General features: G+C 34.4%; 4 protein-coding genes and 1 long non-coding RNA gene across 10 annotated transcripts in view; 2 read left to right on the top strand and 3 right to left on the bottom strand.

The window, feature by feature from the left end:
• Positions 1-13,391: 13,391 nt before the first annotated feature.
• LOC120276719 lies at positions 13,392-16,036 on the bottom strand. 2 transcript variants are annotated; one of them, XR_005541369.1, is made up of 5 exons: positions 14,509-16,036; positions 14,155-14,255; positions 13,877-14,055; positions 13,684-13,739; positions 13,392-13,634 (listed from the first exon to the last, which is right to left on the bottom strand). It is a non-coding gene; the product is annotated as an uncharacterized LOC120276719 (long non-coding RNA). The 2 variants fall into 2 exon arrangements; XR_005541367.1 differs by having other exon boundaries at positions 13,877-14,255.
• Positions 16,037-40,249: 24,213 nt separating this feature from the next.
• Positions 40,250-41,619, bottom strand: LOC120258547 (probable indole-3-pyruvate monooxygenase YUCCA3). The gene is made up of 3 exons (XM_039266004.1): positions 40,942-41,619; positions 40,491-40,862; positions 40,250-40,402 (listed from the first exon to the last, which is right to left on the bottom strand). Exons 1-3 carry the CDS (start codon positions 41,617-41,619, stop codon positions 40,250-40,252), a joined length of 1,203 nt encoding a protein of 400 aa, XP_039121938.1.
• Positions 41,620-46,577: 4,958 nt separating this feature from the next.
• On the top strand, positions 46,578-53,860 carry LOC120260308 (beta-adaptin-like protein B). The gene is made up of 15 exons (XM_039267740.1): positions 46,578-46,747; positions 46,910-47,107; positions 47,502-47,615; positions 47,851-48,101; positions 48,351-48,486; positions 48,587-48,766; positions 48,864-48,956; positions 50,290-50,501; positions 50,628-50,691; positions 50,780-50,959; positions 51,196-51,288; positions 51,674-52,095; positions 52,191-52,380; positions 52,467-52,670; positions 53,349-53,860. The coding sequence occupies exons 1-15, from the start codon at positions 46,661-46,663 to the stop codon at positions 53,643-53,645; spliced, it is 2,721 nt and encodes a 906-aa protein (XP_039123674.1). The 5' UTR covers positions 46,578-46,660; the 3' UTR covers positions 53,646-53,860.
• A 3,979-nt stretch (positions 53,861-57,839) lies between these two features.
• LOC120261114 (GPI mannosyltransferase 1) lies at positions 57,840-63,890 on the bottom strand. Of its 5 annotated transcripts, none has more exons than XM_039268846.1 (7): positions 63,775-63,890; positions 63,546-63,625; positions 62,401-62,470; positions 60,577-60,935; positions 59,775-59,957; positions 58,526-59,091; positions 57,840-58,325 (listed from the first exon to the last, which is right to left on the bottom strand). In XM_039268846.1, the coding sequence occupies exons 4-7, from the start codon at positions 60,848-60,850 to the stop codon at positions 58,008-58,010; spliced, it is 1,341 nt and encodes a 446-aa protein (XP_039124780.1). In that variant the 5' UTR covers positions 60,851-60,935; positions 62,401-62,470; positions 63,546-63,625; positions 63,775-63,890; the 3' UTR covers positions 57,840-58,007. The 5 variants fall into 5 exon arrangements, with proteins under 5 accessions (XP_039124780.1, XP_039124770.1, XP_039124761.1 ...); XM_039268836.1 differs by having other exon boundaries at positions 60,577-60,904; XM_039268827.1 differs by having other exon boundaries at positions 60,577-60,888.
• A 4,990-nt stretch (positions 63,891-68,880) lies between these two features.
• Positions 68,881-72,089, top strand: part of LOC120261309 (NADH dehydrogenase [ubiquinone] 1 alpha subcomplex subunit 9, mitochondrial) — a 5,055-nt gene continuing 1,846 nt past the window's right edge. The window contains exons 1-8 of the mRNA XM_039269155.1: positions 68,881-69,041; positions 69,191-69,293; positions 69,617-69,681; positions 69,986-70,071; positions 70,208-70,292; positions 70,375-70,445; positions 70,558-70,689; positions 72,053-72,089. The exon at positions 72,053-72,089 is cut by the window's right edge and continues 79 nt beyond it. Of these exons, the coding sequence (XP_039125089.1) occupies positions 68,954-69,041; positions 69,191-69,293; positions 69,617-69,681; positions 69,986-70,071; positions 70,208-70,292; positions 70,375-70,445; positions 70,558-70,689; positions 72,053-72,089 (667 nt within the window). The 5' untranslated portion in view covers positions 68,881-68,953. The remainder of the gene's footprint in view (positions 69,042-69,190; positions 69,294-69,616; positions 69,682-69,985; positions 70,072-70,207; positions 70,293-70,374; positions 70,446-70,557; positions 70,690-72,052) is intronic.

Below are 72,089 nucleotides of genomic sequence, written 5' to 3'. Positions count from 1 at the left end.
CTATATCACCCCCGGCTAAGATTATTTATTACAAGCAATTAATGTAATAAAAAACCATTTTTAGGTCATTTGCAATTTTGATTTTTATATTATTTATATATTAAAAAAAACCTTTGTTTTAAATAAAGTGTTTAAAACTCACTAAAAATGTGCACTTAAATGTCAATGATTTCAATAATGAATTGGACTAAATAAAATAAGAAAAAAAAGATTTAATTCTAAAACTTTTCAGAAATAAAATTTAAAAAAAATCAAAACAGAAAATTGAATTTCAATTTTAAAAGTTCAAGAGCTTGGTTTAGCTCAAAAACAATACAAATTATATAATATCTATATATTTTAAATATTTAAAAATTATAAATATATTTATATATTTTCAGCTATCAATTGAAGCTCGATAGAGTTCAACTAAACAATATCTAATGATTTGGATCAATTAGATTCGGTATATCTTATAATTTTATTTAGGACAAAAACTATTAATAAATATGAGGAAGAAAGAAAAAAATTTAGCACGTGAAACGCACGAGCAAAAAGAAGTGATGACACGTGTCAAGATCTGAGAAGCAGTCCCCCACATTAGACAGGAATTAGTGGGGGTGATGAGTTTTACTTTTATCCCTTTTGCTTTTCTACTCTTTCTTTGATGACATGCATGTGCCTTTCAATTTGAAATGAAATCCAAATCTTTATTATTATTATTATTTTATTTAGTTAAATCAATTTTTTGGTTTTATATTATTTAAGTGTGAATTGGATGATAATTATGGGTGCATATCAGGGGCCATGGTTGACCCTTTCCCAAAGATTTTGAAATCTATATTCTATAATATATAATGTATTTTAGGTTTATTAATTAATATATGATATATTATATACATAAAAAAAAAAAAACAAAGTTTTTAGAACCGGACCGTACGGGACCAGTCCAGCGGTGAGGGGTTCAACTTGAACCAGGCTTATAACTGGTCCGATTCACCTTAGAAATCCAGATTTTGAAAAAAATCAAGGTTGAACATGTGACCCAGCCGGATCATCAACCTGGATTTGTATTTTTTTTTTAAATATAACTTTATAATAATATATTAATAGTAATAATAATATAAAAAATATGGAGGCCTAAAGTGTAATGTCAAAATTTATAAGCTTTAGGGAGGGTATGCAGTGGATTCCAGATTTCTTATGTTTGGATTTGTGGAGATTTGAACAAGTTCATGTTTATGTTAGTGTACTTGAATATCTAGCATAATTGTTTAAAGCTTTTAAAAATCAAGTTTTTATTTTTTTTAGTGGAAATTGCCAAAAACCCTTTTAAGCTAGAAATCGCTAAAAACACCCCTGCTAGTTTTATAATCCCTAAAAACCCCTCCTTTTAAACAAGATAGTTTTTTTCAAACCCCCAAACCCCTCAGAACTGGATGCGAACGGAGTGAGTTTCAAAAAATTTATGGACTGAAAATACCCTTGCATGGGGAGTCGCGGGTCGCAGCCCATCTCAGCGATCTGAGAGGAAGTGGGTGGTTTTTCCGTAGGGTAACCCCGAGAGACGAATTTATCGGAGCTCGCATTTGTTTTTTTCTCAACTCGCCTTCGCCTCTTCCATTTCCAGTCGCCTCCGGGTTGTCTCTACCTGCTAAGCCTCAGATTTGCAGCTTTTTTCATTTCCACCTCAGATCTCAAAGGAGAAGTCCCCCACAGTAACTAGTCTGCCATTTCACCGCCTTTGCAATCTAAGGTATTGAGTATGGTTTTTACGATAACCTGCTCATATAAAAGAAAGATTTTTTTCTGCTTTTATTTTATGTTCCCTGCTTTTGTTGGAAGATATCAACTCGTAGGAGATTTCTACTGGTTTTGTTAGTCCACGGGAGATTTCTGCTAGGGTTTTGTTTTGTTTTGCATTTTGTCTCAGATACACTATCGAAAAAGTTTTTTTCGATTGTTATGATTTCGTGTAATATTTATAACGTACATTTCCCCTTTCATTCGATATGGTCTGCAGCTTTTACAAACGAGGTCGACGCTTAAGAAATTATATGTTACAGCTTTAAGTTTTGTTGTCTCGCTTAAGCATTCTCGGATCTCGCTTAATGTCGGGTCTCCGCTTAATAACCCGAGAGGTTACCGCTTAAAAACCTTAAATTTGCGCTTTAAACTTTTTCGTAACGTGTTGTTATCTGTCGCAGTCGGTGATTACGGCGGTCACCTAGTTAACGGGCGTATGCTATTTCGACACCTCGTGAGTGTAGACTTTTAGTCGAATTGAAAAAAATAACACTGACCCCTCGACATCGGGAGATTATCTCGACTGGACACCGCTTGCAAGATTCACCGAGTCGAAGCTATATACCAAGAGAGGGCTCTTCTCGATTCTCTTTTGTAAAGGTACGACTGGTCGCACCAATAAATCTCGTGGATCTGGGAAAGCCTCACCGAGTCTCTGCACCTCAAGATGTGGCCCTCGTTCTTGGTCTCATAGGTGACTGGCGACGCAGCTGGTCTTTCGTAAGAAGAAAACCCGGCCGCTCAAGCGAGGTATCTATCAAAAACCCACGAGAGACACGAGACTCCATCAAGAGCACTCAGCGCAACTTGTTCGATGCAGGGGAGAAGAAGATAATTTTGTCAAACTCCCGATGGCGTACTCTCATGGGTATAGTCCTCTTCCCAAATACGCCACGCCTTGGCTCCGAACTAGATCGCTGATTATGTCGATGATCTACCAAAGAATGGGGCGACACGCACGGGCGCAGCGACGCACTAGCGGGCTTGCATGGAGGATATTCCACAAGCTACCGCCGAGCGCAAGATAGATGCGCGGAAGAAGACCAACACAGTGGTACATTAAGGGTCGCTTCGGTCGCGCTTAACGTCCGGTTTTTACGAGATGACCGAACGGGAAAGAAAGTCCGCTTTCAGAAGATCCCAAGGATGCCGCTACACTGAAAGTATTTTCACCGAAGCAAGCTTTACTCAGAGAAACCACTTTGTCATCGCCGATGGAAAGAGGTAATAAATCATGGACAATGTTTAACATAAGTCTTTAATGTTTAAACATTTTATTTCGCGCTTAACTTTTAGTATTTACCGCTTAACTCGTTATTCATATCGGTTTAAATATTTAAATGTAATTTTTTTGTTTATTTCGAATCAGAAAGGTGTTAAATTCCATTCGGGCCATTTCATTGTTTAATTTACGCTCTAATTGTGTACATTTCACTTTCATTGTTTAAATATACCATATATCGCTTAAAACATCGCTTGAAATATTTCAAATTACAGATGCTTTCCGCTTAAAAATAACAACGTCTCCGCTTAAATACATTCAATTCGTCAGAAAGAGTAAGAGTTTAAATATGGAAAGTCGCTCATCAATACACCATGTTTCCCGCTCATCGCTCGGCTTATTTACAACGCCTAGTCGGCGATAGCTTTCATCATAAGATCGCCGATCAGCGACCGATCCACGGCAATGCACCGCAATGTAACTCATGGATCACGCAAGCTCGCGACTGATCCTCTTTTCATCTAGGGCCGCCCAGTCGCCTTCTCGCACAGCGGTCGCAAACGTAAGCTCACGATTTCCGGCCTCAAGGCCTCGCCATCGCCTGTATGGAGAATATAGCTTCCTTGTACGCCAGCTTGTAATTGTCGACTGTGAAGTACCCGCTAATAAATCGATGTACGCTGAGTGTCTGGCTCCAGATTATTATCAAGCAAGCGTTGCTCGAAGCGGATACCATAAACTCGCCACCTTCGATACGTAACAAGTTCCGATGGCGTAGATCTACAGTAGTTGTCACGACTAGTCAATCACTGCGAACGATCATCGACACAACGACTCAACACGAAGATTTCGGCCGTCCCTCAACAATGATCTCTACCTTGAATGTATGTCTCGGGCATAAGTAGGTCTCACCATTTGTCTGCTGCTCACGCCTGCTACATAACATGCGCATCAACTCGAACCCCGACAAATAAGGTTAAAACAAAGACAAATGATGGTTAAATAATTCAGAAACATGTTTGAATATTATCAGTAAATATTTAAACGAAAGGATTAATATTTAAAGTCGATAAATGTAATTAAACAAAGATCGAGAATGTTTAAAGGGTAACACTAAATGTTAAGTGTAAACCAACATTCGCAGTACTCCTACGGAGTCGACCATTTTTGTCACCCGTAGAAATGACGAGCTTCCTCGATCCAAGCATCGAACGACCCGCGACGCTTTGAATACATCTCACCCCAACGATCACCTCCGAACGTATAATTCACCAACGTGCCATATCCGATTTATTAATCAATCAAACGATGAGCTTCGTGATGCGGCTCGCAATTCATTCACTGTGATTATCGAAATCTTTTAGCCGTGGATGCCCACGCAATGCGGAAGCATATAGATCCAAAGACTCGCCTCAACGCCTTCCCAAGTCCGACATCGCTTTCATAAAATTGGCTTCCAAATGTCGAAGACAAGATGCATGTGGCGATCGAAGGGAAGACTCTCGCAATTGCGCTCACAAGGCCCTCGACCTCGTCCGACACGAATATAATTATCTCATGATAATCTCCATCCTCGTATAAGGCATCGGCTAACTTAGATATGAACCAAGTCCAATTGGCATCAGTCTTGTTGTCGACTATACCGAAGGCGACGTGAAAAAAACCATTGTTTCCATCTTTCCCTCGGGCACCCAAAGAGTGTACTCCCCTATATTTTCCCGTGAGGTGCTGTACCATCAAGAAACAGAGCAGCCCCGCAAGCCCTCTCGAATCCTGCACAATACACGCTACCGAAAGAAAAAGAATGCACGCTTAAAACGATCACCGCCTCTTTCCACGATCGCAACGCCGCCGGATTTGCCTCCGCCACCTTATCCACATACCAAAGCAAACAACGAGCCTGGAGACGCCACTCACCGCCGAGGACCACCCGGCATGCTCTTTTTCCCCAACCAAGCCTCGCTTTGTATGGTATGTAGACACCATGTTCCCGCAACATGTCCTTCCCGAATGTCGATGGCCTCGCATAAGGGACTCGGCCCTCGAGCTTCGAATCACTCGCGGCGCTAACCCATTTTTCGACGCTCGGACGCGACGCCAACCTACGCCACCACCGCAAGTGTACGACGGGTTGATTGTCTTTGATTCGAAAGTATTTTTGTTATACTCTTTGATGCATGAAGGCGCTGAATGACAACCACTCGCAGCCAGCATTCCACACACACCCGATGTTTTTTTCGCTCTTTACTGAATTTGAAGTCAAAATTCCTTTGATCGCACTGATTTTGAAGTACATCCCTCGAAATGTTCAACACCGCCAAAACGCCGTCCAATATCCAACGACAAAGACTTCGTAACGATCCGACGAGGAAGGAAGACATCCCACGCCCGCCGTGGTCACCATCGGGGATGAACCGAGCACTCGCGAATCAATTCCCCGCCAACACTTCACCAAATGAAAAAGATCAATACGTTAGCGTGAGAATATAATGTTTAGCGATAAATGATAATATTTAAACGTTAAATTAAATACTTAAGCACGAACTAATAACGAAACGACTAGTACAAGATGTTAACTAGTTTGACTGTATATATTTAAACACCAACGACCCCTGCATAACCAGAACAATTAAAAAGAGAAGGAACTTACAACGAGTAAAAACTCGCTTTCATTAGGATTCTGCGAACGGCACATTTTCTCGCTCCTCGACGACAAGATCAACTACAAAGACATTTGAAGATGGAGCGCACGCGACATATCCGACTGAAGTCAACGCTCATTTTCTATCGGGCAAACCGCTTTTATATCCATCCGTGTGATGAACTTAACCCCTCGATAATAGAAACTTCGAGACCCCATCGCTCACAAATCTCACCTAACACCAACTCCCAAGAAGTCTCGAGCCATGAACATTAGTACTCTTCCCTCCCCGTCAATCTAGCAATACCACAAAAACTTCCATAATATATCGTCCGAAAACCAAATCAGTACAAAACCAAATGAAATGAAGAACAAAAAATAAGTCAAGAAGAAGAAGAAGAAGAAGAAGAAGAAGAAGAAAAAAGAAGAAGATGTAAACAACAAACAAAGCTAGCTTAGATAGGCAAACAAAAAGTGCATATATATATATTACATCGTCGCGATGAAGACAAAAAAAGTGCATAGAGGTTAGACTAGACGTGATGTGATCGGGAGGTATTTTTTTCCCTCCATCCCAAGGGGCAAAAAAAGTAAAAATATATGTTACTCGCCGCGATGAAGACATATTGTCATCGCCGACATGAGTATCTCGCTTAAACGCTAGCTTTTTATGTTTAAACGGATACATATAGTGTTTAACATAACGACTACCGGTTTAAATAAAGTCTATATCATGTAAATAATACGTGAAAACCCTTTAAATAAAGTTATTTAACCTGCTTAAAAATATATGTTATCTGTTTAAATCGAATGCTTTCACCGACATCGCTGCAAGATGGGTACCCCATGGGTCACCGCTTAAAACATCTTTTTACGTATTTTCTTAAAACACCGCTGTCATTGTTTAACTTTTTTTCTATCGTTTACAATGACGCTCTTTTGTTTCCCACATTGTTTTTACTAGGTCTCTCGCTTTAAATTTCGTAAGTTCACATTCAAATAAGCTTGTTTTCGCTTTTATTTATAAAAGATTTACAACATTTACAACATTTACAACGCCCCTTCCCGACTTTGATCACTCACGACTCGACCGTGATAACGAAAACAAGTGTCTCAGACATTCGAACGCTCACACGGGCTCAGACAACATGCGATCAACTCGAACCCGCACAACGCATAACATTAAAAAAGGTTAAAACAACACATTCATGAAAACGGCTATTAATCAATGTGTCATAGTCGGACTTAAGCGAAGATCCTGATAGTTAAACACAGAAAGTAATAGTTGTACACTGACGTAATTTTCTTAAACGGTAATGTAAAGTCTTAGCTGATAAATATCAACCCCTCGCCTTAAAGGATGTTTCTCGATCTCCTCCTCTAGAGAATCCTCCGCAATCACGAATACGTGAAAACTTTCTTTTCTTACCCAAGTCGAAATGCTCGCTTAATTGCTCGCCTCGTCATCCACCAATCAAGAATCCTCCTGATTCGTGCAATTATGAGAGCATTTCGGCTCAAGGTGAAAAAGATAGTTTAACTTGTCATGCGATTACGGGCTAAATGATTCTCAAGATAAGGAAGAAGGTTCACTGAAACATCCTTTCGTAGATAGAGTGGTCATGTCCATGGAAGAGGAGGATGAGGACGATTTACGAGGAGTCGGTCATTCCACGGGAGGGTTCTTCCCGGTTATTTACGGTGTGAAGTCCACAAGTAGGTCGACTCTTCATATCCGAGAAATGGTCGACATCGATCGACGACAACGAATCGGGTGTTCTGATATGATATACCGCGCATAAGAATTAATGCCGCCATTAATTTCCCTACGCACGGATACCATAACCTCGCCACCGCCCGCTACACCGCCAACAATTCGGATCAAACGAAAAAGATCTCCGCTTTTACGCAGAAACTTTGAGAATTTACACGCTAATACGAATAGCTATACATGTAAAGATAATGTTAAACTGAGATGACAAGTATTAAACCGATATGACAATTATTAAACATATTAGTAAATTTATTTAAACGGATAATAGCAAATAGTTAAACATTATTTAAAATATACAAATAGATAACCATAAACTAGAAGAACTTTACAACGAAATCGAACTCTCGTCAGAATCATCGCTCTTCTCGCCGTAATACAACTTTACAACCATAAACGAGAAGACGTACTAATGGCACATGCTCGCTTCGACAATAAAATCGACTACGACTCATTTTGAAGACGGCTTAACTCGACTCAATCCGATGGAAATCAATTTCATTTTCTCGCTTGAGAAACCGATTTATATATTTCGTGCATGATAACGAGGAGAACAACAAGATGTAATACAACCCCTAGGATCGTCTCATCGAAACTAGTAAAGTTCTTCAAAAAGGCCGAATACGACGCTGATTTTGCGCTTTTCTTTTCCACCATTTTCAAGGCCAAAAATGGGATTTCACAACATGGACCCATTCAGGTCGAACTGTAGAGGGGTAAAAAGGGAAGTTAAACACTAACTAAGGGCTCGTCCGGGTGAAAAAGTAGGGAGGGGTTTTTGAAGTTTTGAAAAATTACGTAGGAAAGTAACAATAATTTTTTTCCTTTTTATTATTCAATATTTGATTTTTTTAATCATTTATAATTAAAATATAATTTATTTTTTAATAAACTATTGACCCCGATTCAACCTCAGTTCAACCCAGTTGAACCTCAACCCCTGACTTTTTCCGGTTCAAAGCCCAATCCAGTTCTGAAAACATTGCAAAAAACATGTTTGTTTTCCAAATATTTTACTTCGAACTCTCCCAAACCCAAACTTATAAATTGGTGATTTTTCATTGGATTTCAGATTTCATTTTCTATTATCTTTCTTTTATCACTCATATCTTTAATTTTTCTTCTTTTTATTTTTAAATTTTTTGAAATTATGAATTTACCATTCATCGATTTATGTTTTGTGAGTAATTTTGAGTAACATGTGGAATTTGATAGCTCAAAAAATAATGGGTTGGGTTTAAACTGTAAAATATAAAACATTTAAAATAAACTAAAATAAAAATCATTGAACTTGTGCTTGTGGATTGTCATAATTATATATTGTTAATTGATTTATACGAGCAAATTGTGTTTTTGTGATAGCATAATTTCTAAAATTTTACATTTAATTAGATTTATTTTGTGCTTTTCTTTTGCATTTACTTTTTAAAATTGCTGAAATTTTTTTTACTCAGATTCTGTACTTTGAAGATTATATTTTCTTGAAGTAATGTGGTGTACAATTTTAAATCACTAATTTTATTCTTTTTTATATTTATTTTTTTTAATGTATACTATCTATGCTTTTATATATGAAATATATAAAAGTAATATATAAATATATATATAAGATAAATTATTCCAAAATTTTTTTAGGAAAAATGTATGCAATCCGTTGTCATAGTCAGAAAGGAAAAGAAAAATATGTCTCTGTTTTCCTTACGGATCACACATTAATATTTATGGCTTTTTAAATCAATGCAAATTAAAGCAATAGCATAATTAGTTGAGTTGTTTATTTATTTATTTTATATTTAAAATTTTCTAAAATCTTGAGAGCTTTTATGTTTTACATACCCAAAGTCTAAAATTATATAGAGGACATATTTCACAAATTTTAAATTTGTGGTAGACATCATCCAGTGGTCCCCGCATTTTTCCTGCCATAATTACTCTTTTTCTAAATCTCAACCTCATTAGTTTCTATCATCTATGGACGGTTGCCAGTGTTTTCATATGACGTTTTGTAATATATATAGGCACACAAGTCACATGATTGAAAAAAAAAAAATTGTGTTACCATTAATTGATCTCAATTATAACTTATAAGCACATAAACACATGGAATACTTGATTTTTTTTTTTATGCAAATATCAATGGTTTAAAATAAAGGAAATAATATATTTGCACACTTAGTGCTACACTTTGCCCTTCTTTTGCTCCAATCTCAAAGCTCTAGCACCACAACTGCAACAAATCAATGTATTATAGAATTAATATTTATAATAATTTTTTTAGAAGTTAATACTTCACAAACTTTTCAATTTTACAAAATAATAATAATAAATAACAACCACAAGAAGAAAAAAAGAGTAGAGAAACTTACAATCAGAATCAGTTGTGATCCATTGTCCACTTGTAAACCTTTCCTCTTTGAATCTCTGAGAAGCAATGCAATCACTCTCCAAAGTATTATTATTATTATTATTATTATTATTATTTTTATTATTATTATGAATAAAATGATGATAAGGAGAGAAAGCAGATGAAGAAGTAGAACAACTGCCCACATCCCATTTGAAACTTAGTTTACTTGAACTTGAATTTGAGCATGAATCATATTCTTGACTTCCTTTCATTGCTAACTTACTCTTTAAGTACAAAGCTTTCCATCCTTTGATACCATTTCTCTGTGCCTTCATTGCAGCTGCCCATCTTATTAGTTCCTTCATTCGGGACACACTGCGCCCCCGTTCGCTCTGTCGATGTATTTCATCAGCTTCTTTACAATTCGATACTGTTATTTTCGTCGTTGTAATATCACATATAGGTAGTACTTTGCTCACTGTAATATTGTTGGTGTTTATTTCATGCCCCATCAAAGATTTAGCTGATATGATCTGAGACTATTAAAATTATTATCTCTTGTAGAATTTATAATATAAGCAATAGAAATTAAAAACTACTCCTTTCCAGCTCAAATTATTTGTCATTTTAGATTTTTTTAATTTCTATTACTTTTAATTTTTTTTAAAATTCTATAAACATTAATTATGATTTTTTCATTTTTATTCATTTTATTTAATGAGGTTTATTTAAAGAGAGCGCATATCAATGAGAGCAAATAATTTCAATACTTTGGTAAAATTTTCCTATCATATTATTTTTTTCTAAATTTTAAAAAATTTAACTAACATATTTAGTTATTATGTAAAATTTAAATGTGACAGATAATTTGAACATAGAGAGGAGAAAAAGGAAAACAAAAAAGAAAAATAAATAAAGGAAGGAATGAACAAGCATACCTCTAGTCTTTGGTCTTCTTCCTAAATTTGACTAGCAATAATGGGTTATGATGGATGTGGTATCCATTATAAAGTTAGGATGGCAACACACTACAACACAAACAAGAAACTAAATAAGCAAAGGATCATGACTGTTTGTAATTTTGTAATAAGAGGTAACATGGGGACTAAAAGATAATTAAAAACATATAAACACAAACAGTAGAGGTAGCATGTTCTCTAGCATGCCATATAAATATATGTATATATAATATAAGGTCAGTAGCATGTTATGACAAGCTTTAAAATGGTATATTATGAGCTGTATCACAATGTGGGAATCTTAGACGGTCAAAGAATAACAGCTAGATCTTCATTTATATATATATATATATATATATATTACAAAGGTGGAGATATTTAGATGTATATATTTACATTATAGCAGATAGTGAGGAGTTAGTTGGTTCATATATATATATATATATATATATGGATTGCTTTTTGGTAGGCATTGAGAAAGTAACATGGATGACTTCATCAAATGGACTATTAAAAGGAGTTAAATAGCAAGTGTTCAGAAAAGGAACATGGGAATTATATGGTGTATATATACATATACGTACACATACATACATACATACATACAATTATTTAAACATGCATTTAAAACAGAATTAACTGAAAATTCTACTATGGACGGTTCAATTTCCATCATTCGCCAATGATAAATCTTATTTGTGGCGACACGGAAAATAAAACTATCATTATATATATATATTTTTTTCTGTTTTTTTAAACACAGGATAATTTTTAAGAATTGTGGATTTTTTTTTATTAATGAAGACATTTCATATGATAACAATCTCTTGACTTATTAATACTTGGGCCTCTGACACATGGATAAGGTCATAAGTTTAATTCCTCATTACTGCTAGGTGAAAGCAAGTGGTATAATTAAAAAGGTTGAGTATGTTGTTGACTTTGCTTACATTAATCAATAAATAAATAAATAAATAATTAATTAATAGAAAGGTTAAAATTATTATAAATATGAGATTCAATTTGAAGTGTGAAGAATGTTAGAAACTAAAATAAAATATTATTATTCATCCAACAATGAAGAAGATTAATGTATTGAAAAAATTAAAATACATTAGAATAAATTCTCTATATTACTTTAATAACATTTTTTTTTTCCAATATACAAATATCATAAATAATAATATACTAAATATAAATTAACCAAATAAATATAAATACCAAATACATGCGTGTTTATGATTTTATGAGGCAATAAAGCCTTGTAACTCAACCTTCCAACTCATCCTATTTATTTGGAGCAATTACTTGATAGTATACTATTTATAATTATGGATTTAAACCTGTGAACTTTTTTCTTAATTTTTTTTAGTTAAATTGAATATATATTTTAAAATTTAAATCCAAAAATGTACTTACAAAATATAAATCAGTGAAAAAAAAAACAAGTAATTACAATCCAATTAAAGCAAAATATAATTTACTTTTATTTTATTAATTCAAGCAAAACAGTGATGCATCTTTGTGCAGCGTTTTTCAACTTGATGACACAAATGCAAGTAATAGTGTGATTAAATCCTAAATTAAAGATTAAAAATTTGTCTTCTTTTTAAACCATGAATTAGAATTTGAAGGGTTTGCGGCATGATTTCTCCAACTTTGTCACAAAAGAAAATAATAAATAATTAAGTCTAAAATATATATGTATTTTTCAAAAATAAATATATGTATAAAACAGAATGAAATTATGCTCCTTTTCTGTGTGTTAATAATGTTTTTCTTTTCCCTATATATATATATATATATTAGTATATGCCATCTATGAACGTTCACAAATGATAAAAATAACGAAAAAAAAAATGGTACGTTTATTGAATTTTGATATAAATATGTAATAAAATTTTAAATTCAAAAAAATCCACTATATGTAGTATATTTATAACAACATTATACAAAATTTCATAATATATATATAATGCAAACGTTATTAGGGAACGTTCATAAATTTGAAAAAGTAAAAGAGAGAATGGATGTGGGAGGAGAAAACAGGTATTTTTGGGGTCGTTAGATACTAACAACCTCTGGGGTATGGATCTAACATCCCTAGGGGACGTCCGTAGATTGGCAATCTATGAACATCCCCAGAAAACTGACTCTCGTATATAATTACTTATTGTTATTAGTAACACCCAATCACACATATTGGGATCAGTACAGTAAACCTGTGGCAAAATCCATCTTACTGTCAATGGCACATGCTTACATAACCCTCTGAATTTTTTTTTTTAATATTTCACAGAATAATCTCAATAAGAAATTATAAACCCATGAGATTCAAACTAAAATTGGTTCCCAATGTTAATCCATCTTCCTTCTAATGATTATTATGTCTGATTTAGTACTCAGTTATAAATGCAACAGCCCTATGTGTTTCCACAACCAACCTCTTTACAATATAACTTCTAAAGTTTTTGAATACTTATAGTTATAAGAGGAGGCTCAAATCCTTCCACTAAATCAAAAACAAGAAGCATGAGGCAATAGAAACAAAGTTAGGATGGCAACACACTGCAACACAAACTATCTATAATCATATTACTCTAATCAAAGGAGCTTGTAGTAGTAATGTGACCAGCATAGCAAAATAAGAGATCCTGCAAGTGATATATGTCACAAATAATAAATAATCAAAGAGCAAAATCGACACAAAGATTCATAGCTCAATGGTATTGAGCCCACTGCGAAAAATATTGGTGTGCGATATTCAAATAGTCCTGAGTTCAAGTTCCGCTGGACACAATAGTGATAACGGGTCCTTGATTGATTGTTCAGACCTACAACCCAATTCCCTCTTCACCGGGAGAAGGCACACAGGTTGGACGTTCAATTTCTGGCATGTGGGTATGTCCCTAACAATGATTGCCACAATTGTCAAAAACATAAAATTGAGAATTCTACCTGGTCTATGTTTCCAATCTGAAGCAAGTTTTATCATAAGCCTCTGGCTTCTCCATCTTAACATAAATTGGGTCATTGTATTTGCAGAAGAAAAATTTAGAAATAGATTTAAAATTCAAATAATTAATAGCTCCCAAAACTCATCAGAGAATATTAACAGCACTTGAGTCATGAAAACTTGTCTAAACCTCACCATGATTACATGTGCAAGGATTGTAGGTAGTTTTTGTACAACTAGATTGATGTTACACACAGCAACATAGTGTATTTCAGGTCCTGCAGAAAAAAGAGTAACAAGAGACACCATTTTCTTGCAAAGATTTTGAACCACAACATGACTGCTAAAATAAGTTCCATTTGCAGAAAAATCATCTACAAAAACCAAAATCTTTGCATCATATATGCCCTTCACCTCATATAAGTCTACATAGAACAAATTAAAGACTTTGATGAAAAGATTATTAATCAAACCTTGACAGCAGAAAGAACAACACTGCAATTGGCATGCTGGAGACATGGAGTAACTTGTTCCCACTATATTTTCAGCTTCCTGGGCATTAGCTACTTTGTACCTTGATGAGGCATCCAAAATGAAACATTCAGACCTCTCAATGAATATTCAAGCTCCTAAAAATAAATATATCTCATAGTAAAGGAAGAAGAAATAAAATTCAAGGGGCCTCAAATATTTGAAGATTACTTAACATTGATATAATGAAAAACTGATAAAATTATGAAACATTAGACACCAGACATATAACCAAATAAGTTCTTCTCAAAAGGTGACTTTAATAATGAAATCAACATTTCCCATTAAATACTCACTCAGTGAACTCATTCAGAGCAGTCAAGAGCTTTGAAGATGTTTAGTCACTGGTGATCTCAAAAAAAGGTCCAGTATTATTTTCTGGGATTTCTGCAACTGCAGCAACTGCATTTGCCACAACCATTGGATTATTGTCAGATATCAAATCCCGAAGAGTCTCCGAAAAGCCTCGGTCTTTCAATAGCTCAGCAATTATCAGAAAACTTTGAAACACAAATTGCAGTAGTTTTTCAAACATAACGATCATCATTCTGTTCCAAATACATACAGCTAAAAATTTGAATTAAATACTGGTAAAACAACAGCAATAGGTGTGGCACCAATACAAGCAAATGAAAAATAATAATAATGATGATGCAGACGAAAGAAAGCAGCATGAACCAAGTTATGAGGAATTATTCAAGGAAAAGAAAACTAATGAAACTAACAGAAAAAAATTTGGATAAGAAAAATATATAAATTAGTCAGATCTCTGAAGGGGATCATGTTTCAGTGATTTTATCAACAAGGATGCATTCCATTGTCCTCACAGTTGAGCACAAATTAGAGGATTGGAACCTTGTGAATCTTATAAAAAGTGATTAAATCATAAGGATGATCAAAACTCAATAACACAACTAAAAAAACTGTAAAATATACAAATTCACCAGAAAAAATCAGAGGTCATAAATAACCATTGAACTCTAAAATATATATTAGAACTCTATTCAACCATTTGAGCTTCTGAGAATCTAAAATCTGATTCGAGGATTATGACAAGCAAAAGATTTGATTTTGAGGCAAGTACTATCCTAGAAAAAATGGGAAAATATACAATGAACAAAGGATTGCATTTGCATTTTCAACTCATTCAACAGAATCAGCTCATTAAAATTGCTAGCTTTTTAGAGGTAAATGAGGAGAAAAAAAACATTCCTAGTCTCAACATATTCACAGCAAGGATGGCAAGATGAGGCTGGTTTTTTGCATAATTGATGAGATCAAGTGTAACAAGATAATCTTGAAGAGGAGCTAAGAGAAAGTAGTTTCCAAAATATCATCACAAGAATTTCAAATAAGAACAGATAGATGAAGTAACATCCAAATTTTACCATTAGAACTTAGTAAGAACAGATAGAATCCCCAAAAGTTCTAAGTTATTCATGCAAGAAATCCACACACTGAGATTGTTGTGAATTAATTCACAAGAACTCCAAATCAATGGATTATCACTGAAATTGATTCACAGGGTATCGAAACACATGAAAACTCCACATCGATCATCATGCTATACTGATGAAGAGATCAATCAATCATCATACTATACTGATTAAGAGATCAATCAAGCAGTAAGCTATATACCCAATAGAGATCCAAATCAACACAAACAATCAATCAAAATACAGTCCATCAACAATGGATTCATTACAGTCATAACTAGACATATAGAATGATAGATCTAGAGAAACTATATAGGAAATATAGTAGATAATGGGAAAGACTTCCCTCCCCGTAGAGATCGCCGGAAAGCTCTCCAAGGCCCAAGGAATTCACTTTCTTCTTCAATACCCCTTCTCCAAGCCATATGCCTCCTTATATAGTTGGTTCAACAGCACACCCCCTCCATTCACTCAGCCAATGAGAATATATCTTTACTCCAGGTCACCGGGTGTATGATAACCCGTGAGTTTCCAGCTCTTCTTCCGAACTCTCCCACTTTTTCTTTCAACCAATGGCATCATAACAGCTTCACACGTGTCACCAATCATTTTGTTCTTTGCTGACTCGCCCGGTAGCCTCTCCTGCACGTGATCTACTGCTCTTTGATTTAATTTTGGCGCCAACTTCCTGCCCGCCAAATCACCAAACATTACAGAGATTTAGAAATTCAAATGCAGAGATCCATCATACGAACATCACCCAAATTTCAATGTTACAGAAAATATTAAAGATCAACAAGATAGAAGAAAATAATGATGAAAAAACCTCAGCCTCACCTCCCAGTCTTTAGTGAAGAAAAACCAGGCCCAGTTACTAGTAGCGAATATGAAGACTTAGGGTGTAACGAATGAGAAAGGCGAAACCAATGATCACCAGCTTAGGAGACAAGAATGAGCCAAGTGGTCTATTGGTAGCCGGATCCTTATTAGAACTCTTCATAAGTGATAAGAGTTTGGATAATAGATGAGGGTACATTTTGAGAGTGTGAGTAGTGATTGTGTGCGGGTAGTCCTAGTGCCCATGTGTCTGTGGGTCCTGTTCTCACTTGCTCCACTGAGGCTTGTGCACGTCTCTGCCTTTCTTAACGGCTTAACCGTTCATCTTGACAAATAAATAAAAAAAAAACAAAGAGGACACATGCATTCCAAAATGCGCAGATTAGATTATATGATTATCATTTGATGTAATGGGTTTTATATTTGTGTTTGTTTGACTAGATTTAGTGGTCATTGTATTTACAAATATTGTTTGTTTCAAAGGAATTTATTTGTACTTTACTTTTCCAAATCCCATAGACATGGGTTCTATGGAATTTTGTTTTACAGCTGAATCAACCGTAAAACAAAATCCATTAGCTAATTTCTCACATGTCAAACACGTGAAGGATTCACGAGATTCAAGATTGAAGTTGGGGATCTGACTGAGGTGAGAAGATAGCAGCTCTAACAATTCACAAGATCTACTTGTTTTTCTCTTTAGCCCGAAGTATCTAGCAAGTTTAGTTGGTATGTATTGCTTCTTCTTCTTCGCCTTGTTAGTAACTACTGTTTCCTCTTCTTCTCAATAATTTTGTATTTTTTATTAATTTTCTGGATTTCTTAGTTTGGATGATGGGGTGGTGTTGATCATTTTTTGGATTCATTGATTTTGGGAGGGAAATTATATAAAAGGTGGCTAGAAATGGAAATTTAATCTGTGGGATTGTGTATATAGGGTTCCTTGGCTTGGATGCTATGATGATGAACCTTTGGAGAAAGATTATGCCAAATTGGAGTGTATATGAATTTATATGAAGTTTCATATGTATTATTGTGGATTTTTATATGTATTTATATGGAATTCATTTTGCTAAATTATTGAACTTATATATGAAGAGAAAGTTAGTGTGAAAATAATTGCATGATTTCAATTATCATCTAAATCATGTTAAAATATAATTGATGAATCTAAGGTTTTATGCTAAGGTTTTGAATATCTTATTTTATTTTATTCTTCTATTTACATGGGCAAGCCCAATTTAAAATTTAAGTTGATTCATTTTTTTAAGCTAATATTAATGACTATCATTATGACTTAATTAGAATTCTTAAAACAATATCATTAGTTATTATAAACGTCTTAGTTTATTTTAAAAAATAAATATTTATAAAATATGGAAAACTATAAAGTATATTTTTTGCCTCCGTAATTTTCTCTTAATTATATATATACTTAATTATGTATTAATTAAGAAAATTTAATGGTATTTTTATTATTAATAAAATCTAATAGTCACCAAGGTGAGGTAACCTTACCATGGGTGACTATATCCTCTAAATACATCAAACCAAACACATGTATTCCAAATCCATATTTACATATCCCTCCAACCAAGCACAAATATTTATAACGCAGCACTCCCAAATACATCCAACCAAATACTGGATTTGACTTTCCTGTATTTTGAAATACAAAAATTTATAAATACATTGTAACTGAATACATTGCATTTTCAATTACATCTAATCAAACTCCTTGTAAAAGGGAATCACGTTGTGGGAATGGTGTCAAAACATGATTGGTGGAGCATTTGAGAGCCTCTTACAATGTCTCCATTATATAGAGAGACGATGAATATAATGAACAGGGGAATGTTTTGTTCTCTATCTCCACATTTTCTTTTCTCTCCCTCCTTACGTCTATCCTCTCTTCTCTTTTTCATTCTTCTTCTTATTCTTCTATCCCATTACTCCACACTACACTACATTGGTGCTTTCATTGATGACTTGAACAAACTCATCCCTCTTTGACCACCATGTATGACTGAGGGAATAATGGCGCGTTCCCATGCTGTAGAAGAACAGTTGATGGCTATTTACCAACATCATGTCTCAATAGTCTCTCAGCTAGATACACTATGCTCCATCGTGTAGCAACATGCAGATACCTTCGAGACACTCCAAAATTCACTAGCATTGCAACAATCCGTCATGGCGGATATGATGGTGAAGTTAACCAAGATCGACTGCAATATATGCTCGCCACCCTTGTTACCCGCTTCTCCTATTACCCTGATTTCTATACCACACCATACATCTGGTCCCCCCCAGCACACAGTTTCACCTCCACATTTTCACATCCGACGAGGTTACCGAAACTGGAAGTTCCCTTGTTTTCCGGTGGTAACATCCTTACATGGTCATTCAAGATAAAGAATGTTTTTACCTATCATCACATTCCTGAGGAGCAAAAACTTGACGTCCTCGCATTTTACATGACCAGTCCAGCTCTCTAATAGTACCACTGGCTATGTACCATGTCCTAGCCCCAACTTGCAAAGCCTTCATATGACAAGTCGAGCTCTCACAACATCACTTAATCACAAGGGAGTCAAGGAAGGCACACCCATCATTCTCACCTATTCTCAACCCGAGTGCACCATAATCATTCAATAATCATCTTCAAGCTCTCTTAACTAGCTTTGTTGATATCTTCTCTAAACCCATAAGATTACCCCATGCCCATGACTACGACCATTTGATTCTTTTGCAACCCGGCGTCTCCCTTGTGAACCTGAAGCCCTTCTGCTACCCCCATTTTTAGAAGTCGAATGGCTTATCACCTCATCGGTGACATGCTCCAAAATGGCGTCATTTGCCCTAGCATGAGCATTTTCTCCTCACCAGTAATCTTGGTAAAAAAAAGACGGCATGTGGAGGTTTTGCGTAGATAATCGGGCTCTTAATGCCGTGATGGTCAAGGACCATTTTCCCATTCCGATCGAAGAAGAGTTCCTAGACAAACTTGCTGGCATGAAGGTTTTCTCCAATATGGATCTCCAGTCCGGCAGCCACCAAGTGAGAATTCACCCTTATAATATCGAATAATCAGCGCCCCGAACACATGAGGGGCACTACAAGTTAGTCATAATGCCATTTGGGCTCTTGAACACGTCGTCTACCTTTTAGGCACTCATGAACACTATTTTTCGGCGGTGGGTTTGTGGCGATTTTCACTCATCTTCTTTGATGATACATTGATCTATAGCCGGACGTGGGAGACCCATGTTGAACACTTGCAAATGATATTTTCTCTCCTTGTATCCCATCGGCTTTTTGCAAAGATCTCCAAGTGTGAATTTGTCTTAACGGAGGTAGGATATCTAGGTCACACAATCTCGAGCAAAGGCATCACTGTTGATTTTGCCAAAATTCTTATCGCCTAACAGTGGCCTTACCTAATACACTCATGGGTCTCTGAGGGTTTCTTAGCCTCACAAGGTATTCTCTATGGTTTGTAAAGAACTATGCTTCCCTGGTCACCTTATTGATGAAGCTTTTGTGTAAAGACGCATTCATTTGGACACCCACAATGATAGCAACATTCCAAGAATTAAAGGAGGCCTTCATCCGACCTACAGTGCTACAACTACCAGAATTGAACCTCACTTTTGAACTTCAAATAGATGCTTCAGGGATGGGCATCAACATAGTATTTCTACATAACCAACACCCATTGCATACTTTAGTAAGCAGTTGTATGCTCTGTTACAGTCATCGTCAGCGTATCATGTGTACGAGAATCATGCCATCACAGAGACTATCTAGCATTGGAGCCAATATCTATTGGGACGTCACTTCATTGTTTATACCAATTAACAAAGTTTATGCTCTCTTCTTCATCAAACTATACAAACACCAAACTAACAGAAGTGGCTAATGAAGCTATTTGGGTATGAATTTGACATTATCTACAATCCAGGAGCTTATAATGGGCCAGTAGATGCTTTGTCGAGGATTCTAGTGGCACCCAACTCTTTCCACTTGATCGTCAGCATCTCACAGCAGCCTCCTACTACTATTTGGAGTACTCTATGTCAGTTTAATCATGAACATCCCACCTCTATAGTAGTACTAAACTCAGTGTAACAATGTTTATCCGAACTTGAAGACTATACAGTGAGGGATGATATTTCATTTATTAAAGGCAAGGTGGTGGTGCCTAAAGAATCAACTTTACTGAGTTTAATTATTTTAGAATGTTATAACACCCTTTTTGGGGGTCATGCCTGTATACAACATACTTACATTCGCATAGCAACCACCTTCTATGGGCTTGGACTCTGAGCATCCGTTGGGGATTTTGTCAACAGGTGTGAAGTTTGCCAAACTTCTAAACCCTTTATCTGGGTCCCACAGAGCCTACGATATCCTCTCCCAATAATAGATAAGGTTTGGGAGTTAGCTTCCATGGATTTTGTTACTCATTATCCCTCGGTCTCCAGCAAGACCACCATTATAGTGGTTGTATATAGACTATCGAAGCAAGCTAACTTCTCCACTCTTGGTTCTCAATTTATAGCTTCTCAGATGGCTGAGGTTCTTAAACATGATTTGGTGCGGCTCCACAACATTCTGGCAACTTCAGTCTTTGACAGAGACCTGGTTTTCATGAGCCTATTCTGGTGTGAATTATTCCTACTACATGAAACTCTACTAGCCATGAGCAGTGCTTATCATATGAAGTTTGACAAACAAACGAAAATTATCAACCATTATTTAGAGGATTATCGGTACTATTTTACAGGCAATCATTCGCAGCATTGGGTTTATTTTCTTCCATGGGTGTAGTGGCACTACAACACAGCTTGGCACTCGTTCATCCAGACGAGCCTCTTCGAAGCCATCCACGGGCGATTTCTATCATCTCTGCTTGACTATATGACCGGTGACTCATCTGTGGCATCAATGGGTTCTTTGCTCTTAGATAGGACAACTGTCCTGAAGACACCACGAGAGCATCTCATCCGAGTTCAGACGAAAATGAGGAATCAAACCAACTCAAACCACACTAATGCTTCATTCATTCTTAGAGACCGGGTTTTCTTGAAATTGCAGCCGTACTTTCAAACCTCAGTGTAGTAGTGATAAAGTAACAAACATTTCTTTAGGCTATTTAAAATCACTGCCAAAATGGGTTGGATGGCTTACCATTTGGAACTTCATGCCGAACACTTTTATCAATCATTCACCAATGTTTCACCCTCTATCCATCCTACAGTTGCTTGATATCATCATTGCAGGCTATCGGTTTTGTCAATTCTTGATCCAATAGGAACACCAACCAGTTATGGATGCGACATGGAAGTCAGAGCTCGAATTTGGTCAATGTTTTCTAGAGTTTCATCTTGAGGACAAGGTGGCCCTCGAAGGACGGGCTAGTGTAGTGAGTATGAAGACTGTGCGTGTAACAAATGGGAAGGGTGAAGCCAATGATCGCTAACTCAAGAGGTCAAAATGAGTCAACCAACGGGTTACATGCTGCATTTTGAAATATGCAGATTATATAATATTATTATCATTTGATGCAATGGGCCTTATATTTTAATTAAGCGTAAAAGAGAATCACTTTATGGGAATGGTGTCAAAACATGATTTGGGGACAACGTTTGAGAGCATGCTACAATATCTCCATTATATTGAGAGACAATGAATACAATGAAGAGGGAATGTTTTGTGCTTTATCTCCTCTCTCTTTCTTTTCTCTCCCTCCTAACGTCTCTCCTCACTTCTCTTCTTCATTATTCTTCTTTCCCCTATTACTCCACGCTACACTACCCCTTAGTATTTTCCAGTCCTCCTTTAGCCCTCTACTCGCCTTTTCATTCTTGTTCCATGGAAGTCTAACAGACTACTTGTATTAGCTGTTGACTTTACCTTCACTAATGCCTCTATGCCACGTGCCCTCCTTTTTTAGCATGGCCCTAAGTTCTCCCTAGGTTGATTCGTTGATTTGTTATGCTAGTTGTCTTCATCCCGCGTTCATTGATCTTCACTTATCACAAGACTCCTAACGACCACCTTAGTTAGTTCAAATGACACTGCAACATTGCCCCCTCATTGAGAGGGACAATACCCTCAAGGTCCAAATTAGGATATTGCTTTTGAAGTAAAGAGAGATCTTCCCAAGAATTGTCTTCAGGTGGCTAGCCATCCCATTAAACTAGTACTTCTGTGACACGACACTGCTATCGAAGAAAAACATGAACGTGATTATATGCAGGTTAGATTAGTGGCACAACATTTGTAGATAGTAACTGGAGGGGGATAGCTAAGTGTTTAGGTTGGCCGTAGGAACACTTAAGCAAAGAAGCATGGAAGACCATGTGTACTTTCCCTTCTGGTCATAAAAGCAGTTTATAGGTAATTGTCCCTACAAGATCAATGACTGGAAAAGGCCAAAAATATCTCATATTCAATTAAGGATTTCGGCAAAGAGCTACGAAATTTTGTCTGTAAGGCTAGATTTTCATGAACGCCAGATCACCAACATTGAAAGATTCACCAATTCTATTTTCATGTGCCATTTTCTTCATATGACTTTGGCCCTTGTGTAAATTGTTTTTTCAGTTGAACAAAGACTTGGTCTCATTGCTACAAAGGAGCAAAGACCGATGGCAGATCATTATCATGACCCATGAGAATAGTACGGTATGAGAGAGGAAGGATCTTGCCCATACACCACCTTAAAGGGTGTCATTCCAGCAGAATTATAAAAAGAATGGTCCACCCATCCATGTGGATTCTTAGAAGTGAAGTAGTAAATGTAAAACTCTAAACACTTATTAAGTGATTTTGTTTGGCCATCCGACTATGGGTGGTAAGTTGAAGATAACACCAATGAAGTGCCCATTTAATGAAAAATGTGCTACCAAAATTAATTGCTAAGTGTGTTGCCAAAATTTATCTCAATCACTTACAATGGAATGGGGAATAGCATGGAGTTTAACCATATGAGTAATGAATGCATCAACAACCACAAGGCTGAAAAAAATCAATTTTAAGCAAATGAAATGCCCATATTTAGAAAGGTGATCAATAACAACAAATATGACAGAGAAACTCTTGGAGAGGGGTAACCTAGTTATAAACTCCATAGCAATGTTTTCCCACAATTAGTGGAGAATTGGTAAGGGTTGTAATAACCCACTAGGATGTGTATTTGCATGCTTAGCCTATCAACATACGAGATAGCTTGTCAACGAATATGTGACTTATGTCATTCCAATTGAAATGGGTTGTCAAAAGGGTATAAGTTCTCAATAAACCAGCATGACCACCTAAGAGATAATAATGAAACTCTTTTCATAATTGGAGTTTAATTTAAGAGTTATTTGGAAATGACTATTCCACCAAAGTAAATCATTTTTCCAAGAAAATTTAGAATTAGAAAGCTGATTGTCTTCTAGGGCTTTAATAATACTAGCATAGGTTGAATCTTATTATTCTAGCATTTTGATAGTAGGTACAAAGATATAACTATCAAATGGAGTATGCAACCTGAAAACAACAAGAAAGAGCATTTGCAGCCAAATTAATTGCGCTTGGTTCATATATGATCATGAAATTGAAGCCCAATAATTTTGGCAGCCATTTTTTGTTGTTAAGGTATTTGAATAGATTTATTGCACAAATGTTTCAAAGCATGCTAATACTTGCATATTATAAAGCAATGACCAACCAAATATTGCCTAATTTAGTCACCGCCTTATTGATAGCATATAATTCTTGTACATATGCAAATTGTTGCTGCATATTGGAAAACATCTTTCTAGAGAAATAGGCTATCAGGTGCTAATTTTGGCTAAGAACTATGCCAATACTATACCCTGAAGCACCAATCTTCAAAATAAATGGCTTGGAAAAAGCAAGAAGTTGTAACACAGATGTTGCAGTAATTGCATTTTTTTTTAAAATTGGAATTTATCTTTATGCAAGAGATCATTTCGTGGTATAGGCAAGATTGTCACACCTCGGGACATGTCAACTATAGTGACAACCCGAGGAGTGATACCCCACCACTCTACCCTCAAGTCACCGCAAGGCTAACAAAATTCTTAGAATGAGTGACATAGAGCAAGATGTACAAAATGGGAACACACAGATACACAAAGGAAGCAATAATAATAATAACATGAAAGTAGAGTTCAATGGAACGTACTCACCACAAACACAATAAAGTTTCCAAGAAACTAGATAAGGAAGCGGCTCAAGAACACAGAGTTTAAACACACTTGTGGATCCATGCGCTAATTCAATAAGTACATGCTCAAAAGATAACATATATATGCTAAAAATGATTGAAAACAACCAGTGGATGCCCAGCACACCGCTTCGCCGCCACGCTACTAGCTGCTAGAGATTGGGAAGATGAAAGAGGGGGTGAGTAACCTAAGTCACTTAGTGAGTGGGTTAGCACAATTCTCTCAGAATATCAAAACAAGCCGAAGAAGCAACAACAACAGATCTTTTACAAAAAAAAATACATATAACTTTAAATGATACAACATATAGCATACATATATATGCAGTAAAACCCATAACCATCATAAATAATACGTTACCGCAAGTCAGGGTTTCAATTTCATAAGTTATTTTCAAGAGCAATACGAGTTTGCAAAACTTCAAACTATAAAACTCATCGTAAACTCATTCTTCTCAAATATAAGAAGGAACACTACACGAGAGTTCAGAATAAGAATCATGAAGTCTCAATTAATATAGCACATCTCAGTAAATCGATGAATGGTCTAGAAAACCCTCTAAACTATAGTCATGGCCACGACTAAGTTCATAGCCGTCAAGATCCTCATGTCCTTGACTTTGACCTACCAGTTATGTATGGTGACTCTGGAATATCGATATATCATCCAATCATGACTCTACGAGCCACCTGAGATGAATAAGCACAACCGGGTCCTCTACGCCACCTCTAAAGGCTAGTCCGTGGGGACCTCCTACTGCAGTAGACGGGTTACAACCTCATCATCATCAACCACTAGTAGGTGTAACAATAATTTCATTGCAACAATATAAAGCCAAGTTCCATAAACAGAACAATATCCACATGTCAAGAATGAGCATCATTCCATATAATAAAATTCTCAAGCATTTCATGCTTAAGAGTGTCAAACCTTGCTTCTAATGCAATAAACAAACACATATAATTTCCATGCTCGTAATCATCAAATAGCCATATACTTTCTTATAATCAACCATATAAACATTTCATCAAAACATCATTTCACGGTGATAAAACATGGAAAGCTTTCAATTTAAAACAAATATAAGGTTCACAATTTGATATTCTAAAAGAATTATGCAATATAAGACCCCACTCACAACTTAGGCGAGAAAACCCTTGCGCGCTACTCCTCCACTGGCTCCTTGCCTCATGATGAGCCTTCACCGCCTAACCAAATAAACACAACCACACAACAACAACCAGAATTACACAAAGAAAGCAAAAAAGAAACCCTAGGTTATAAATGCCATGAAACCCTAATTCGACCCTAGGGTTGGCTCAAGTCTTGCTACCAAGGTTCCTAATGAATTTATAAGGGTTTTAACTTCACTCTAAACCAAAGAATTCCAAGAAACAACCAAGTTTAATTAGTGCTACAGTACTACTACATTACTCAAGAACCCTAGCAAGCAATTGTTCAAGGATTCAACAATACAAGGAAGCTATAACATCCTAAATTAAACTCTCAAGTTTCTAAAGAAATAACCAACAAAAAGAACATGGATTTGACAATAGATCAAGCCCTAGATCATTCATCCACCAACAGCAAGGAAGAGCAAGGAGAATAAGACTTACCTCAAGGATTCCAGAATTTAAATGGATGGATCTTGGCTCCTAGGTCGGAAGAACAAGGCTAGCACTTCTCTTCAAGCTCCAAGAGATCACCAAGGAAAAGAGAGGAAAGGAGGAGTAATGGTTAGGGTTTACAAAAAGGTTCAGAATGTCTTTAAATCGAGGCTGGAAAAGCAAAGCACGGGTGTGCTTCACCCCGTGCATTGCTACAGTAACTTTGCTATAGTAAGTGCTACAGTAAAAGGATGTCTGGACTTTGCCCGGAAAGCACGGGCATGCTTCAGGAAAGAGCACGGACCTGCTTCACCCTGTGTAAATCTCTGGAATTCTAGAAAACTCTCAGCACAAGCAGGGGTCTCCAAGCAAGGTCGTGCTCTCTGAAGCACAGGTATGCTTCAAGGTGTGCTTATCATAGGTTGGCCAATTTTGCTCTAAAATCAAGCCAAACACTCTCCAGTAAAAAGCACGGGCATAAACATGGACCAAACATAGGCGTACTTATGTTTTAAGACGGAAAAAATCTCAAAAAGGCTATTTTTTACCCAGGAACTCCCCCAATTAAACCAAGCACTATAGAAAACACTCAGAAAAGACAACAGAGGCAAAGGATAGGTCTCTAGTACCACAAAGACAACTTATTTATGTATAAATCTGTGAGAATAACCACTACTATTAAGGAAACCCCTCAGCTGTTTAATATGAGTGGGAATTGGCCAATATAATATAACTGCTACCTTTAAAGCATGCATTTGGACACCCTTGACTGAGACAACATGCCCAAGATATTCAATTTGCTACATGCCAAAATTGCATTTAGAAAACTTAGTAAATAATTGATATCACCATAAGAGAAATTAATTTTTGGTAGCAATGTTTGAACCAATTAAAGTGGTTGTTAAAGAAGTCATGTGAGCATTCTTGAAAGAAAAGTCAACAACTAATATAAGGATTTTATTATGCCTCCTTGGGAGAAGAATAAAAAAGGCATGCTTCTTGTGTTGGCCATTGATTTTTATTTTGTGAATGCTTCTGCGTCAAGTGTCCCCTTTCATAACATGGTCCTAGGTTCTCTTGAGACTGATTTGTTATGTCATTTATCTTCATCCTGTATTCGTTGATCTTCACTAGAGAATAATCTTGTCACCGCCTTAATTGGTTCAAAAAATACTACAATATTGCCCTTTCTTAAGCTCCAAATTCCTAGTCTCATACAATTCACAACATCAATGTACAAATAGGAGACATTCATTCCTATAGTCATGGCGGGGATCACCTTCTTCAAAGGATCATTCTTTGTATCCTGAAAGATTACCAAAAACCAAAGAAAAAACTCATAAATCAAGGTAAATAGAAAAATGAAATAGATGGATCTCATGAGATCCTCATCAATCAGCAACTGATCAAGATGAAAAGGGTCAAACAGAGTAGATTTGGAGGAGAAAGGGAGGAGCGGAAGAGGACCTTGTACTAAGAGTTAAGCTTCTCCTTGAGCTCAGAGATCTCACTTTTCTTGGTCGTGGAGAAGTACTTGGAGCCATGGTCCCTCATCGTTGTTGTGGCATTTGCTTGGCAAGGAGGTAGAGGAAGATAGGAGAGAGAAGATGTTGGACTTCAGATCGGGTTGGGCAAGCATTTTGGGCCCGATAAGGAGTGGTTTAGACCCAAACTTTGTTTTCATATTAGGTGTTGTTAATTTGAGGTGATTTGAAACTTCATTTATTTGGAGTTACAAGATTCTCTCAAAATCTTTTATTTGTTTAGTGAAATTTAAAAAGTAGATGTAAATGTAAATTCAGTGGAAATATTATTGAGTGGATTTTAAAATATAGCCAATTTGAGTGTATTCCAAAATTCGGAATTTGAAATGTTCACCACAAAGCATGTGATTGTCACCCAATGCATGCAAATATCCATTTTTATATTATTTTGATAATTATAAAAATTATTTTATTATTGATAAAAAAATTTTAAAAATATTTATCTTATAATTAAATTTTAAAATATATATTTCTTAATTTTTCTTCTCCTTCAACAATAATTGATAGTATATACTATATTTAATATTAATATTAAACATATAAAATGAATTAAGCCACTCCTTGATTAAAAAAGTCGGTTAAAGTTAGTTGGTAATCTAAAATGTATAAAAAATTTATATTATTTTTCCAAGATTATCCTTGTTTAAAATATGATTTAATAAAATGTGCAATTAAATCTGATTTATTGGATGTTATAGAAGTATATTAAATATAAATGGTAAATTTGGGAAAACAATATTTAGTGCTTCATAAATTTTCTAAATGCACAACTAAAGGGACAAAAAAAAAAAATCTAAAATGGGACAAGTAAAAAGGACTAAAGAAGTAATTAGGGGTGACAAAATAGGTACGGCCACGATTACATGACATGACACCACCCGACACGGTTTAAATCGTGTATGGATTTAGTATAAATGGGTTCGTGTTGTAATCGGGTCAACAAGATTAGACACGCTTAAATTAAACGGTTTCGTGTCATAATCGTGTCAACCCATGTAAGACACAAGTAACATGAATATAAAAGCAAAAAAGTAATTATAGCCAATATATATTGGATTTTAGATATTTAAGTACTTATATACGTTGCACTAAGTATCAATATATGTTTGTTGGATTTTGAACTTATATATTTTGAATTTAATTTAAGTTTGTTGTCATTGTTGATTTATGGATTTTGTGTTAAAGCAAGTTAAATGGATTGTGTCTTGTAACATGACTCAATAAGAGTGTTAAATGGGTTGTCCCATGTGAAACAACCCAATTACAGATTAAACAGGTTAAATAGGTCATATCATGTTACACGCTTCATATAGAGGGCGTGTATGTGTTTAGGAAGTCATACACGATTAATAATCGTGTCGTGTCTATGTCTAACATTTTGGTATTATATTCCTGTTTTGACACGACACGATTAGACATATTTACACGAATTGTCACCTCTAGGAGTAATATATTAAATTAACTAAATGTATAGCTACTTATTAATTTATAATTAATAAAACATAATGGTGTATTTTATAATTAATAAAATCTATGAAAATATAACAAATTGATATTTACAAATTCTTCCAACCAAGCACAAAATTTTATAATTAAATATTTCAAATACACTAACCAAACACTGGATTTAACACTTACTATATTCTCAAATATTGAATTTACAAATACATTGTAATCTGAAATTTATTGCATTTTCAACTACATCCAACCGTTAAATTTATCCTTATATATTAATTTGTTTTAAAATTTTATTTACAATTTTCTACACATATACCCCCAAAAAACCAAAAACTACATATGTTAGTTAACCATGATGCTATTTTACCCTCAAAATAAATGTAACAATTATATATATAATTATATTTGATATATACGTGTATATATATAGAGCTATACATGAAATTTTATTATTTGAAAAAAGTTAGTATATGAAATTTTATGTTTAAATATATCATATTGGATATAAAGGCATTATTTTTATTATCTAAATTTAAGAAGAAAGCAACTCTAGGTACTCCGATTCTTTCAATTCTATATATAAAAAAAAAATCTTTCAAATTTATCAAATTCTCAAAATATCCTTAATTTTTAAAATTTTTATTTTTAATTCAAATTAAAATAAAATTATAGAATTACCCCATCTTACCCCTTAGTGACTAGTTCGAGGATATTTTCAAGGTCTGTTTGATTCGTTAACGAGAACAACACAATTAGTACAATATAGTACAAATATTTAAAATACAACACAAGCGCTTGTGTTGTTCTATTTTTGATTTTCATTGGACAGTACAATTTTTTTGGGTTGTTTAGTGTTTGATTTATATAAGTACGTAACACAAAATACTAAAATTACAATAATACCTTTTTATAATTCTATATTTGTTTTATAATAAAAAAATTACAAAATATTTTATGAAAATCTAATCAAACTTTACAAGGGTTAACAACATAGCAACAAGTTAAAAAATCAACTAGATCCAAACACAACATAATTTTAAAAACATTCAATTTACAACGAACAAACTTTCATTAAAATCTTAATCCCAAAAAACAAATAAATAGATAGATAAATAAATAATAAATTTATAAATAGATAAATAAATAAATAAAATAAAATAAAGAAATCATGCTATCACCTTTGTAATATAGTAGTGTAATTTTTAATTTTAAATAGAAACAATTTTGTCATTAAATTGTCATATACTTCAATAAAATTTTTGTACCATGGTTTTGACGGTACAAAAAAAATTAGAAAATTGTGTTAACCAATTCAATAGTTTGTGCTGTACTCCCACTCCATTTGTAAATTAAACACATTACAACAGTAGTTTTCCTGCGTTGTCCTTGAAATCTTGCGTATCAAACAGATCTATATTTTATTAGGATATTATACATTGGACTAGATTGGATAAAATTTATAAAAAAAAATAAGGATTAAAAAATAGAAAAATTTAGAAGGACTATGGGGCCGTTTGGTTGGGAAGTGAATGACCTAAGTCGTGGAAGTTCGAAAAAAACACTTTGGTCGAAGTGGGGGATTCAGTTGGAAGTGTATACTTCCATGTGTTTGGTTGAAAGGGGAAGTGTGAAATCAGTAATCATTTCTTGTGTTTGAATGGTGGAAGTAAGAGGCTGGAAAATGTGACTTTGAGAGTTCTTAGTGTTTGGTAGCACCGAAGTGGAGTTATGGTCACCACTTCGGATGGAGGTGAGATCAACCCCACCATAGGATCAATGGTTTAAGTATGCTATTAAAATGTTAATATTGTTTATTTAGCTTATTAATTTTATTATGTTAAAATTAATTTAGTTTTGTTATTTTTTTTAAATAAATATGTTTTTAATGATGTTTGTATGAAAATTTATAATTTAAAAATTTATGAAATTAATATCTATTTGAAATTTTATGATGGAATCAAAGTATTAACACAAAATTACATAAATAACTAACTAAATTGCGGAAAAAAAACATAATAATAATATAAAATTTTGATTTTAGCATGCCAAATAATTTAAGTTGTTGATAACAAAATGACATGTTCAAGACAGTTAAAGTTAGGTTAAAAGATTGGGTCTCTTCTCTATTTGTACTCAGGCAACAATTACGTTTACATGTTGAGCTAAGGATGCACAAAAATACAACAATGTTTTTAACATACCAAAAAAAAGGCATCAGAAGTAACGAAGCTCAAAATTTATTTACATTTTCAACCAAATGGTTTACATTGTGCTTCATTGTCATAGAAATCATCATTGTAAACTGTCTAAAACTTCCATTCATTGTTATACAACTCCTCACAGTAGAAAAAAAAAAAATCACACGACCACAAATTTCAAGGGTTGAAATCATGTACATGTGCTGATGGAAATCCCCATCTGCATCATCCAACAAGTGCAACTTTCAACACAAGCCTACGAAAACAACATCATAAAAGTCAAAAACGTTATAAAAAACATGCACATGAAGGAACCATCATTACAATCGCATAATATATTGGCCATGAGCAAGGTGTAAGAACCTGGAAGATGCAAATAGAAATTAGCCACAATAACTTGCAAATTAATGGTCAAATATGAAACAGATACAAGTTAGAACCTGGAAGATGCAAATAGAAATTAGCCACAATAACTTGCAAATTAATGGTCAAATATGAAACAGATACAAGTTTGAAGACCTTTGGCACAAAGAACCTCTTACATGTCTCTTTGAACGCCGAAGTAGTAGTGCAGTTTATTGAATTGGTTTAGGTTACAAGGGTGACAATGTAGCACTATCATCGGCATTGAACCCTTATATATTTGCAACTTTTAAGAAATTTCCAAAAAACCATTGAAATACTAAAAAGGACATAGACAAGTGGGCTGCAATGGTGGCATAGATGCCACCTGATTGCCTCGTCTCACTTGTCACCATCCAACAAACACACACACACACACACACACACACACACACACACACACACATACTCACACACACTCACACAAAACCAAACACTACTGAAAATATGATGGAAAAAACAAAGATGCTCATAATATGGGTTCAACCTCTACAAGCCGCATTGGGCACGATATGGCTGCAAAAGAAAGGCCTCAGCCGCCTCTCATTTTGCCTCGCTAGTGCAACCCCAACTGCGTGTGGGCTTCATTAAGGATACTTGCCTTTGTGCATTGTCACAACCCTTGTACTCATCATAACCATACCCTTATCACCTGATATAAGACACAAAGAAAACCAAAATCAAGAACAAAGATTAGGTTAGAATAATTGCAAAATATAAACTGCATCAAGCATATATATTAAACCTAGTAGGCCCACATACAGATAAGCATAATAGCAGCTACATGAATAAATCATGTTGGAATTAGATGCATAAAACATGATAGCAGTCAGGATGGAAATATGCTAATGCATATAACATCCAGACATATGTCCATATAGCAGTAAACATGATAAGCAACATTCAAAATATGCATGGAGTGTAGAGATGCAACAAACAAAAAAAGATAGATGTCTTGGTTCAATTAAACGATCCAGCAAGGCTGAATATCGATCAAAAATAGTAGAGGATGGTTCACTCCATCCGGGACAAGTATTTCTTGATCCAATCCACGCGCAAGGCCATTTTCTTTGATATAAATCCCCTGGCTTCATCCTCGCGCATCTAAAGATAGTCAAAAACATTAACCAACAATTGCTCATCAAAACCCTCGACGTCCATGACCTTTGCATATATAGTTTTAGTCTAGTGGGTTGGGTTCTTGATTGCATTGGCCATCTCACCCACAACAGCAAGTAGGTCACCCATCATGCTATTATTTTTTGGGCCCTTGTTTGAACGCTAGGATCTTGGGGTGGATGAAGTGGTAGGACTACTAACAACAGGTGGAGCAGAATGAACATCGCAGTCCTCATTGCTGGCCTGGTCTACTAATGGTGAATCACCATAATCAGAGTTATTGTCCTCATGTTCCGAGGGTTCCTCAAATTCATAAAACATGGATGTTGCATAGTCATCACCGCAAATGATCCTTAAGTTTTCATAAATTTCAATTGGTTTGTTGATGACGGGCCTTGCAGCAGGGTGTGCCTGAAATAAAAATCATAATCGTATGAAAAATTGTATGTTGAAAACTGCAAATATAAAAGTCATATAAATTTCTAAATAACAACACTACTTACCTCCGTGTATGTGAACGCTACAACAGGGTCGAGCGTGATAGGCTTGGTGGCATCATCCCACCCTACACCGCTCAAATCTTTTGCCTTTTTTATATCACCATAATGCACTTTCAAAGTCATGTAATAATTCTCTACATTCTCGGCAGTGAACATTGTATTGAACCCTAGAATTGACATGTATGGCAGTGAAGGCAAACACTGCTCGTTTAAAAGACTTATCACACTTGAGTCCCTTTCTAGCTTGTTCAACAAGGAGTGGAATCAAGAAATTATCATACTCATCTTTCCATCTCTTGTTAGGGGTCCCTCGCTTGCTTGCGGTTGACCTTGAAGAGACCTTGTCACTTGCGCGATCTGAACCCTCCATTTGGCTTGAAATTCTATTGAAAAAAACAAATCATAGCATGCTAAGCAACCACAATATTCATTAACATGAACATGTTGTCAACACAAGATATAGCTAAGGCTAAACCAAACATATATACATATAGATAAACAAATTAATTAATTAAACCCCCCATGAAGACAATGAATACAAATAAATCCTGAGAAAAAATATAGCAAATAAATCATATTACAATCAATTAAAACATTAAACCATATACATAATGTTGTCAAATACACAACCATGGGGGGCAGAATGACATGATTCACACATTAAAGAAAACAAAACAAAACAAAACAGATGATTAAAACTTAAGAACAAAGCAACAATGTAATTCAATTACTGCAAAGAAAATAAATAAAACAACATTGCATAAAATATAGGCAAATAAAACAAATAAACAAAATTTTGTAATAAGTGGACAATCCAACAATTAGGAAAACAACAAAGTAATTCAGTTACTGCAAAGAAAACACATTTATTGCAAACAAAGCAGACCAGACATTGCAAAGAAAAACACTTCCTAGTTATTGCAAAGGAAGCACAACATACATTGCATACTGAATCATATAACTAAAAAAAAAAAAATCAAAAACATGGGTATCACACAAAGCAATAACTCATGCAAATAGAACCAAGCATTCACAGAAAAAGACTGAAGAAACAAGCATTCATGGAAAAAGACTGAAGAACAAAATGGGTTTAGATGAAGCCATTGTAGCTATTCCACATGTCATTTGCAATGTTGTCCCTCAACTCCACTCACTGCCTATTTTCCTCATGTTGTTTTTCATTGTGATCGGGTTTGTGACGCACTAATATGTTCGTCTTGTTGTGTGCTTACTTCAAGCAATATCCTATCACCCGGGTTGACACCTGCAATATAGTTATATATGATGCAACACCCAAGAACGAGCTTAACATGAGTCCTGAACGGGAAAATGGGTGAGGTTAGAATCTTAAACGGTTCTTCAATGTGCCAAAAGCATGCTCAACTCGGGAGTGCAACATTGAGTGCCAGAGATTGAACAATTCTTTCGGATTGGTTGGTGGCCTGCCACTATGTTCTTTTAGGTGATACCTAACACCGCGGTACGGTGCTATGAAACCATTCATGGCTGTGTACCCAGCGTCTACCAAATAGTATTTTCCTACAATAGATGACATACGTTTAAAAATTATTGATTTTAATTTGTAAGAATCTAAAAATTCAATACTTTATAATACTTTATATACCTTTTATCACCTTCAACCCCTCGGGATGTGGCCGCGATAATGCATCTTTTAACACAGTGAAGTCATTTGCTGAGCATTCCCAATCTGCCAACACGTAGGTGAACTGCAAATCAGGGTTCACCACCGTGAGGACATTTTGGGTTGGGCCTTTTCGGCCACAGAATCGTGTTATTTCATTAAAAGGGACAGTTGCATCAACATGCGTCCCATCTAATAGACCCACACAATCCTACATATAGAACATAAAAATAAAACCAAATTGGCATGCATTGATTTTTTTAATTTCCACTAATGAAAATTTAATATGTGATTAATTACACACTTACTTTAAATAAAGGGTACTAGTTCAGGTTTGTCTCTATTTCATGATGGAAAGTAGTGAACAAAATCATCACGGATGACACACACAACTCGAAGGACGTTGTTAAAATATCAGCTAATGGTTTCCCCATATCATAGGAACTCAACTCCCATGATCTTGTTCTTGGTGTTGTGCCCAACTATATGCAAGAAGATGGCTAATTGTTCCTCGATCAACACATGTCTACTATCTACAAGGAGGTGCTTTGTCATGGAAGATGGAAGAAAGATGTAAGAAAGGTCCTACATCCATTCTAAAATAGCTTACGCAATAATCTTGCCCACACCTAAGAATGTGTTCAATGTGCCTTTTTCCTAGTTATGTCATGAAAAATTGACGGTTCCTTACCTCTCCCCGGCCTAGTATCATGCATTTCCTCTACTAAGTACACAATAATGACTATAATAGTTGTGAACGCAACAGCCAATGGCCTCGAATGCTCATTATGGGTCCAACTATCCATCTACATAATGGAGGAATGGATTAAGACTAAATTAAGCAGATATGCTAATTGGGTACAATACATACTAACTAATACACCTATTAGGATAATCATGTTCTGTAAAGCACCGGCCTATGATTTACTGTTCGAATTAAGAAACACATCATAAGGTAACAAACAATGGCATACACCTATGGCACACAACAACTACCTTGAGATTACAAGTTAAATTTGATTAAAAAATGTTTCAGCAAAAACATTATACCATTAAAGCACACTAGACAAGATCAAAAACTAACGTAATAAGAAAATGTAAAGAGAGAATATAAAGGTCTACCTCCCAATGTCCATCTGAAAACTGAGAGAAGATTTAACAAAGAGCATGGTATGGAAATAATACTGCAATTAATAAAATATAAGACCACAGAGTATATGATTATCTACCACAAGTTAAAAAACTGGGTAGTAGTTTACATGAAAGAAAGGTGAGAAAGTATATGCCATGACATGGTAGACAATACACAGATGCAACAAGTAGATCATGAATGAGACTTCTTAAAAGGGAACACAAGTGACAAAAAATAATGTTGAAGAACTGCTCATGCACTAGTTTAAAAAAATGGGTAGCATATGCCATGGCATGGTAGACAACAAACATTTTCAACCAAATAGATCATGAATGGAACTTCTTAAAAGGGAACACAAGTCACAAAAAATAATGTTGAAGAACTGTTCGTGCACCAGAATAAGTTAACACAAATTATCATATGAATTTTGATCACATATATAACGAAGAAATTTCAAACTGCCAATGCAGTGACACATTAATAAGAGAAAAAACAGTTAAAAGTCAGATATGGATAAAGAAAGAAAAAAGAAATTTCAACACAAGCCATGTGTGCATTAGTAAGATTGCTAAAAATGATTATAATAGAAATTGAAAACACTATAAGCACAAACATTGAAGGCAGGTTGATAACAAGTGAGAAAGAAACAGTGATTGTAATAAACTCCAAACAAAAAGATCAAGAACAAAAAAATCAAGGAAAACAAGCAACAATGAATTCAACATTAGACAACAAATAAAGCACACAATAGATGATTGTAAGGAAAGCATTTAAAAAACCATGGGAAAAATCACATGGAAAACAAACAGAGATGTATTTTAATATGAAAACAAAATACACTAAAAAAAAAGCAAAGCACATGGAAAACAAACAAAGACGGGTTAATATGAAAACAAAACACACTAAAAAAAGCAAAGCACATGGAAAACAAACAAAGATGGGTTCATAGGAAAACAAAACATATGAAAAACCGAAGCATATAAAAAAAAACAAAGATGGGTTAATATGAATGCAAAGCATATGGAAAACAAACAAAGATGGGTTAATATGAAAACAAAACACATGAAAAAAACCAAAGAAACAACCACGCTTAGAAATATCATTATATAATGGTTCCGGTGGGGGTGTGTTGTGCTAAGTATACTCAAAAACTCACTCAAGGATTAAACACACACACAATCAAAGCAAGAGAAAGGAGACAAGCAAATTGGTAACCCAGTTCGGCACAACCTTGCCTACATCTGGGGAGCCAGGCTCGGAGAAACAATCCACTAAAAGAGGTATAAGAACAAGGAGTACAATACTCTCTCACTCTCTCAATACAAAGAATATCCTCTCAAGATTGCCCGACGGCCACTCACTCAACTCTCACCGAAAAGTCTCTCACTTGTTGGCTCATCCTAAATCTTCGAGCTGGATCTCTTATATAGATGCACCGACGTCTAATACAGTTATCTCTTTTAGAATTCTTCGCGTCTTCCTAACTTGGACACCTTCCAAAGTTAGATGTTGCAACACCCAGTTGCAACATGGCCCACCTTACTGAACATGACTGAGTTCTAGCCATATGCACCCGAATCTGCGACCTTCAACCTCTCGGTTCCTTCTGTTCGCCTCGTAGCAGTTGACTCGACCCGAGCTCCTCCTGCCTGCAGCTGCTTCCTTCCTCAGGTCACTTCAGTAGGTCTCCCTCTCCCGAGGGATGTGCCCACCAAGGCACACGCGACCATCTCACCAAAGATAGCCACCGAAGATCTCCCGATCTTCTTTCCAAACTTGGCCCAAGTTTGGTCTTCTAAATGATCTTCTTTTGGCACATGAAATATTGTTACTAAACTTGATCTCATCTTCATCCAAGTTTAGCCTTCAATATCTTCAAGCATGATCTTCCATCATCCATGCTTGGATCTCCAAATCTCTAATCATATCTTATGCAATCTTCAATCAATCTCCTCATATGACTAGTCTCCATGAATAGTTCCGCTCATAGATAGCTCTTGGATCTTCCTTGAAATTGAGTTGCTAAATATGATCTTGATAATCTCCTTGGCATGTATTTACCTTATTTAGTTTGTGTCTTTAAATAGCTTCACACCTTGTGTCTTCTAATAACTTCATACCAAGTTTAACTTGTGTCTTCTAATAGTTTCATACAATCTTCATGATCTTGAATTATTGCCAATGATAGAATATTCCTCACTCTTCAAATAGATCTTTCTAAAAAGGAATTCTATCAAAGATATGAATTGTCATTCCGGATCTTACCAAGGATAGACAATCATACACAAAATAAAACTTACCTTTCTTAAAGAGATCCTATAGACTTGATGTACTTTCTAAAAATAGTTTACCATCACATGACTTTGATAAGAGGAATATCTACTAAGTAAAACCTTCAACCTTGATCTTCATAACCCTCTAAATAAAATCTCCACGTTGATCTTCATATCCCTTGAAGCTTCATTAATCTTTTGCCACATCATCATCTCAATCACCTCTTCCTTTGATGAGTCACCACATGCCACATCACCTTCCTCTTGCCATGTCATAACTTGGCTTGTCAAATAGTGCAAATCCACATCATCAGACTTAACATTATACAAACAAAATATTCGAAAAAACAAACGAAAAAATTGGTAAACAAACCAAAAACCGAGAAAGATACCCAAAAAATCTCTATACAAACTCAAAATATCTGTAATATTAAGAAGAAAATTCACATCGAAGGGTAAAAACCAGTTTGGACGGTGATCAAAGGGGAAACCGCCGGAGATGAAGAACTGCGATAGATTGGGAAGAAAATTGCCGGCTTTTCACTAGATCAGTGTTTGTACCAAAAAGATAGTAGTCAAAGTACAATCTTTGACCCAAAAAAATGAAAAAAAATAAAATTATAGAACGCCGTTGCACTTTGAGGAAAGCAAAGACAGAAGATGTGCGCAACGAGGTAAGCGACGTCAAAGACGTACGGAGAGGAAAGTGGGGAGAAGTGAAGAGCCGAACGTGGTTCCCAACGAAGGAGTGGAAACCCTAACGAAGAATGTAGAACATCACGGTATTGCGGCAATGAAAACGAAGGATCACGAAAAAGGGGAAAGTGAGGAGCCAATCGCAGAAGGTTCATCACGTGTTATCACGTGCTGGAAGTGGAGAACCGAAGTCCCACTTTGGGATTTTTTTGGGTCGAAGTCAGATGACAAAATAAATGGGTTTTAGACTTGTCACATCACCACTTCTGGCCTCAGTTCATCGAACTAAACACACAGAAATGTCGTCAAACTCGCCACTTCAGCCATGGGTTCAGTCACAAACGGGCCCTATATGTTTTAAATTAAAATATACATAGCGTTTTGAGTAATTTTTCTTAATTTAATGGAATATATACGCACACACATAGGAAAGAATCCCAATTTAATGAATTAACCCCCGTATATATATATATATATATATATAACATAATCCAATAAAGCCCTGTAAAATCCTTGAATTAAAATTTCGCAATGATAATTCTTTAATTTTGAACCCAATAATAATGAAGTAAACCTCATGCAAATCAATTAAATTAATGAACGTGAATCCCATTTCTATTACAAAACTTGCATGAGAGCACTTTTCAAAGTTTTATACTTCATTTTCATAATCTAAAATTTTTTCCTTTTTTTTTTCTTTTTCTTATGAAAAGAGTCTCAAAACCTTAACTAATTTACTGAGTATGAAGCCAGTTCTGCTGCAGACTCTTTCAATGCACAAGCAACTCAAAATCAAGATTCAAATGATCTCATAATGCTGAAACTTATAAATGTTACAGTTATTTTTCTGATTAGAAAAAACACCAACTAAAAATTTCTGTACATCATGAACCTAATTTCTGTACCAAAACAATAAAATATGTCTACATAAAATTCTCATTTTATACTTAAGGAATGCATGCAAAGAACTTATCAGCAATGTCCTCTGCAATCTTCACTGCATCCATTGAAGCACCAAAGAGCCCTCTCTTTGTAAACCCAACAGCATAAAGCCCTGCATTCCCTTTCCATTCATTTTCTGAAAGAAATTCACCACTCCCCTGCAATGTCTAACAGTATCAGTACTAATATATAGTCTCAAATCGTTTAATTAAACACACAATCCATCATGTGAATGACAATTTATACCTGCAACCATGAAGGCACATTGCTACGGTAACCGGTGGCGAAGATAACCGAGTCGATATCGATGAATTTTCCATCAACAAACTCGACTTTTCCCGATGAAAATGACTTGATTCCGGGAACTATCTTGATCTCACCTGACTTGATCTTTTCCAGTGTGCCAGTGTCTAGCACAGGAGTCTTTCCTTGAGTGTTCTTAAGCTCTAATGGACCAATACAAGGTCTTTTAATCCCGTACTTTTCTATGTCACCAAACACAATGTATGCGTACGCTAGCAGTATCTTGTCGACCATCCAAATCGGCAGCCATTTCATTAGTATTACAGCTAATTCAAATGTCGATTTGCCGAACATTTCCCTCGGTAAAACATGAACCTATCATAGAGACATATTTATATTTAGATATATATTGTTTTTCTAAGTATCTTATAAACTTTGGCTGAAGATTTCTTACTGAATTGCGAAGAACCATGAAAGGAATGGCATTGTGGTGACAGAGATCAAGGCAGACTTCCATGGCGGAGTTTCCACAACCGACAACAAGAACCCGCTGGCCGTGGTATTCCTTACCAGACTTGTACTCGGAGGTATGAATAACTCGGCCATCAAAACTTGAGAGTCCATCAAACTCGGGGATTACCATCTCGGCATTTTCTCCGGTGGCCACTACAAGCCATCGGCAAATGTACTCATGCTCTAAAATTCCTTCTGCTTCTTTCACACCGCCTGTATTTACCGACCTCACTTGCCAGAAGCCGGAGGCCTTATTGTACTGTGCCGATAACACTGTTTCATTGAACGTAGGATTAATATTGAAATGTTTAGCATAGGACTCTAAGTAGAGTATGAACTGTTTTTTGGAGGGGTATTTTGGAAAGTGATCAGGAAATGGGAGTTTTGGTAGTTGGCAGAAATGTTTTGTGAGGTGGAGTTTTAGCCGATCATAAGTTCGAGTTTGCCAGAGTGAAGCAATGCAGTTAGATTTTTCGAGTACGAGAAAAGGAACTCCTTTATCTCGCAAACATGCCGCCACGGCCAAGCCGGATGGCCCTGACCCGACGATGATGGGACCGTTAAAGAAAATTCGTCCGCGAGGATATGAGAGACTAGTGATTTTGGCCAATGTTGACATGATCAAAATACTAGAGTTGGGGTGTGTTTTTGGTAAGAAAAAAGAGTGATTGAAGTTGGAGTTTGAGGAGGTGTTTATATAGAGTGGGACTTTGATTTTGTTTGAATTATTGGGATGATTGTGACAATGTTTCATTGATGTTTTATTTTTATTTTTAATTCTGTTAAAAAGGAATGGTTACAAGAGAAAAACAATTATTGGAAGAAGTTCTAAGAAGTTGTTGAAGTCATGAACATCAAATGAAGGATAGAAACAGATGATGTCTTGATTGAAGTTGTTGATATTATTTGATTCACAATGTGTGTGTTTTGATTCTTATTACAAACATTACTTGGTTGAATTATTATATATTATTATCATTATTTAAAAAAAAATTCATTTTGCATTGAACTAGTAACTACAAACAGATGTTTTGGAACATGATATTGATTGATCCAAATTTCTCATCAAAATAAGGGCCCATTGTGAATCAATGGAAGTTTCTCTGTTGCTGACAGACATGTGAGCATTTTGTTATTTATATGTGTATGTATATATGTAAATTACCAATCAAACCCTTATTCTCAATCAATTCTTTTGAAATTGTATACTATTGTTTTGATAATTTTCTATAATACAAAAAATGAAATACCGTTATCTCACAAGTGTTGGAGTTCGTTTTTCTAATTTTAGACCAAGATTTGTTAGAGAGATCTTATCCTTCAAGAGTTTTGGCACTGCCCTTTAAGCTCTGCTCCTCGAGCACAAACTTGATGGAGTAGAGAGAAAGTGTCATGCCCATCCTGCCCTTTCTAGCTACAGTGTAAGCACACCCCAAAAAAAGTGAGCAGGCCGGTCTAGTGCAAATGACTAATGGCGAAGAATTTAATAAGCCAACGACCAAATGATCTATTGGTATATGGGTCGTCGATAGAGCTCTTTATCGAGTGGTGAGAGTTCGATTCTCGGCTGAGGGTATATTTCTGGGAGATGTGAGCGGTGGTTGTGTACGGGTGGTCCCGGTGCCCATGTGTGCGCAGGCCCCGCCTCCACTTGCTCCACCGAGGCTTGTGCACGCCCCTGACGGTTTAGCAGAGCCTTCGGGCTGTCTGTTACTCTTGTCCAAAAAAAAATGGCGAAGAATTCAATAGTTTTATATGAATTTGAATTGAAGAATAAATAATTTACAAATTAAAGATTTTTTGGAAATATAGAATTTCAGGGATTTTTCATATAAGTGGATGAATCAAAGGGATCTTTTTGTGTGTAGTAAGATTTTCTTGATAATTAAATTCCCAAGTATGTGGAGAATCTGTCTCTTGTAAGTTGTAACCAATGCTATAATTATTCACTATTTATTACTATTAAAATGTTTTATATGGTAAATAATATATTAATAGCTTGTGTTTGTGTCTACTTTAATGATAATGTTCTTTAATATACAAAATATCATAAATAATAATCTATTAAATTTACACTCATATTATATATATATATATACATGCATTACTATCACTTCAAAGTTGCTTCAAAATTAGAAACATAACTTTTGTTCAATATATGGATACACGAAAAAAATTTTGTATATAATTTCTTTAGATTAGACAATTAAATTCTTGATTTAGATTTATTGTGATCATTCTTTGAAAAGATTGATACAATTTAGTTTATTTATTTACTGTTTGTTCCTTGACACCTTCTTGTTGGGAACCGTTTGTCGTTTTTATCAAATATATATATATATATACACACACATTACTATCACTTCCAAGTTGCTTCAAAATTAGAATCAGAACTTATGTTCAACATATGGATACATGAGAAAAAATGGTATAATACCCTAGTTGGTCCCTTTAGTTTTCTCTCTCTTCCTTTTTAGTCTCTCTACTCAGAAATGCTCCCGACTAGTCCCTCTACTTTTGAAAATGTGACCACTTAGTTAAAAATGCTCCCAACCAGTCCCTCTACTTTTAAAAATGACCCAACTAGAGGGACTAATTGGGATATTTTTAAAAGTAGAGGGACTGGTTGGGAGCATTTTTACCTATGTGGGCACATTTACAAAAGTAAAGGGACTACTCTAGAGTATTTCTGAATAGAGGGACCAAAACAGAAGAGAGAGAAAAGTACAAGGACTATTTTGGTGATTATACCAAAACGTATATAAATTCTTTGGATTAGACAATTAAATTCTTGATTTAGATTTGTTGTGGTCATTCTTTGAAGAGATTTATACAATTTAGTTTTATTTATTTATTTATTTATTTTGCATGATTTGATTTGATGTATGGATTGCAAGTTAAATCACTATTAATGTGATTAGCATATATGATATCACTCTGAGTGTGATTAGCAAACTTCATTTAGGATTAGACATAATCGTGATATCTTAAAAGACAACAACAGTCTAATCTAAAAAAAAGACCATATCAACTCTTTCACCAAACAAAGAGCCAAAATAATCGAGTTGATCAAATAAATAAAATGAGGCATAAGAATAACAACATTCACCTAGGAACAACTACTATGTTTTTAGTCCATTCGTGTTCTATATTCAATCTATTTTTACTCGTAAAAATATTTGCTAGTTTATGAAATTATACTAAATTATTGATTTACATGTAAATTTCATAAAACTCATTTAAAATACCAATATATATATATATATATATTAAAAAGATGAATTTATAAAGTTAACACTATATTAAAATTAACTATTTGATTACAGCTAAATGAATTATTGAAATATTGATACAGAAGAAACTGAAATATATATTTTTGATAAACGTGAACAAACTATAAATCTTCAGTCAATGAATTAGAAGATAGTCAAAACCTTGACCTTTCAATTGAGAGGGAAATCAACTATCACTTATTAGCGGAAGCCATTATTTATAATCTTCATATTACCGTTACCTTTTATTAGATTTCGATATACCATTTTTGTATAAACATGTCTCACTCTTCATCCTTCAAATTAGTACAAGTTTCATTTGGTTTATGTAAGTTTTTGAAAATAAATAAATAAATAAAATAATTAATTAATCAATGCAATGATGTGGAAATGATACCGAATTAATGCAAATGAAAACAAACCAATTAAAGAAAACTTCATATGAGGAACAGTACCATCTTGGAAAATCTCATTCAAGCAAACATCAAGGACTTAGATAATAACAAACAATGAAGCTTCACATAATGCTTCAGTGTGACAGAACAAGAACAAGTGAAAGAGATATATAACTTTAACTTTTGGATGGAGTATTTGATGATAAAAGACAAGGTTGTCAATCAAGGAGAAGGGGGTCACATCTTTCAACAAAAAAAATTGAATACTGCTAATTTTGTAGCTGAGAATAAAAAAATAACTGTAACATTATAAATTTGTGCATCATTAATTAATTTCAATCTAGATTTTCAGTTGTTTTTTTTTTCAGGCTTGAAAAGCAAAACTCCCAGGAAGTCAAAGGGCCTTTAGTCCAGTGATACTGGGCCTATTACAGACATCTTAAATTGTCATAAGCTTAATATTTGGGTTTCAAATATGTTGGGCTAAAAATCTCCGACTATAGATGAGGGTTTGCAAGTAAATTTTCAGTATTAACTGAGTAAGGACACATGAATGGAACCTCAATGCCACACACTCATGACTGTTTGCGCTTGTCGCACTTCTCGGAAAAAAAAAACCCTCCATACAAAATGTTCGATATATATGAATTATTAAAAGATTTATTTTCCTTGTCTTGTAGATAGAGCTTTTTTGGTCTACAAGATATAATATTTTATGAATTGTAGAATCTTAACCAAAAATGTTTTAGAGAAAATCAATAGTAATTCTTGGGTGTTTAACATGTAGCTTCTATGATCAATGCATGAATTAGACTCTTTGTAGTGTATCACAAAATTCACAATCTCTTATATACACTCACCCCTTCATACAATATTGTCTCATTGTTGTGCGGATGGTTTTCACAAAAATATTAAATTTTGCACTAGGAAAGGATTTGACATTCGAAAAATAACTATAATTTAATGAATTATTTTGTTTAAATTAAAGCATTATAATTATGAAATTCTAATTTCTATGTTTTACAGGGGTTTATATGATTATGTTCTCATATATTCCATCTGGTTCAATTTACATGCCCACTTTAATTAATTCACAGCTTTTAAGAAACTCTATTAAAATTAACAAAGAGCCTTAAATTTATAAAAATATTATTCCAACCTTCCAAAATTACCCTCAATTAAAAATTTATCAAGATTCTATTAATTTCTCTGTGTTTTTAATTATATATTTTTTTATTTCTTCTCTCAAAATAGTTCAGTTTTTTTTTTAAAAAAATATTAAGAAATGCAGGATAATATTAAAGATAAAATATAAACCTAAAAAAAATATTATTCAATATTTCATAGATTTTGTATATATATATATATTTTATATAAAAATAACTTATAGATATTAACAAAAATAATTATGTATATATATATGTATATATAATTGTTACATTTATTTAGAGGGTAAATTAAAATATGAAATTTTTGGTTTTTATTGGGGGGTTCTATGTATACCTTAATTGGTCTCTCTACTTTTCTCTCTCTTCCCTTTTGATCCCTCTACTCAAAAATGCTCTCGAAAAATGCTCCCGACTAGTCCTTCTACTTTTGAAAATGTGCCAACTTAGTTAAAAATACTCCCAACTAATCCCTTTATTTTTAAAAATGACCCAACTAGAACGTATTTGTAAAAATAGAGGGACTAGTTGGGAGTATTTCTAACTAAGTTGATGCATTTTCAAAAGTAAAAGGACTAGTCGGGAATATTTTTGAGTAGAGGGATTAAAAGGGTAAAGAGAGAAAAGTACATGGATTATTTTGGTGAAAACATTTCGGATCACAACCCGCCTCTTATCGGATCCAACCTGCTCCTTATCGGGCCCCAATAAACTTTTCCAACCTGATCCGCTCCAAAGTCCATTATCTCCTTCTCTCCTCCCTCCTCCTCCTCCTCCTTGCTCCTCCTCCGCCTCCGCCTCCTCGCCGAGCAAGCGCCACCGCGACGATGAGTGGCCACGACTCCAAGTACTTCTCCACCACCAAGAAGGGCGAGATCCCTGAGCTCAAGGAAGAGCTTAACTCTCAGTACAAGGTCCTCTTCCCCTTTTCCTTCTCTTTCTCCCGATCCACTCCGTTTGATCCCTTTCATCTCGATCCGTTTCGGATCGACGAGGATATCATCAGATCTATCTGTTTCTTTTTCGGATTTATCTTGATTTATGAGTTTTTTCTTTGGTTTTTGGTGATTTTTCAGGATAAGAAGAAGGATGCTGTGAAGAAGGTGATCGCCGCCATGACTGTGGGGAAGGACGTATCTTCGTTGTTCGCGGATGTTGTGAACTGTATGCAGACTGAGAATTTGGAGCTTAAGAAGCTTGTTTATCTTTATCTTATCAATTATGCGAAAAGCCAGCCTGATCTTGCCATCCTTGCTGTGAATACGTTCGTGAAGGTCTGAGACTAGTAATGTTTTGTTGTTTTTCTTCGTTTTTTCCCCCCTGAAAAGATGGGAATTTTAATGAGCCGATTCTGTTAAATGAGTTGAAAATGCAAAACCTAACCCTTTGTTAGAGGTTTACATCTTTGTCTATCAATTCATTGTATATTTTGTGGTTCTTTCTGTCATATAGTATTAGTACTTGTTCCAAAATCAAATCTTTTGCTTTCCATGATTCTTGGATTAGGTTTTAGATTCTCATAAGCTCAGATGGTCGAATAGTTATATATTTTTAGAGTTAAATGGTACTTCATGTGCATCTGCTTTTTGGTAAATTTGTATATTTTTGAGTTTCTTAGTCATGTTTTAGAAGTTTGATCATCCTTGTTATTTTAATCACTTTTTGCAGGATTCACAAGATCCCAATCCTCTAATTCGTGCTCTGGCTGTGAGGACAATGGGATGCATCCGCGTTGACAAAATCACTGAATATTTATGTGATCCCCTTCAGAGATGTCTCAAGGTCTAACTAATTTATATATATTCTTGCTTTAATTAAAATATTTTTATCCAAATTTTTCTGTTAGTTTCATGAGTTTTCTTGTGGTTGAATAATTCCTCTTAACTTGATTCATGCTGTTTTGTTTCATTTGCATCATCATCATTATTTTTTATTTGCTTGTATCATTGCTACCTATTGCTGCGGTTCTACCAGACTACCAGTATTTTAAAGTTTTAGCTGTATGTATTTGGAACAGGATGATGATCCTTATGTTAGAAAAACTGCTGCTATTTGTGTTGCCAAGCTTTACGATATAAATGCTGAGCTAGTGGAAGACCGAGGCTTTTTGGAGACTCTCAGGGATTTGATCTCTGACAATAATCCCATGGTTGTGGCAAATGCAGTTGCTGCACTTGCAGAGATCCAAGAAAATAATACTGGACCTGTTTTTGAGATCACCAGTCATACACTTTCAAAGCTCCTGACTGCTCTGAATGAGTGCACTGAGTGAGTATTTAATTGTAAGAATGCTTATTTCATTATTAAAGTCACCTTTTGAGAACAACTTGTTTGGTTATATGTATGTGGTTTAGCATTTCACAATTTTACCACTATTTCATTATATCAAATTATCAATGTTAAGTAATCTAGAATAATTCGACCCCCCTTCAATTTTATTTCTTCTTTCTTTACTATAAGATATAATTTTTTTTGAAGAGCTTGAATATCCATTGAGGGGGTTTGAATGATTTACAGATGGGGTCAAGTTTTCATTTTGGATGCCCTATCAAGATACAAAGCAGCTGATGCCCGGGAGGCTGAAAATATTGTGGAACGAGTCACTCCACGTCTCCAGCATGCCAATTGCGCTGTTGTTCTTTCTGCTGTCAAGGTCTGATTTATATTCTTTTCATGAAAGTCCTCCATTTGTTCTATGTAGACATAATATGAGGTGAAGGATATTTATGATGTCAAGATTTTGGTTATTGCAGATGATTCTTCTGCAAATGGAACTTATTACTAGTCCTGATGTGGTTCGAAATCTTTGCAAGAAAATGGCACCTCCTCTTGTTACTCTTCTTTCTGCAGAACCTGAAATACAGTATGTTGCTTTGCGTAACATCAATCTAATTGTACAAAAACGACCTACAATCCTCGCACATGAAATCAAGGTGAGGTTTAGACAAGTTTTCATCATTTAAGGGCTGTCAAGATTCTCTGAAGAGTTTTGGAAGTTATTAATTATTTGATTTTTAAATCTATTTCTAGGTTTTCTTCTGCAAGTACAATGACCCAATTTATGTTAAGATGGAGAAGCTAGAGATTATGATAAAACTTGCTTCAGATCGGAACATTGACCAGGTAGAATTCTCAATTTTATCTTTGATTATTTACAATTTGGAATATAGCGGGATCTCTTATTTTACCATGGTAGTTATATTTCTACTACAAACTGCTTTGATTAGGGCATTATGATTGTAGATGGTTTATTTTGTAGTGCGTCGCCATTCTAATTTTGTTTCAATTGCCTCCTGCATGGTATTTTTGATTTCAGAGAAGGGATCTGAGCCTTCTCTTATAACTAACTATTCAATAACTTAAGAGTTCTCATTGTAAAGATGTTGGTGCGGGAAACACATATGGCTACTGCATTTACCACTGAGTACTAAATCAGTCCCAATAATCAATTAGAGGCAAGATGGATTAACATTTCAAACCAATTTTAGATTGAATCTCACGGGTTTATAATTTCTTATTGAGATTATCTTGTGAAATATAAGTAAGATGGATTTTACTCCATGTTTATTTTAACTGATGATCTCAATATGACTGATCAGGTGTTATTAATGGCAGAAACCGTTTATATCCATAATGACAATTTGTATAATGTTATAGAAATGCAACATATGGTAGAATTTTCTGAATTTAAAACTCTGTTATATATATCAAAATTCAATATATGCACCCTTCCAATAATGTTCTCTCTTTTTATGCCATAAATTTAATTTGTATCAAAAAGCAATAGAATACAACATATACACCTTTCCTATATATAAAAAGAAACACCCAATTCGAAACTTAGTTTGACATGGAAATTAGATAATCTGTGTAACAAAAGACAATGTAATGATAATTCCGATCTTCTGGTTCCCCTTGCTCATCAAGTTAAGGCACCCATCTTTGTCTCTAGGAGGGTTGTTTTCATCATGATAAACAAATGCATTGTTGTGCCCTTCTGTCATTGGTTTAATTCATTAAATATATTACTATGCAATATGTATTTTTCACTTTTTGTGGAACATATTTAATTTTTTATTTAATGTCCAATTATTGGTACAATTAGCCACTAAAATTGTTTCTCAGAAATATATATATATATATATATATATTGATACCATACATGAGACTTCAGCTTCATATGGCTTCTCTATGGCTACAAATAAATGTAAGAATTAATTCAGTATTATCAACATCTTTGTAGGTTGTCTATTCCTATCTGTCAGCTCTTTTATATAACCCAGCATTCTTTTTGAGTGAGAAAAAGAAAAAAATATAACAAACAAGAAAGGAGCATAATCTCATTTCTTCTTTTCCATACATATATTTATTTTTGAAAAATACATATATAGTTTAGATTGCTTATACTTTCTCAATAAAGCTCTTTTACTTTGGGGACTAATGTACTTTCTTCCAGGTTTTACTGGAGTTCAAGGAGTATGCTACTGAAGTTGATGTGGATTTTGTTAGAAAGGCTGTCCGTGCTATTGGCCGTTGTGCCATCAAGTTGGAAAGAGCAGCAGAAAGATGCATTAGTGTTTTGCTTGAATTGATAAAAATAAAAGTAAATTATGTTGTGCAAGAGGCTATTATTGTTATCAAGGATATCTTCAGACGTTATCCGAACACGTGGGTGCCAACTTTTTTATGCTTCATACTTAGATGGCATGCATATATTATTCATGAAATTCTGTCCTTTTACCTTTCATTGCTTCATGGAAATTTCTCATTCCGTGTGTTGATTACCATTTGCAGTTATGAGTCCATCATTGCAACTTTATGTGAGAGCTTGGATACTTTAGATGAGCCTGAAGCAAAGGTACTTCTTGATCCTCAATAGATTCTATCATTAAATAATTCAACTAGAAGGGTTTTTGTGTTATCTCTGCAAACTTTGGTTTCTTCAGGCATCAATGATTTGGATAATTGGAGAATATGCTGAAAGGATCGACAATGCTGATGAGCTTCTTGAGAGCTTTCTGGAAAGCTTTCCAGAGGAGCCTGCACTTGTACAGCTACAATTGCTCACCGCAACTGTCAAACTGTTTCTTAAGAAACCAACTGAAGGTCCACAGCAGATGATTCAGGTTCTTACTGTTAAAACACTCATGATTATCATGCCTGGTTGTATCTAACTATCTCATGGAAGTAAATTTTTTCGTACCTATGTTCTGCATATTGAACTTTCTGCTGAGGTAGTAAAATTGCTTGATTAGCAATGATTATAGCAAGTGTTTCTCATGCAAACCTTGAGTAAATGATCTTCAGTTTTCTTCTGCTCAACATCCAGCCTACAATGCTTAAGCTTTCTACTTCTCTGTAGGTTGTTCTGAACAATGCTACCGTGGAGACTGACAATCCTGATCTGCGTGATCGTGCTTATATCTATTGGCGTCTTCTTTCAACTGATCCCGAGGTATAGTTTTGGTTCACGATAAATGCATTTTGGTCCCTAAACTATACCCATATATTCATTTTGGTCCTTGGAAATAAAATTTGGTCATTCTTATCCAAGGATTAAGAAAAGATTTTTGAATAGGGATCAAAATTCTCATTTTTTTTAATAATAATTTACTAACTTTTTTTTGTAGTCTTCTTCTTAGTTCAAGAACTAAGTGAGCAATTTTTTGGTTTGACAGACCAAAGTGAATATTACAGTTCAGACAGAAAGACACTTTTACTGCTTTTTTTATAAATTTATTTATTTTATAATTGTTTGGTTTTTTTTGTTACGAGGTCATCATTCTTTAACTCACTTATTTTGGTAGTATGTCCTGATGTTTACTTGATCTTTATCTTAGGCTGCTAAAGATGTTGTCTTAGCCGAGAAGCCAGTAATCAGTGATGATTCAAACCAACTTGATCCTTCCCTCCTTGATGAGCTTCTTGCGAACATTGCTACCCTTTCTTCAGTTTATCACAAACCTCCAGAGGCATTTGTAAGCCGTGCAAAGTTAGCTACACCCAAACCAGATGATGATGAAGAACCTGATGCAGCTGAAGCTGGGTATTCGGAGTCGTCACCTTCTCGTGTGGTCAATGGTGCACCAGCTCCCTCTGGATCAAGTCCTGTTTCACATACCTCAACAAGCCAGGCAGCACCTGTGCCACCAACAGCAACCCCTGCAACTGCTGCTCCTGTACCAGACTTGCTTGGTGATTTAATAGGTTTGGATAATGCGATTGTCCCAGCTGATACAGCACCGACAACTGCACCTTCATTGTGAGTATCAGGAATTTGGCATATGCTTATTTTCAATATTTGTACTTCTAGTAACTTCCGATTCATGAATATAACTTGCACACCTGGCTTTACAGGCCTCCATTACCTGTTTTATTACCAAAAGCAACTGGCCAAGGTCTTCAGATCAGTGGACAACTTCTACAGCGTGATGGCCAGATTTTCTATGCTTTATTATTTGAGAACAATTCACAAACTGTGTTGGATGGGTTTATGATACAATTTAACAAGAATACATTTGGTCTGGCAGCTGCTGGAGCTCTACAGGTGATCCTAGTTTTGTTTTATGACTTATTGATGTTTATGATGTTTTAATTGCAGGTCATTAATATATACATATATTCATATCTTAGGTTCCACAATTGGCCCCTGGAGCATCATGCAGTACTCTTCTGCCCATGGTTTTATTCCAAAACCTCTCACCTGGACCTCCAAGCTCACTTCTCCAGGTTGCAGTAAAAAATAATCAGCAGCCTGTCTGGTACTTCAATGATAAAATTCTATTGCAAGTACTTTTTACAGAGGATGGTGGTCTGGACCGTCCAGAATTCCTTGAGGTATGAAATTGAAAATTTAACCTTTCTTTCTTAGTAACTTCGATGAGTGATTCTCCCTCCGTTCTTTTTTATTTGTCACATTTACCTAATTCACACGGATTAAAAAAAAGTAATATTTTATAAAAATTTTCATTACTTTCCAAAACCACCCCTATTTAAAACTTCACTAGTGAAGTATATAATTTAATACTTAATTGATTGTGATTTATTGAAAATTGTAGAAGTACATTAAATTAAAATGTAAATTTGGAAAATATTATTTAATGCTGTACAAAATTTCTAATGTGATAAATAAAAAAGAAAACATGACAAATAAAAAAGAACGGAGGCGGTATATCATACAATTTAGATCATATCTTAAACAGTATGCTTGATGCCATGCCATATTCTTTCTTATATTGAACCACATGATAATGTTGAAATGGTAGAGTGTCCAATGTTGCATAACATGCTATAGCAATGCAGATGCTCCTTGTATGCCATTATTGCTTTTCGACAACCAGTTTTCATAAAAGCTAAAACAATGAACCAAAGTAGAGCTTTTTGGGTGTGAGCTCCAAATTATACTTGATGATGCCCTCTGTTAAAGCTCTTCTTCTAAAAAGAGCTTCTCAAACCAAGTAATGACCTAACTTTTTAATTATCTGTTTCATGCTTTTGTGGTTGTCATTGATTTAGGCATGGAAGACCCTTCCTGATGCAAATGAAATATCAAAGGACCTACAAAATTCTGTCATCCACAATGTCGATGCTACCACTAAACATTTGTTAGCTCACAACATATTCACCGTCGCAAAGAGGAACAACGCAAACAAAGATATTATCTACCTATCTGCCAAGTTACCTCGAGGTATTACGTTCCTGGTCGAACTAACATCCGTGATTGGTGTTCCCGGTGTAAAATGTGCCGTCAAGACGTCGAATCCTGAGATGGCATCACTCTTCTTTGAAACCATGGAATCTCTTTTGAAGTGATGCTAATAGTTTTCTCTTCTTTGAATGTATGTTCTGGTTTTGTATTCTTGTAGTTGTTGTGCATGCTTTGGATTTTTTTTAATTTTTTTTTTTAGTACCAGAGTGAGTTCTGTTTTCATAAGAGCTTTCTTTCATTTCTTCTTGTTTTTTTAAAGAGTTTCTCTTGCTTGAAATCTTTATTCATATTATTTTTAATTTACAAGTAATTGTATTCATGTGAATGTATTCCGCTGATAAATTCCCCTTTTTATATATTTATTTATTTTCAGCTTTTCATGACCTCATATTAAAAGTTTTTAAAAAATTATTAAAATAGGCTTGAATTATTTTTTTCTTGTGACACGAGTGAGGGCTGCAACATCACCTGTGTCATTCTTGTTGGTGACGCTAATCACTTGAATCAAGTGGTTTATAGGCTTAAATTATTAAAAAATTTAATTTTTTATTTATAACTGTATATACATCTTCACCATATGGGTTTTTTTCCTTCAATCTTATTACTGTAAATACATCTTAGATTTATTTATTTTTTAATCAATTTAACTGAAAAATTAAGAAAAAAAATGTTCATTGGGTTTAAATGCATACTCATAAAACATTATACAAGACATTAATAGTGTTAATTTACATGGGCAAAATCATTACCTTTATTTAAACACCGATATATACATATATCTATTAATTAATTTCAAATTTTCATTAAATAAAAAAAACTTAAATCCCAAAAATAAAAAAAAATAAAAAAAAAATCATGCTAAAAAAAATCATGTTTTTATATCACATGATGGTTTTTTTACGTGAATGAATGATTTTGCATCGGTCAAAAAAATAAAAATTAACAGTGTTGAGAGCTTTTTCAAATCATGAAAAAACACATCATAAAAATAATAATAATAATAAAAAAATTATGTCCTTATTTTTGCCAAAACAAAAAAACCACAAAGATCTCCCCTATAATCAATCATCCGAGCTTAAACCATTTAAACAAGTTCCCTGGGTGGCAAAAGCATTTGTGCTACAGCCAGCATCTGCAGATGCTTAAAACAAGTCAATTCCCAAACAAAAATGGTCCAGGCTATCTACACTTAAAAAAAAAAATATATATAGCATTTCTGTTATAGCCAAGAAGATCGGTTTGATAAGACAAACTACTCGATGAACTGTTCTGCAGTATTAATTATGTAATTAAAGGGAATTAAATTCACCAAAAATTTCACTGACCCACCTGATGGCTCTGGAGCTTACACTATAAAAAACGTGCTCGAAAGACCGACTCTTTAAAGCAAAAAGATTGAGCAAGAACATGTAGAACACATTAAGAAATTAGTTACTTACAATATCAGATAATCTCATCATATAAAACAAGGAATATATCTTCATTTAAGTCAAAAAGATCATGTGTGTAACTACCTCATTGTATGTATAGATCACTATGGCAGTATGCTCTGGTTAAAGAATTGTTAGAGAATTAATTGAATAAACAAAATATGTGGCTTAGGATGGCAATTCGCAACATCTACATGCGCGGTAGAAAATGAATAGTACAAGATACATGTACCGTCGGCAAATGTGTGCACATTATGTGGAGGCAAAAGTAACAAACCTGACCGGTATCGGCTCCAATTGATACTCAAATCAATGGATCTAGCTCTGAGAAAACAATGGATCCTGGTATGCTAGACTAATAAGTTATATTGTTATTTGCTAATGTTTAACATGTTAATTTAAAAGCTTGTATCTGCTAATAATGAGGCAAATAAACCTAGTAACATTCAGAAGATAATGAGTAGAAAATTACCCTTGATTTGAACGAAGGCAGATATCAAGAAGCAATGTATACAGGATGCTTGCTTCACATAATAACATTTGCAGACTGGTTTCATATCAGAACGCAACTCATGGAATATCAAAAAGAAAAGAGTAAAATTAATATTGTCCCAATCAAATGTGAAAATGTCAACTGAACAAATAAAGAAGTTAGATCAGATAATCATTGCATATCCTTCAAAAAGAGTTTCAACTTTTGAACTTCAAAGGGCAAGTGATCATGTGCCATTTTAACATCATAATCTCAGAAAAATAATCACTAAATTACCTAGGCTTTTACAGTGCATTGATGTGTTGATGTGAACATCAATGTTCTGTTTAACCTCAAACATGAAACACACAACACACATTACATTTTTCAAGGATAAACAGCAAATGGAGTCTATCTAAACTTGGAATAAAGTATTTGAAATTTATAAAGAAATTAATAGGCCACACAATAATTAACAAAGTAATAGGGGGTTTGTTCAAATAAGGTCATGACAGCATTTCAAATTTTCAACATTCACTAGTCAAGGATCAATCTTCCGGTAGGGCAACTATATGAAGTGATGCATAAAAAACGAACCTAGTTACTCCTGCAGAGACAAGCAGTTGATATAAAAAAAGACGGCCAAGACAGTTATAAGAAAGGCCAAAGCTTACAAAGTGAAGAACATAAACAGGGAACACCTAATGTTAAATTATAGATTATTGACTTTGTGCAAGCAGAGAAAGAAAGAACAACATGCAGCAAGCACCAGACAATGTTTAGTACAGGATGCAGACCCCTAAGGTTCACAGTTAAGATTTCTGTTCAATCAATGATATTGTATTTAAAAAGAAGGAACTCTATATCCAACCGCCAACAACCTCACTTTTGTATCATTCATACTGAAAGTTCCATCAATTATTCCTCGAGTCTACATAGATACCAATAAATGTCAAGTACGAGCATCCACATAGCACCAAAAGGGACAAAACAAATTACATTTCAAATATGCAAGTGGATATGCAGTTTTAGGATTATCAATCATAGCTATGAGATTGCCATGAAGGTCATTTATCCACAAGTCGGATTTTATCAAGAAAATTGTTTCACTTGAACAAATGGCTCTAGACATGGAAAATAAATAAGACCAGGCATCTGTTTTTTTTTCACAGTATATACTTTTCAGACAATTAAATGTGATAAAAAATTTCACTCACCTGTTTGAGTGTCCGAATTAAATGTGGTTGTAACTTTGCTGCAAATATGATTGGGCTAACCTGTGATTCATAACTCAGCAATTTAAAACGATAAAAAAAAAAATTCCGAAAGAAAAACCAAAGGAATTCATAAAAATCAGCAATTCAAAAACTTATGTTAACAATTGTGTTTTTAGAAACTTAAACAATATGCCGAGGTCAAATATTACAGCATAAACCAGAACATCTGAACATACAAACTTTTGAATCATAAATATAACTTAAAATATGTTTCAGTGAATGTAAGTTATTTATGAAGTATAACGTTATATTATTTAACTCCATAAAAGTATTAATAATTGAATTCCCCTAATCAATGAAAAATCATGAATTTAATTTAGAATACATTATTTACAAATGATCATCTCAAAAAATAGGAGCGGTGAAGATGTTAAATCCAGAAGCAGGCACAATATACTAAGAACGTCAAAACAACCATAGTGGAAAATGACAGCATTTGACTTGAAACATCCTCTTCATCATTGACAGCATTTGACTAGTTATTTCACTGAGTTAAAAAGACTGCATTGACAACAAGCCAAATGAAGTAATAACAGGTAAAAACAAAATCTAGCAGGTAAAAGTCAAGATTCAATATACAAGAATATAAAGAGAACATCTTTTGAAGGCAACTGCATGTATGCGCACCGAAGTATGTATAGAAGATACATATGTACATATGTTGCATGCACCTACATATGTTTATCTAAAAGCATCATATCCAACAATATTCATTAACGAAAGAAATACTTGACAAGTAACAATCTATGCAAACTTCAGTCCCTAAGCAACTTTCCAAAGCCTACCAATTTTGGGACAGGTAAAAATCTTACCACCAAACTCGAGCCACAATAAAAATTCCCTTTCCATCATAAACAACCACTCCAACATTGTTCTCTATGCAAAGAGCAGAAACAGCAGCAGCAAATGCTTTTTCTGATGGTAAAAAATTGGTCCAGGAAACATTGTAATTGATTTAAACAAAATTCTAGATTTTTTCCCCTTTATTTAGTAAACCATATTTAATTGTGGCAAGAATAAAAAAAAAAAAAATCCAGAAACGTATTGATAGAAATTTTTCTTCTTTTATATAAAATAAAAACTTAGTAAAAATGACACACTAGTGTATAAAAAAAAACCTCAAAACAAACTTGGAGCTTCACTGCCCATTTCCACATTAACAATCACAGCCTCAAAAGTAGACATTAAAAAACTGAGTTCCAATGACTCAGTACAAAACAAAGAGTGGAGAAAATACAAAATAACACCCAAGCAAAAAAAAAAGGAAAAAGATTCTAACTCTATTCCTTAATCCAATTTTTTAGTATCAGTAGAATCAGGAGCACTGAGTGATGGGCTAAAAACTCTAGAAAATTTATGGTGATGAATAACCATGAGTAGGATGACAGTGTTTGCAGCCAAAAATAGTAAGCTTGCCAGCCATAACTGGATGAAGACATTCTGGCCCTTGAATTCTAAAATGTATCCCCAAAGAAGCCAGTGAAGCTGAGATCCCATCCACAAAGATATGCAGATCAGACCTTTCCATTTGAGTTTCATACTGCTCCATGGAAGAATCAAAGGCAACAAGCAGAAGAACCACACAAAGTACTGTGCAGTAATCACCTGTCAATCAACATGGAATAGAACCCATTGTTAGTAAATAACAAAACAATCAACAAAGAGGATGCTTCTTTATGCCCTGCTCATGGTATGATCAATCTTTTCTTTAGAACAATCACAAGCAACACGTTTGGAGGAATTCTGTACTTTTTTCGTTAAAAATAGCAATTTTAAAAATAGAGATAACAAAACCATATACTCACCTTGTTAAATGCAACAAAAGCAACAGTCTGCAGAAAAAGGCAGAATGGGAGGTCTGCTGCAAAACGGAAAATAAGAGCCAGTTGCACCATCAACTGAGGCAGAAAGGAAATAAGTTTCTCCACCAATGAGAACTTGTGCTGGTGATGAAGATATATGTGGTAGAAGTATATTGAGAAATTGTGTCTTGGATCAGTCCGTGTAAGATGATACAACAATCCTTCATTTAGAAACTCCCACCCATAAAGCTTGAAGAATAGAGCAGTGCAAAAGAAGAATATGGACCCAGAGATCAGCCCAAAGAGAAAACTATTGATTGTTATGTTGCTTCGAAGCAGATCCCATGGACAAAACAACTGTTTCCAGCTTGTGGTTGATGGTTTAACAACCCTGGCCCTAGAAGATGGATCTGTAACTCCTGATCTGGGGCTCCCCTTTTTAAGAATGCACTCCCTAGGTCTGGCATGTTGATTATTTAAGACGAGGACAAAAGGAAGGGCATATATGATTGGATAGATTCTGAAGTGGACAACCAAGCCATACCAAAAGGCAGCCTGAATCACTTTTCCTGCAACAGATTACAGTAACACAATAAAGAGGAAAGCCAACCCAATCGTAATATGAAATTCATCTTCAAACGCATATGAAGAATCTAAAAGTGGCATGAGGTCAATTTCTCTACAAGAATCTAGCTTTTCTTCTTTCACATCCCAAAATGTTATACTATTTTGAATCTTTGATCATTCACAATATTTATCCTTGTTTATGCACCCACCATTTTCAAGAGAACTTGCGATCCGACCATCTAAGATTTCATAAGCAGTTGTACTACAACATTACAACATTACAAATAATTACATGTTCCTGAATCATGTTCTGATTACTACAACATTACACATAAACCAGGCATCATACTGTACAAGACTAACCCACTTATGCATATACAAAACTATCACACAAAATCAATTAATTTTATTAAGAAAACCACAAGGATGCTTCCCTATTTCAACACAAGGGCGACACTAAACAATAAAAAAAGATCCAAATTCTTTCACTGAAATGAACATGCAATATATAACAAAGTATTACTGTACTTATTTTTTAAGCTTTTGATATATTTTGATTTAAAAAGTTTTTAGAGAAAGATGTGCTCATGCACGAGAAGAGATAATTAACCAAATTTAGATGTCTGCTGAAGTAAATCATACCAAAAGAAATGCAAGTACTTGTAAGAAGAAGCAGAATTTACACCATTCATGATACAAATTATAATCCACAGAATCATCGCGCAAACAATAGGCTCACAATTTCCCCTGGTACCAATGGTGAAGGTAAAGGGGTTGAAAAGCCAAACCGCAACAGATAGCAACCGTAAAGTTTCAGGTACACTGCGAAGCTTCAAAATAATGTCCACAAACAAACCGACTAGCAAATCTGTCACATAAGAAACCATTTAAAATCTAATTAATTCCAATCTCCTAAAACCAACAAGCAAATTACCTACCAGACCAACTATAAGCAATGAAAAGGCACTCATGTTTCTCAATGGCCAGAGGTCAAATATAACATTCTCAAATATTGGGCAAACATCCATAGAAAGATAAAATAAGCACATATTTTCTTATGACACTAGATAACTACTAATTGTCCAACACGTAATCAATGTACAACAAATAAAATTGGTAACAAAAATCTACATGATTGGATATTGCACAAAACAAGCACAAATCTTCACAAAAAACAACAATGCAATATGGCTTGGAAGCAAATGAAATCATGCATTTCCACAATATCACTATGGACTAGATAAAAAAGGTTACAAAATCTAGAACATAAATTTACACTATTACGTTTGTACACCAGAAAGAAAAATCAGAACTTGAAATATTTTTAACGACAAGAAGGCAATGTTGGTCAAAACAACTTCATTCTAATTAGTCAAAACCGGGAAATTGCCAGTTGGATGAGCATCGCAATGTAGTTAATAAAAAGGAAATAAGCATTTAAATACATTATCTCAAAGAGAGAGAAAGTAATTTTTTTTTTCCCTTACCAGCAGAGGAGAAGAGAAGTTTGCCCCAAGACTGGTGTAGAATCAAGTTCGGTATAAGCAAGAAGGCAAGGAGAGGCGAGTATCGGTATGTTGACCTCTCAAAGGGGGATTTCCCCGTAGCGACAAGTGCAGCAGCATCAGAGAAGACAAAGTAGTCAATGTCAGTATAGCGGACCTCCATGTGTGCATCCTGCCACTCACCATAAGCTATTAGACCCAGCCGAAGGAATGCCGAGATCACCATCATTCGCCCGAAATTGATGGATCCACACATTTTGGTGGGGAACCAATCACCAAAACCCCAGATTTTTTCTGATCCCAAAATTCTCTGTTATTCACCCTTTATGGCAATGTAAGTTCTGCTAGTAAACATCTTCAGTTTAACCAAAGTTAAATTCTACTCAATTAATGTGAATATGCCCTAGTGACTTAAGCAGATGGTTAATGTGGTTCTTGAGATTTTGAAGCCATCCAAGCCAAAGAAGCAATAAAAAACGACAAAAACATCTTCCATCACTAATTTAACAATGCCAATAATAAAGGTATCTTTTTCATCACAAAAATTATACATATCACAAATAAAATAAAGGATACATAATCTCTGTGACATGTTATAAATTTCTCTTTATCATGTTACTTAAATGCTTTATATGTCAGTGATGTCACAATAATCACAGTTACAATAAAATTTGGATGATGATAGGAACAAAAATATATGTCAAGGATATTAAAGAATAAACCATTGTAGATATGAATGAATGGTTTATTCTCAATGATGCATCTTCGGAAGCCAAATGATCAGTTAAATATACCTCTTGATAAAGATTTGTTCCTACTGTCATTTAGATATGAATGAATGGTTTATTCTCAATGATGCATCTTCGGAAGCCAAATGATCAGTTAAATATACCTCTTGATAAAGATTTGTTCCTACTGTCATCCATATATTGTTCTTATGCATTTCCAACCATCTTCAAAAGTTAATCATGGATAACATGTGTTATTATAGAAAAGTATTAGCAAAAAGGGTAATACTCAAGAACTAATAAATAAATTGACTTGTTGTGAGTTGGGCTTTTGATTAGTGGCTTAGTAATACTGGTTTTAATTCCCCTTCATTAATTAATATCTAAAATGGATTATTTTTTAATATTCTTGACATAAATATTTCTATTCCATCATCCAGTTCTTATTGTAACTGTCATTATTATGATCGATGTAACATATCAGTAACATGATAACAAGTCTTCATGGAGATTATATATCCTTTCTTTATTTGTGGCACGTACGATCTTTGCTATTACAAAGATACCTCTATTGTTGGCATTGTTAAATTAATGACGAGAGATTTTTCTTTTTCTTTTTTAATGCTTCCTTGCTTGGATGGCTTCAAAAATCTCAAAAATCACATGTCAGTGCCCCATCTCCTTGTCATGGGGTCAGGAAATTTATACTTTAACATCCAGCCCCTCATATGAAGTCCAATACATTGGAAACAACAAATCAAATGTATAACCCATAATCAGCCGCCAAGGGCTAATTCAATCCATTCCTAAGAAATATTTACGTATATTCTACTTTATTATCAATAATCTGCAGCAAATCAGGAGAGGGAACACACAATATGTCAAGCAAGGAATGTATTTTAACATGAACAATGGCAAACAACACGATGAAGAACATGGGCCACTATATTTCAAGCCATATTCCGCATCACAATAATAAGATGCATTTATCACACAAAAAAGGCTTTGTAAACCTCTGAGACCAAAAACAGTGGAAGATAAGAGACAGTAATATTTAAAAAGAAAGAAATTTACTCACTTTCCCTCGCGATAGATCCTCGATCACCAATCACACCAGCATTCCTCTGATCACTCATGGCTCTATTCAACTGAAAGTGAAAATAGAAAACAAGTGTAAATCCCAATGTCAAATTTAGACAAATCAAGCCAAAGAACAATGGCAAGCCTACCAGCTTCAATAGTAAAACTGTTGAAATTGTTAATAGTAGCAACACTGTCATGCAGCTAATGAGCAAAAGCACACTAGCCGATAAACCTTAATTAACACACTGCATACCAATAGCAAGGGAAAAGTGGCACCATCTGACAAATGGCAGGTAAGCGCATAAATCCCAATCAGTTCAGATTTCTCAATTTCAGATGAAATACAACTATTATATTATTGCTTCCAGCTTTTATATTCCTTAAACAACATTTTATTAGAACTCTTCTACAGAGTTATTTCCAACTTCTACAACTTGTCATGTAGTCAATGCAATAACCTGGTAGCAAACAATCCAGACAGTTTACAAAGAAACAATCACACACAAAGAGTAATGCTAATCATTAAGCTGCACCATCAGAGATACCAAACTAGTAAAATTAGCTGACTCAAATAAACTAAATAAACCAAGGAAAAAAAGCAATAGCAAATTAGTTGAAAATTCCTTTTTTTAACTGTTTGGGCAGACCACAAAAAAAACTTAAACCCAAAGGACAACATCAAGCCTAATAATTTATTTAAGTCTTTTAGCCATTCTATCACTTTGATAATTATTTAGGAAGAGGATTAACCTTGGCAAAGTGCTCCACAAAAAGTATGATCATTCTAGTGTAAGCATTGTGGAAGCAATGGAGAAAAATAGATGGATAACTCTTCATATTCCACAAATAATACTCAAGGAATGGCATTATTCATTTAAAAAAAAAAAAAAAGATCATAGTGATCTTAGAACAAATTAACACATCTCAACAGAAAACAAAGATCACCCAAATAACGTCAAGAAGTTAAACACAAAAATATTTCTAAATAATATGAATTTATAAATTGAAAAAAAAAAATCTCCGGGCAGCACCATCAAGATCAACTTACTGTTATAAACACAAACATGGATAGCTATAAAGAGAAATTAAGAGAAAACTAATTGATCACAATTGAAAACCATAAATTGATAAATTAATCACCTTGATAATGAAAATACACTAAATGGACCAGCAGTAATGGCAACAGCAATCATCTTCTTTACAACATCCTTCTTAGTATCCTGAAAAATCACCAAAAAAACCACAAAAAAAACTCGTAAATCAAGATAAATCCGAAAACGAAACAGATGGATCTGATGAGATCCTCGTCGATCCGCAACGGATCGAGATGAAAGAGATCAAATGGAATGGATCGGGAGAAGAGATAGACCGGAAATCGTTGCCGCTCATCGTCGCGGTGGCGTTTGCTCGGCGAGGAGGACGACGAAAAGAAAGGGAGAGAAGGAGATCTTGAGCTTCAAAGCGGATCGGGTTGGAAAAGCTTATTGGGGCCCGATAAGGAGCGGGTTGGATCCGAACTTTTTTATTGTATTAAATTTGTTGTTATATGTTGTTAATTTGTTTTAAAATTTTATTTTTGTTATGAATATTATAAATGGATGCCTACTGTAGCAATATCACTGCAGCGGTCAGTATTACTGTAGCAACTTCTAGATGTTAATATAACAGACGCAACACTGTAGTAGCCGCCAATATTGTTACTATTCCACCTACCATGGTATTTTGGACCGTCGGATCAAATCAATCTTGACCGTTCATTCAATTTTTGTAAGTCTATAAATACCCCTCATTTTGGATATAGAAGAGAAGAAGAAAAGAAGAAATAAGATGAAGAAAGAATAAATAAATTATCAAGGTGTTTGGTAAATATTCTGGCTCTTTATTTTTATTATTCTCTTTATATTTATAAAATATTTTCAACACATTATCAGCACAAACTTGCTCATATGGCTTTAATTTTCTTTGTCTCATCTAATATATATCTTATATATGAAATTTATTTTTAACACTGAATGGAGGGAGGTTCGACAGGTAAGAATAATATTGCTAGCAAACCATACATTTTATTTAATTAATAATTTCAGTCAACCATACAAAGGATTTTCTTAGAAGCATACATAAAAAACATACAGTACAAAAGCCACTAAGGGGTTATTTGGTTCGCGGTAATGTAGAAAGATTACCATGTGTTACGTGGTAATCTGAAAATATTACCACGTTTGGCATTGCACCGGTGGTAATCTGGATGGTAATATCACATTACCAACTTATAAATATTACCAAAAAAATAGTAATTCTATTATACCAAATTTGGTGTCTATCTTGGATTACCGTGGTAAATTTATAACTTTTTATAATTTAACAAATTGATTACCATGACAACCAAACACAGTAATGAACTATTCCCGTTAATAAGATTTCCCAACCAAACATGGTTATATTAAATTACCGCAATATTCCCAACCATATAATATTCCCACTTATATTACTATGGTAATCTCGTTACGTGATAATATGTCATTACCACGAACCAAACGGCCCCTAAGGCTAATAATACAAGTACATCTAAAATAAACATGAAAAACAATAATATTAATACTATCACAAGTTTTTCCATTAAATCCAAATCATCTTGCATGGTCTTCCCCAAGTTTGCCACGACGAACCTCCGATCCCTTTTTCTCTTCTCCGTAGGCCCTTCTCTCTTCTCTCTCTTTTTCCTTCCTTCCTATATATTTCTCTTCCCTCTATAACTCATACTCCTCACTTTCAAACAAAATTTCATTCCCAATGCTGCAATAATTGCATCATATGAATAGTATCATATATGAACAATACCATATGTATATGCAGTATCATGTATATAAACAGTATATAGGATTTATATTTTATTCTGTACACTTTATTCTAATTACATACTGTATTATTGTTTAGAAGAAAATGACACATATTGCTATAAGGGAATTTGAGTCCCTCTAGTAATGAATATTTATAAGGCATCACCATGATGATAGCCTTAATAATGAATATTTGACCATTGAGGATCTACAATAATTGTGGTTATCCTTGAAAGAAAGATTTGATCACTTAAAATGGTCTATCTGCTAAAGACAAATAATAACTGGTCAAATCTCAGGTTCTAGGACTATGAAAGTATACAAAAATACAATTCTGAGCTATTTAAGATATTCCCAGTATTATAACTCTACAGAGAGACTATAACAGAAAGTATGAATACATACCTAGATGTAATAGATTTCTTAGTATACTAAATATTTTTTTTGTGTTCTTTTTATTATATAGCATATTTTATTATATAGCATGTCTTATTATAAATATTATATTAAAGTTATATTTTTTCTTTGTTTGCTTTGTTAGAAATATGACTGATGATGAATGTATTATTGATTGTGGAACAACGCATACTATTTTGACAAAAAAAATATATTTTATATCCTTATCAATGAGAAAGGCATGTATAGAGGTGGAGGGTATGTGTTATTGTCTTTTGTGATTTCAATTACTAAGAGATTATGATATATTTCATTTATTATATATATGTGTGTGTGTGCGCGCACACACACATGAATAGTTAACAAAAATAAGTATAACTATATGAAAATGAAAGCGACGTATTGTTGCAGTTCCTATGATGCACTTGGAGCTTATCGACAAAAACGAATCGATTTAGATAGTCCTTTGTGGCTCCGGTGGCGACTAGATCAACGTGTCATTGGCGGAGAGAAAAAAAAAAGTATTTTGAACTGAAAATCTTTTCTGAAAATATCCGTTTCCCTGGAGAGACAGATAAGATATCCAGGTACAACGTCATCTTGATACCACCGGGAACAGGGAAGAAAAATTTTAATGAATCAAAAAAAGAATTGAAAAATTAGATTTTTGTTCAACGAATCACACCCACTAAGAAAAAGTATTGTGTGTGTGCGCGCGCGCGCACACATGCATGATTGGTGTTGTTTGGACGTTTTAATTCTGGATTTTTGTTTTTTTTATTTGTATCCGTTTGAGAATGAGGCTTTGATGGTGAAGCCAAAAAAGTTTCAGTCTTTGTTTGGGTTTTTTTGTCTTTAGGCGGCCTTAATACATAACTAAGGGAATCATGATGTCTACATATATAATTCTTTATTTCTTTTCCTTCTTTGACACCCTTTTTGATAAACTATTGAACTTCATGCTTGAAACAATGAAAACCATGAACACCACTTGTGTACCTTGCTTGATTATCTCCTAAATTAATTTCATATAATTGATGACAAAGAATAGGCAATGAAACATGATTTGTCTATGCTTTGTTGTGATCCTAAGATTTGGGAAAATGCCAATAGCAATTAGACATTTGTTATAGTTAGGAACATAGGATATGTTTTTTTTTTTTACTACAATGTATAGTTGTGTTTTTTTTCCCATTCTATATGTTAGGATCCTTGCACCATTCACATGTGATCGTTGAAAAGATAAAGAAGTCTTATCTTCCCATACCTAACAATTCTTTTTTTTTTTCCATGTTTTGTTTTCAAGCTTGCTAGAGTGATGTGTAGATAAGAAAGAAGGGTCTTCTCATACCTGACATTTCTTGTTTATTTTTTTATTTTTAATGTTCTGATTAATCAAGTGAGTTAGACAATGACTATCCAACAACCAACTTTTGTAGGCAAGGATCTCTACACCATTCACATGGCGCCTTTGAAAAAAATATCAAAGTATTGTCTTCCCATACCCAACACTTCTTTTTGTTTTTATTTTCTTTATTCTCCCTAATATTTTTCATATTCTTACACTTATATCTTCTTGAAATAAATTTTCTACTTCTCCTTTTTTCTTATCCTTTGAGATATTTTTTTCCACTATTAGTAAATAAAAAAAAACAGTTATCTTCATATGAGTCACACTAACATACTTATTGGTGAGCCAAGATATGTTGGAGCTCTGACTCAGAAGTTGATTCTAGTTTCGATTGATGTACTGATTCTAACTTGAAGTCTATATGGCCTATGGGATCTTTTGTGATGATGACAATGATCAAAGCAGAGAGCGTGGTCATGGCGAGGTAGGCGGCTGATCAGAAGAACTCGAGGTTGGAGGAGAAGATATCGGAGATACTAAATGTGTGGACACCATCGGTGATGGCGAAGCTAATTCACAGGGGGATGATGATGTTCCAGTGGAGTTTCTTACATTTGTTCTCGCGTTTAAATTTTTTTCAGGTGTATTTTTATTTGAAATTATAAACAATAGTGTCTCATGCATTAATTGCATTATCATGTATTTTTATTTCCTTCAACATTGCTTTAAATTACGCAGTAACTACGATAAGATTTTGATTTTCCATTTTCTTTAATTTTTAGCTGTAAATAAATCTAACTATCACAATGTTATAACAATTATAAATGAAAAAAATAATGATAATGTAAAAAAAAAAATTATTTAGGTTTTTAACGTAAAAGATAATGAAAATATGTCCATTTAAAATTATTTAGTTAAAAAAATAAAAATATGTTTAAAAAATATCCAAATATAATATCAGGTTTTATAAATGGAAAATTTTAAACTAACTGAGAATATATGCATACTTGCTTAGTATTGCTTTTTAGTTTGTTACAAAGTGATGAATAGATTCTTTGATTATATATGTAAAAAGATTTTGTAAGTTTTTAATCATTAATCTTTAAAATAATATCACTGTTTAATCACGTGTATACATTTGTGCTAAATGATTAAAAAATAATCATCTTGTGTTAAATAACTGTTGTCTTTTGTAACCTATATTAATATAAGCCACCATTACTGATATTAATTATCCTCTATCATTATTTTATCATGAATGCATCATTGGATTGGACCATACTATGACACTAATATATTATATATAATAATAAGCTTACATTCTGAATGCATTCTTGACCATAGTTTGGACTATGCTTTACATGTGAATGTGACACTCCATTATATATACCTATATTAAGAAAGCTATCTTACCTCATATTAATTAGCCTCTATCATTACTTTGGCATGAATGCATCGATGGACATATATAGATTGGACCATGTTTTGACACTGATGCATTATATATAAAATAAGCCTATAGTTCTAAATGCATTCTTGGCCTTAGTTTGGACCATACTTTGTCATGTAAATGTCACACTCCATTATATCTAATAATAATTCTACTCTTCTACAAAGAAAGAAAATCATGTGTTGATCATTGGGATTAGGATTAACATTATGTATAGATTTGTATATATTTTTCCCTCATAAATCTTACATTTCTTTCCCCAAATTGTAGTTCTAAAATAAGAAGGGAAAAAAAAAAAAGAAAAAAAAAAAAAGAAAAAAAAAAGATATCCATGCCAAAGCTTATTGGGCCATGAATGGGCTTAAGGCCCGGTACCCATACATTGGCTGAGTACGAACTTACATGGGCCTGTTTAGATCAACATGACGAATGGGCCCAATAGAAACACTTCTCTTCAGAGTTCAGACCTCTCTCTCTCTCTCTCTCTCTCTCTCTCTCTGTGTTCGCGAAGACGATGCAGGCGTGGAGGCGCTCCGGGCGGCTTCTCGATCAATCTCCGGCCATTGCTGCTCTGAAACCCCAATGGCCGATCTTCTCCTCTGGTATTTCTCCTCTAAGGATCGATTTCCGACTCTTTTTCATCTCATATAGGTTTGCAAAGCCCTAGATCGCCTTATTCTAGGGTTTTTCTCTTGGCTTGTTTATTTTTAGTTTTTGATTGTGGGTTTTGATGGATTTGTTCAATTTTCAGGCGTCGGGTGTGAGTTTGAGCAGTGTCGCTATGGTTCTACACTCTCGGTTAAGGGAGCTGGGAATCTTGTGCGCAAGGGCACTGGAGGGAGGTCTTCTGTGAGGTAATTTTTCATTTTTGTTTTCCGTTTGGATTTTTATTGAAGTGGCATTGGGAAATTGCTTGCATTTATTCAGGCTTATTGCTGGCATTTCTGATTTAGATTGAGAGGTGGTTTTTTTGCTTGAGAAGTTTGTTAATGTTAATGCTGAGATAGGGTTTTGATCTGTTGTTCCTGATGGTGAATATGTGGCTTACTCTAGTTCTAGTGTCGGAATTGATTTAAAAATTTTAGTTTTTTAATTATTTGTTTTCTTAGTTTTTGAGTTGTAGTTTCTATCTGTTGTTTTTGTTGTGAATTTAGAAAATGCTTATCTGTTTTGACAGTGGAATTGTTGCAACTGTGTTTGGAGCTACGGGATTTCTTGGACGCTATGTTGTGCAGCAGCTAGGTAAGTATATGAATGTGCAATTATTGATTTTATTATAATGTTCTGCTTGTTTGTGCCATTGGAAAGATAGGATAGAATGCTCTGGTAAAGCAGATGAATGTTGACATAATCATACACGTGACCTATCTATTAAACTTCAGCGATCATGTTCACTTTAAGGATCTCTATTTATTTATTTATTTTCTTGATATTGGTTATGTAATTCTATTGATAGCCACATGCAACGTGAGATAGTTCATGAATTATTTTCTTAGGACTTAACAAATTCCTTGTGTAATTGTGTACTACTTGTACCTTTCTATAGCCAAAATGGGATCGCAAGTCTTAGTTCCTTTCCGAGGCTCTGAGGACTCACACCGACATCTCAAACTGATGGGTGATTTGGGCCAGGTATCCTGATAAGCTAGCTTTAATTTTTTCCTTAACACTGCCCTTAAACTTAAAAAATCAATTCTTGGTTTGAAAATATTGGTCCTATTTTCTTGTTTGATGTAAATATCATATATTGTCTACTTTTGGCATTCAGATAGTACCTATGAAGTATAACCCAAGAGACGAGAACTCAATTAAAGCTGTAATGGCGAAGGCAAATGTTGTTGTAAACCTCATTGGTTTGTATAACCTCCTTCATGTTGAAGCCATTTTTAACGAGGATCTGTTGGGGGATAGTTGGATCATTTTTTCCATTGGCAGGGAGGGAGTACGAAACAAGAAACTTTAGCTTTGAAGAAGTGAACCATCATATTGCAGAGCATCTTGCAGTGGTAGGTGACAAAAGCTTATATTACTGCTGCTTGTCACTTCTTTGCATACCTCCTCTTTTGTGCATTTTGTTTCTTCTATGGTTGGGATATTTGCATTTTTAAAATTGCACAGATTGCTAAAGAACATGGTGGCATTGCAAGATTTATACAAGTATCTTGCTTAGGTGCATCTACGTCATCTTCTTCAAGAATGCTGAGAGCAAAAGCTGCAGCAGAGGAAGCTGTATTAAGAGAGTTTCCTGAGGTAAGTATTTGCTGTTCATTTCATCTACTATGATCATGTACTTCAAACACTGTTATTTTCTTTCCACAAGAATGATGGTTCGGTTTGGTTGTTACCAATAAGTTTGTTTACAGCTTTTGTGTCAATTACACCACAAAATAGTTACTGAACATCTAGAGCCAAATAGTTTTATTTTTTCAGCATTTGAATGACAATCAATACTTAAAGAAACTCGAGTATAACTTTGAATATTATCCTAAATCAACTGGATTACTCTTCATGGTAGTTGTCATAGACTCATAATGTGATCATGATCAGTTGGCAGTTCTGTGCCCCTTTTACCTCTTTGTGGTAATGTATGGTAATTGAGGCTTATCTATTTAATGTGAGCATAACCACTTAGAGCAAGCATGTGACTTTCTCAATATCTTGTCTGGGCGACTGCAGTTCTAAGCATATTTTAAACCATTCTAGGGGGTACTACTACTGTAGGTGAAACCAGGAAGTTTTTTCTGCCTTTGTGTTAAATGCACAATGATAGTTAAAAAAAGAAATAGATATAGGCTGTAAAATAACAGCTGAGAGGGTCAGTGATGCCACTGTCATATTTAGCTCGATAAACTGACACGTCATTTGTGTTGACCTGTGCTTCTTGGTGGGCCACTAAATTTCAAGTCATCTATATTCAATCATATAAACTGACACATTATTTGTGTTGACCTGTGCTTCTTGATGTGACAATTTCTTTATTGAAGAGGTTATATGATGTCTGAAATCTCATGTATGTTCTCTTATTCTGGCAATTTTTGCTTTACCTTATCCATATTCTGACTTTTGAATTTGAAAGTAGTATGCCTGAGTACCATGGTATGCTTCCATGTTATGCCTCAGTCTCCATAGTTTGCATAGATGTATGATCTGTATAAATTCTTCAATAATTTAATTTTCTCTTATTGTTTAACATTTTGAACCGATAATTTTACTTGAACAGAAGCATTTTCAGGAGATATGTTCTCACTGTATTACTAGTTTCTTCGATGGAATTATCAATAATTTATCATTATTGAATTTCTTTCTGCGATAATATTGATGATTTCTTTCCTAGCAGGGGTGTCACATGGGTGCCCCTTGTGTGCCAATTATAGTTTTGTAGATTAAAGTTTTAGATGTTGCTAGAACTTAGATTGAATATGACTTTAAGTATTAATAATATGATTTCTATGATGCAATCACATTGATGGTGCAGAATTTTAATCTTCTGCAGATATTTAGGTATTTGCACAGGGATGATGGATCTCATAGTTCTCTTTCTTCATATGATTTTTTGGTTTTTTTCCTTTCTTTTTTCCTTTTGAATTGTTCCACTTTGCAACATTTCTTGTAGGCCACAATAATGAAGCCTGCAACTATGATTGGTACTG

The sequence above is a fragment of the Dioscorea cayenensis genome, chromosome 1, assembly GCF_009730915.1.
Source record: "Dioscorea cayenensis subsp. rotundata cultivar TDr96_F1 chromosome 1, TDr96_F1_v2_PseudoChromosome.rev07_lg8_w22 25.fasta, whole genome shotgun sequence".
Lineage (NCBI taxonomy): Eukaryota > Viridiplantae > Streptophyta > Magnoliopsida > Dioscoreales > Dioscoreaceae > Dioscorea > Dioscorea cayenensis.
Note: the sequence above shows the minus strand (reverse complement) of the source record. Positions and strands in the feature narration are given on the sequence as shown.

What these genes read in the sequence shown, in the direction of transcription:
- LOC120258547 (XM_039266004.1), bottom strand. Translation starts at nt 41,619, where the DNA reads ATGTCAACATTGGCCAAAATCACTAGTCTCTCATATCCTCGCGGACGA. An exon ending in TCATGGTTCTTCGCAATTCA is followed by an intron (nt 40,863 to 40,941) that starts GTAAGAAATCTT and finishes TCTCTATGATAG; the next exon opens with GTTCATGTTTTACCGAGGGA. An exon ending in ATGTGCCTTCATGGTTGCAG is followed by an intron (nt 40,403 to 40,490) that starts GTATAAATTGTC and finishes TAGACATTGCAG; the next exon opens with GGGAGTGGTGAATTTCTTTC.
- LOC120260308 (XM_039267740.1), top strand. Translation starts at nt 46,661, where the DNA reads ATGAGTGGCCACGACTCCAAGTACTTCTCCACCACCAAGAAGGGCGAG. An exon ending in GCTCTGAATGAGTGCACTGA is followed by an intron (nt 48,102 to 48,350) that starts GTGAGTATTTAA and finishes AATGATTTACAG; the next exon opens with ATGGGGTCAAGTTTTCATTT. An exon ending in TTCTTTCAACTGATCCCGAG is followed by an intron (nt 51,289 to 51,673) that starts GTATAGTTTTGG and finishes TCTTTATCTTAG; the next exon opens with GCTGCTAAAGATGTTGTCTT.
- LOC120261114 (XM_039268827.1), bottom strand. Translation starts at nt 62,458, where the DNA reads ATGAGTGATCAGAGGAATGCTGGTGTGATTGGTGATCGAGGATCTATC. An exon ending in ACTTCTCTTCTCCTCTGCTG is followed by an intron (nt 59,958 to 60,576) that starts GTAAGGGAAAAA and finishes CTTATGTGACAG; the next exon opens with ATTTGCTAGTCGGTTTGTTT. An exon ending in TATAATTTGTATCATGAATG is followed by an intron (nt 59,092 to 59,774) that starts GTGTAAATTCTG and finishes AATCTGTTGCAG; the next exon opens with GAAAAGTGATTCAGGCTGCC.